At 39.6% G+C, this 72,089-nt stretch overlaps 2 long non-coding RNA genes across 2 annotated transcripts in view; both read left to right on the forward strand.

Annotated features, from left to right (window-relative positions):
* LOC121074493 overlaps positions 1-2,221 on the forward strand; it is a 15,172-nt gene extending 12,951 nt beyond the window's left edge. The window contains exon 3 of the long non-coding RNA XR_005822382.1: positions 1,828-2,221. This is a non-coding gene — a long non-coding RNA (uncharacterized LOC121074493). The remainder of the gene's footprint in view (positions 1-1,827) is intronic.
* A 31,792-nt stretch (positions 2,222-34,013) lies between these two features.
* LOC121074495 lies at positions 34,014-56,944 on the forward strand. The gene is made up of 5 exons (XR_005822384.1): positions 34,014-34,526; positions 48,666-48,842; positions 50,040-50,225; positions 55,208-55,268; positions 55,374-56,944. It is a non-coding gene; the product is annotated as an uncharacterized LOC121074495 (long non-coding RNA).
* The last annotated feature ends 15,145 nt before the right edge of the window (positions 56,945-72,089 follow it).

The raw sequence follows: 72,089 nt of genomic DNA on the forward strand, positions 1-72,089 counted from the left end.
CACCATGTTTGACAATTCTTGTACATATAACTGTTACCAAAATGATTTTATAAGCCAAGGCTGTCAAACACATCCTGTTGTAATCTTTTGGGAGACAGAATGCTACACTGTATTTTTAAAGCCATTTTTACAGCCTTAAAATATTCTCTCAGGTCATATTAAATCATTTGCAGTGAATTATTTTGTTAGGCAGAAGAGCTTGTCAATGCTGAAACTGAGAATTGCTCTGTCAAGTTAGAGGTACAAAAAAAAAATCTGATTTGTAATTGAATCCATGTATTCTTTGCAATGAAGTAGCTGATCTAAAAGAAAGCAAACTGAAATGTTTAAAAGTACAAGAGACAAGTGAAATTCCGCCTGTCTAGCTTCTAACTTCAAAAGCCATAACAGCATGGATCAGACTTGTACATGAAACTGTGCAATTTTACATTTCTTTTTGTACGGTTTTTATTGCTGCACAGCCTGTGCTTGGGCACCACCGGAGCCAAGTTAGCATTTGCTTAACTCAGTCTTGATAGTCTGAGCTTAATCCTCTGCTTAAAATTGGGTGTATGCCAGAGAGCAGAGTTTAGCTGAGGATTTCACATGCATACTTTACACCAGAACACATTGCAAATATTGAAAATAGTGATCTGGGGGATTGTGCCATATTCCCAATACTTTTGTGAAGGCACAGCATAATTTCCAGATTAAATGCAAATTGACCAAAGCCTGTTACATTCACTCAAAATGAGAGTCACAAGGAAAAAGAACTATCCTTGCTATGCAGATATAAATTTAGGATGATATTTAAGAAAATGTACAATGTAAATCCAACACAATCCATTTTCCCTAGACTTTCTTCTCCAAAAAATGATGTTAATTAACTCGTGGGAAATGAAGCCCAGCATGTGCAGGCTGCCATTAATGAAAAGGGAGCTGGCTGCATTAGGCCTGGCCCAGGTACTTCATGGAGAAGGGGGCAGCAGGGGGAGATGGGCCACCAGCACGCAGCGCTGCCAGCTCTCACCTCTTGACTTTAGTTGTACACAATCTTTGTATTGAATGGGAACTCTGTACTTTAAGCACAGAATAACATTGTATAACTAACTTGAAAAATGGGTGTAACTTCAGTTTAAGCCTGTTGGTAATCCCACATTTCCCTGTGTTAATTTCTTTTTCTTCTGATGACATATATCACCTGTCAGCACTGCGGAAGGACACTCTGAATCAGCCTCTGTTCCCCAGTGGTTCAGCGCTTTGAGGCTGCTCGTTAGAAAGCTTCTTCTGACAGTAATTTATAGTCCAGCATTCCAGCGAGCTAATTGCAGGTAACATGCCTGGAAAGGCAACTAGACAGTTCCCACTCACCCTGTGAGGAAACGTAATTATGTTAATTACCACAGCTCTCTGATGCGCTCCTCTCGGCCCTGCCCAGCCGTGGGGACAATTTCCAACCTGGCTCCTGCAGGCAGCAGCACCGCTTTTGGCTCCAGGGGAGGTCTGCTTTGCCAGGGCCTTCGCGCACGTCACCATCTCTTGTTAAATCAGTTGTGAGGTTACTGTCCTCACAGTATCTTTTCAGAACATTATTCAGAAAAAGAAATGCCTTCATCTCCCTTCCTTTTCACTGAGTTTTCCTGTGAAATAGGGTATCCTGCTAAGGTTCACCTATTTTATGCCAGTCAAATCCTGTATTTTGAATGACATTTTTGCTTGACATTGGTGTGCTTCCCAGAGCTACACTCAGTTGAGGTGAGCTCATTATCGATACTTTTTGTGTTCCTCAAATTCCTCTCAGTACTGATGCTAACTTTTTGAAAGAGTACTGTGATCCTTTCCGTTTAGGTCTTGCAGAGGACGTGGTGATCAGTCATCCGTCTCGTGCTGAAATCTCCTGTTACACGGACCTTCTGGCAATTCCATTTTCTCTTCATTTTTTCATAAAACATCTGAGATGAGCCCAGTACCTACTGCACTGACACACTGCAACCATGGCACTTCAGCCCTGGGCTGACAGACAATTCTGTCTGCAGTAGCTCAAAAGCAGATGTATTCAAGTGTGTGTCTTTTTCTAAGCTGCTTTGATGATGACATCTATGAATTTGTTTTCTCCCTGTTATTATGCACTATAAAATCTCACTTTATCTTTACTTCCTGTTTTAAAATGATTAGAAGTCTAATGTATTTTGATAACATGAAATGTGCCAGCTGGGCTGAAATGAAATTTGCTTTGATTCAAGCATTTCTCTCTATTAATCTTCATACTGTGTTTTAGAGATGTCTGTTTGGTTTGTTTAGTTATATTTACCTAAGTTGTGCATAATATGTGCTGTGTTTGATTCTCCATTCACACCCACATGTATAAATTCAGAATAACTGCTGCAAAGCCAAGGAAATTATACCTTAGATCCAGTTGTAAGAAAGGGAACTGCAGCTTTGAGCTTGAGTCTTTAATCACATTTGCATCCAGTGGATTTGGCTTTTTATATCAACTAGTGCATTTCACTGGCAGATATTTATAATCTAACACAGTGATGTAAGCACGTGCACAGAACAGATTACAAATAGTAGTCGTAGAATTAAAAATAAATCCTCCTGTAGCAAGAATATTTCTTTACTTCACATTCAGTCTCCCATATGATTTTGCTCAGATTTCTGCTAACAAAACTCTGAGTTTATACGTAAATATTAGAACATGTTCAAGACTATTTTCAAGTCTAAAAAAAATACCATTGCTATAATGTAACAGGGTTGAGGATGCTTGTAACTCTGCAACTATCATATCTGGAGTATTGTGTTTGAAGAAATGTGAGTTTCAGATCCTCAGTAGTGTCTTTTCCTCTGGCGTATGAGTGATCTTTTTTTTTTTTTACATTTTGGTATGTACAAGTGGCCTCATTTCTGATGGAAGTGTCCACAGTTAGCATTTGGACCCACTGCTTGTTTGCTGTTTGATAAATGGGTCCTCTGTCAAAATGTCTTGCCCAAATTAGTGGAATGCTTAGACTCCACATCTTTATACAAGGTTGAGGAGTGGGGAATCATTACTGGGACTGCTTAAAAGAGGAAATAGCAATGTGGAAATCTATGTCCTGAGGGCATACAGTGCTCTGAGAGTCTATTGAAAATAAATAAGTTTAAATAAAAATAACACAACTCACAGGAACTGCGCAGAGTAGATACAAATGCAGCTTATCCAGCAGACGGCATCTGGTGACAGTGGCAGAGGCAACAAGCCATGACTTTTAGTTTATCTATCATTGAACACAGACCCAAACAGTGTTGAACTTTACTCAGAGATCATCCATTCAACTCCAAACCATTAATGACTTTTCCTAGTGGGAGACAGAGTGTGTTGGTGTGCACCAATACAGAAAACTTAGAAATATTGCTCTGAAAGAGACATTGTGTCTGACGGGCAAAGGTTGTTTTCCAGCAAACAGTATTTTACTGCCTGGAGTTGAGGGTAGCACGTTGATCATGTACACGTGCAGTGTGCTCTGTCAGATCTCCTCCAGAGTTGTCTTTTCTTCAGGAGCTGTTTCTTCCTTTCAGAGCAGATGTGAGGGAGATCACTTGCCATCTCCCATATGCTTTGTCACAAACATGATACCCCTAAATTGTGCCTCAAGACATGGAGTCCTGTCACACCGGTTAACTAAAGCTGGAAGGTCACTTTACTTCTCTTTACCTGAAACAGAATTAACCCCCTTGGAAATGCTAAAAATTTCTTTTTGGCATCCTCAGAGTGAAAGAGAGAGAAGATCTGAGGGGGGAAGTATATACTGGAATATTTATTACCTTGTCCTTGCCAGAAGAGCTAAAACATAATCTTTCTGGTCACTATTAGTAGCTGGGGTGAACTGAATTTATGGCTGTAAGTCACTTGCTTATTTTGGAAGGATATCTAAACTTATATATATTGGAATGGAGTTCAGGATGCTAGTGGTGGCATTTAAATGGCACAGTGAATCACAAGTTGAGAATATTATTCAATACCTTATATTGTATTATCATATTTGTGACTCATGGTTGATGACACCAGGTCTGGCAGTGTTCTGAATGATGCCTTCAGAAAGAACAATTTGGGTCATTTTCCTTAGGGTTATGCAGTCAAGGTGGTATGCACTCAGCTCACAGTGCTGTGTTATTACGGGACAACCAGCGTATTGCAATGGATGTGCTGTGTTTCACAAGCACTTGCAAAGAGACCTTCTTCCCAGTTTTCACCAGCTGTCCCAAACCGTAGCAAGAATTTCAAAATGAGATTCCTTGAAAGTATTGCATGCATTATATTATATACTTATTGCTTAAAAAAGCAGTTTTAATCCATGTCTCTCTTCTACTTCTCTGTGTAAATAGGGACAGAGAGGAGGCAGAAAGGAATCCAGTGGGTTGCATTGCTCTCACACCCTTCTGCAGCAGCCTCTCAGCCTATAACCCTGCCTGCTTCAGTGCTGTGTGGCTGCCAGGAACTGCGAGATTGGGCAAATAATAATGCTTCAGGTCCATACTGTGCAGGCAGCAATGACCATACCAGCAGCAAGGCGCTGGGGATTCAGGTTTCTCAAAATAAATACATTTTTAGCAGGAAGATGAAATAAAAAGAAGAAAAAATGGCACTTCTAATCAAGGAGATTAAAGAATGGTCCGTTGTATGTACTCAGAATACGCCTTGGAGGAACCACAGTCCAACAGGAAGAAAGTAACCGAGCTAACTATACCTAATATAGCCTAATTAAAGAAGTCTTTGAGTTACCTTCACAGTGCTCTTGCCAATTCATGCTATACCCACTGGTATTAAAAGCAGTGCTGAGATCCAAACAAAAGCAAATGCCCGCTCCCTAGTACTGGCTGTATATTTAGTTAGCTTTACAACACTGGCCACAGCAAAGATTCACATGTCTCTCTAAGGACAACTCCACACAGAAACTATAAACAGTGCTGGAAGTTGGGTATTGTAGAAAAATATCTGTGAAAGGTATGAACAGAAAGAAATCATATACAGCTTATTTCTTGGGAAATTTGTCTGTGGATGTGGATAGACACGGAGCCAGACAAGTGGCTCTGCTGCAAGAAAGCCGCTGACAGTCTGAGAATTGATCTTAAGGTCCCCATTTGGGTAACATGAAGCAGAAGACAACGCACTTCTAAACCACCTTATATGATTCATATCGTGAATAACGCCACCCACATCTAATCTGTGTTTGCCTGAACTGCCAAAACATTGCAATCTGTGAAGAAAGCAGCCTACTGAATTTAAAGTGGGTGCCTTGCTTTGAAAGAGCACCTTCTTAGGACAAACACTCCATGCTAGGGAAAACCTAGGATGACTCAAAGTCTGGAGTGTCTGGTTGAGGTGGAAGTGAAATCGTTTCCTCATTGCTGACTCCTCCCTAAAGGGTCAAATAATTAAAGGGCACATCTCCAAGTGCACAAAACTAGAATCTGTATCAGTAGAAACACACAAGTTGGGAGGTTTCCCACTTCACAATCTATTGTTTCAACAGCAAATCCATTCTTCCACAATGCAACAGACCTGGGTCCTGATCCATCAAAGCACTAAAGCACCTGATGGATGTATGCTTTCTGATTACTTAGCTGTTAGGTTTTCTCACAGGTGTCCTTGCCCTTTCCTTCCATGCAGTCATTGGGGCTCAGTGAAACTACACAGCTGTAACAATGTCTTCCTTCTCATCTTTCCTCAATGCTTTGCTTTCCCTACTGGAGATTTGGTGGCAGTTAGGCTTGCTAATGCACTAGGATCATTGCCATTTGTGCTGATCATATATTGGCTCAAGGCTTCCATGTGATGCCAGAGCTGTATGAACCCATGTGTCGTCTCTGAGACTGTAAATACAGTGTGACAAGAACTTCCTTTCTGTTCAGAACCAGGAAAATCAAATCATTATCCAGGAAATGGCTCCCAGACGCAGCCGTAATAAACCTACTAATGCTCACATGCTCACATAGGGTCATTAAGACCATACTGAGAAGGCCTGGAAGACCTGGGAGGATACTGATCAGCATCCTTCAAGATAAATATTTATTGTAGAAACATGAGCAAATTTTATCCATGCTTCAAGCTGGTAGGAAAATATGAGGTTGGATACAATAGATAATTAAGAAACACCACTAGATTCTTGCTCAGGTAACACAGTTTGTGTGTTTGGGCATGTGACAGTTTTGGCATAAAAGAAGGAACTTCAGTCTCATCATCTCACAAAACATTTTCCCTAGTCCAGGCTGGATAAAACCAGGATAAACACAGACAAGTGGTGCTATATGTTCTGTGCTTTCTCTGCTGCAAAGCAGTGTTCATTTTTCAGAGGCAGATACCACAGCTGGGGTTGGTGACAGGTTGACTGGAATATACATGGTGAAACCTGGGCATTTGTCAGGAGAGGCATTTTGTGGTTTTGTAAAGACACTCATTTTGGATTTACACATATCTAACCCTTTGATTTGGGCTCTTGTCTAGGAATAAGTACTTCAGTAACAGTAACCAATTTTATAGGTTACTGTGGGCCTGAGATTTTTCTACAAAAAAAACAAACAAACAAAAAAACTCTTGCTTTTTACACCAAGGGTAGTGACAAAAACATGGAAGTAGCAACTTTTGTTAGAAATCAAATGACTTGCTCACTGGGACATTTTACATCCCAGCTCAGGTACATGTGTTTTTTCAGCATTCATTCTCCCAGCCCTAAAATGAGCTTCCAGTCAATTTCACTTCTTTCCTCAGATCCTCCTACAGCACACCTTTTTATGTTTTATGTTGTCTTCAGCACAACAGTAATTAAAATAAACACAAAAAACAATCTACAAAAAAAAAGGCAAAAAACAAAAACCCTTAGTTTTTGTTCAGTTGGTTCCAAGAAACAAAATGCTCAGCATTGTTTTCCTTTGAGGAGAGGTAAAAGAAAAAGAGTATTTAAAACCCACAGTGTCACTAGACCACTAAAGGGGAGCAAGAATATTTTCTCTTCTCCACTTGAAGACCAACCTGAGACCAAGTCTGTGACAGCAAGGTGATCCCAACATATTTGACAAGTGACCAGCAGTGGTGTTTCTCTGCTGGTTTTTCCATCACTTTGAGTTGCCACTATCAATTTGCAAACCCATCTTTTCAAAATCCTCTCATTCTGAAGAGCTTAAAAGTGTCTGTAGCATTTTAATCATGCTCACACCAGTACTGCGGATGTGCCTTTCCTCTTGTTAAGATGTATGATAAGAAAATGAAATGCAAAAGAGAAGCACAAGAACAACGTGAGTGTTATTCCCACAGACTTTGCAGTTTTTCTAGCTATTGTTCCAACCTGCCTCCAGGGAGTACCCAAAGAACATGATGCATCTATTGCTGTTGCTCTCTTGACCTCCAACACTGATCTGTTGCCCAATAAAATCTCTCTCAAAGGACAGCCTGGTGTCACAGCTGGTTTAGAACCTGAGAGGATCAGTTCTTTCCATAAACATCTTCCATTTGTCCTTTTAAGAAACGTATCCAATGATTTCTTTACTGTATTATCTGCTAGCCAGTGCCCTCCACTTAGTGCAAAGCACAATGCAGAGAGTTAACACAAGGGAAGGATGTCACATAAAGTAATATCCTCTGCTTGGCCACCTATTATTATATACTTTTGTACTTGACTGAGTAGATTAAGTAAAGTACAATAATTTATAAAGAAAGACTCGTACAAAGAAACTTTTCTTTTGCAGCTTCTCTGTTCATCTCTGTCATGAATCCTCTCCCACCTACTACAGTGGAAAAGATACATTAAAATTAATATTCTAAGCTGAGATTTTCAAAGCAGACTATGCCAATGAAGTGTCCAAATGCCACTGACATTCAGTAGGAGCTAAGTCCTTAACCCCTTTGAAAATTCTTAGCCCAAACCCATTAATGCATACTTCAAAGAGAGAGAGATTCACAGTTCTAGGAGTCATTTTCCTAACAGGCTTTCATTCTCATTTCTAACAGACCCTCCTTCCCTAGATCCTAACCCCCTGTTGGGGTACAAAACTGAATTGCTTCCACATCCTTTGTAATTCAGAACTCAGTTTTTGCTTTGACTTTTTTTTTTAAGCTTTTCCCTTTATATTTAATGACACACAAAGATCTGCGTCTAAAAGAGACAAAATGGAACTCATTAATATTACTTTTCCATCTTTTTCTTGTCTTACCAATCATTACGCCTCCTCTAATTGGACACATGCACCAGTTCATCTAGATATATTGACTCCTTACTGTGAGGAGTTAATTTATTTGCATGTTGTATTCTTTGCTTATGGTCACTTCTCATACTTTACCAAAAATTAATTCACTCCCACCAGTCTAACATCCCATTTGGTCAGCCATTCCTTCTAAAACACAGTGCTACAGTATTTGTAGTCTGTAGATTGTGTCCCGAAGAGGACTCTGATGAAATAAATCAGGTACAAAAGTTGCGACCTGACCTGATTTTTTTGCAATTAGCTATTCAAGTAACCCACCAGAAGGCAGGGTTTAATTGTGTTAACAGTCAAATGATGCTGTATTACCAAATCCTTACTACAAATCTGCTACGCTACATTGACACCTCGTGGCTGCTCTATCACAATGCAAAGTGTTCATCCAAACTAGTGTAAATAGTAGGAATTATAAAACCTGTAAGGAAAATATTTGCCTTTTAAGAACTGACAGCAGATGGATGCCTGCAAAGGACTGTCTAGATCAAATTCAATTTAACCTTTCATCTGATCCCAGTCCAAATTCAAGTATATATGTCGTCCAGTGCTGAACATACAGTCAAGACCTATACATTTCCATCTTAACTACAATTCAGATCCCTGTGGGATCCAGCTTTGAAGTTTGTTCCCTGGGCTTACCTCAGCCTCCAGCAGCTCTGGCTGATGTGTCGCACTTCAGCCTCCACACTAAACGTAGGGAGACAAAGAAGGGACAGCTTTTGTTGTAACGGCACCTGCTGCCAAAACGGAATCAGATTCAAATGATATTTGCAGAAGGAAATACAAACTTTGAAGTATACTGAGTGGAATAACACTCTGGAAAGGTCAGATGGAATGAGGATGCTATGTGCAAGCAGTCATTTCTACTGCCTACCTGATGAAGGGAAATGGCACGATGCAAGAAGCCTATTTAAAACAGGCAGGTGTGGCTGTGACATAAAGCCGAGACAGCTCATCTGCTCAATATGTAATCATTGTGTTTGAAACCATTTTCATACAATCATCCTGAGTAACACAACTACCGTGGATTTACAAAGGAATGGAACTGCTGAAATGTTAATAGAGGGAAGGATTTCAAAGGGATTCTGATAAATTGGTTACTAACAGTGTTGTGGCCAACAGTCAGTGAATCACTGAGCAGCATGTAATAATTTCCCAGGAAGCCTGCCTTCACCACACAACCCTTGAAGACAAATAACACTGCTAAGGCTCACAAATAAGCTATGGTTCCCCAAAGACCACTGAATCTACTTTGGCTCATTCCCTTGCAAGGCTGGAGACTCCCTGTATCATCACAGGAAACTCTGAAGTTAGTGATTTCAGTGAAGAACAGTACTTGAGAATCATGACATTGGCCTCACGTGGGCAAAGATCATCCCACAAATTAATGTCTAGTAATCCAGCTTTTGGGATAGAGGGAATGGGACATCAGAGAGTTTTTCTTTCTCCTGCTCCTTTTCTGTTTGGAATAACAGCAAGGGGCTGCCTGGGGGCCCTGCTGCTGCCCTGGCAGTTGAATTAATGTGAGCCAATGCTGGATATCTCCTTCCCACCAGGAGCTGGGGTGGTGTCCAGGGGGACCTTGGACAGATCTCAGATGCCTTTGGGCAAGAATGGCTGGGCTGAATTAATGATTGCACTACTGGCAGGGGTTAACTGGGTTGTTGGTGTATCTGAAGGAGCTGGGCAGGAGGGGAGCAGAGCAGGTGCAGGGATTTTTTGAGAACGAGGCCTGCACGCAGTGGGGCCTCTCACATCCAGAAGAGGGGACCTGGTAGTGTCTTCACAATCCTCCACAAGTATAACGCTCCTCCAAAGCCCAGCTTCAAGAGAAAGCAAAATGGAGGATGTGAAATGGAGGAGGAGGAAGACAGAAAGAATGCCTGGATTGACTGGGTGTGCACCCATTTCTATTACCACCCAGAACTTTGCTTTCACCCAGAGGCTGCGGGGTAAACTCTGCCCTTCACATTGGGCCTCAGAAAAGAAACATCAGCTTACTGACAGTCCTTAACATTAAAAAACCTGCACCAGTTTGTTAGTTCAAAGTTTAATAGAGTTAAATGATGATTCTTTGAAAAGAATTAGAGCAATCTATTTATTATCATGGACCAAGTATACCACTAAAGAAATTCCTCTAAAAATAACTTTGTTATATGTTTTTTGTTTAAACTACTGTTTTAAGGATTGATTCTCTAAGTGAACAGTAATTTACTGACTACAAAACAGTAGCCCAATGCAATAGTTAGTATCCTTAGTATTGCAATAGGATGAAGTAGGTACTTCACATAAGCTTTTGTATGTCTCTCTTCACACTCAGAATATAAATCTGAATTAGCTGTACACACTGACAAATTGATACTCCCAATCTTGCGCTCAATATAATAATGCACGGCTTTGAATTGCATACCACACTGTTATATTATTTATAAAATATCAACTTCAGCTGATCTATACTCCACATTCAGCAGTCTGGTTAATGATGATTTTTTGTATAGACAGCGTGAGCAGAAAGAGTGACTATAGGTTTACTAGAAAATGTGCAGATATATCCAAACTAGGTATCAACTACTACTGTGTTTTAGAGAGATGCTTCAGGTCTTGTCAAGCTTCATACTGAAACATGGGACAGTGTCAGGTTCATTATATTTGTTGCTGATTCAGGGATCCAAAAGACCTCTGAATAACCTTGGGCCCCTTGCTACAAGAAGGGCGTCGAGGTGCTCGAGAGAGTCCAGAGAAGGGCAACGAGGCTGGTGAGGGGTCTGGAGAACAAGTCTTACGAGGAGCGGCTGAGGGAGCTGGGATTGTTCAGCCTGGAGAAGAGGAGGCTCAGGGGTGACCTTATCGCTCTCTACAGGTACCTTAAAGGAGGCTGTAGAGAGGTAGGGGTTGGTCTATTCTCCCACGTGCCTGGTGACAGGACAAGGGGGAATGGGCTCAAGTTGCGCCAGGGGAGGTTTAGGTTGGATATTAGGAGGAACTTCTTTACTGAAAGGGTTGTTAGGCATTGGAATGGGCTGCCCAGGGAAGTGGTTGAGTCACCATCCCTGGAGGTCTTTAAGAGACATTTGGATGTTGAGCTTAGTGATGTGGTTTAGTGGAGGACTTGTTAGTGTTAGGTCAGAAGTTGGACTGGGTGATCTTGGAGGTCTCTTCCAACCTAGACAATTCTGTGATTCTGTGAACCTCTATCTGTGTATCATTCTGCAATAAGAACTCCCAGTTTCTGAACCTGTACAACTTGCAAGTACTATATGACATTCTTCATTAAACACTTTTTCATTGTAAAGTACTGGTTGCATCAAACCCCAAAATTTTCGTGAGAAGGCCTCAGTTATGACAAACATCTGATAGGTACTGGCTGATGTCCTGAAGGACCTGGTAACAGAGCAAATCAGGATCAATTGCTTTTTATTTTTCTCTTTAATTATTGAAGCCAAATAAAGTAGGTACGTCTGGATAGGTGGGCAAGACCATCTATCCCGTCTCCTGAAGGTTAAGGGGACTGAGCTGAGATTTGGGACCAAGAAACATGCTCCAGCCCAGGACAGGAAGTCTATGGTATAGCAGGGAATCAAAACAGGTGTTAGGGTAATGCTCTAAACACAAACCTGCTTTCCTTTTTCTTATTCTTCCTTTCCTCTTTCAGTCAAATAAGAACCTATGAAATCTCTTCCCTCTCATTAAAACCCCTGCCTTCCCACCCTTTTGGATCCTGCCCAAACCCTTTCCTGCCCAGCATGTATCCTCATATCCCCTCTGCTCTGCTTTCAGAAGACTACAGGAGTGAGCACAGCGGCTGCCTGGATGACAGCCATCACCCCAGCCCTCTCTGCTCTGTGGTTTACACAGCACTTGCAATGAATACATATTGGCTTATGAAAATGATAACAGATGTGAAAAAATTACAGCTTCACCACCTGTTGCTAATGTAATGGATTTAATTACTGGCAGACAGTTTGAATTATTTTGAGGTCTGCTACAATAGGAAGATTTTTTTTTTCCCCTGTGGGAGACCCTTGGTTCCATAAAGGCACGTATCTACAGGGGAGACCCTGTACAGTGAGGCCATCTGGTTCCTTAGAGATTCTTCCCTGCCAGGAATTTCCCCTTGCACTATTCTCTGATGTGTTAATTATTTCTTTGCCTAATTTACCTGCTGAATTTATCTCAGTTACATACTTTCAAACTGTCCACAAACAGACCCTGGTTTCAGCAGCTGCTTTGCCCACCACACTCCTATTCGTTCCTACATTGACCAGTGCTTTTGCTACCATCACAAACCCAAAGAGAAAGGGCAGTAAAACTCAAGCCTTACTTACTCCAGATACTTGCTGCAAGTGGGAAGATATCTATGAACATATCCTTTGTGGGCACTTTTTCCTTCCAGCTATGGACTTGTTTATTGAAATTGTTTCTACACAACCTCTGAAAAACTCTGTATTGATTTTAATAGATGTGAGACAATTAATTTGATTAAACACTAGTATGTTTGAGCTAGATTGTATCTTCAGTATCTGCTTTGAACTGAGAGGGATGGAATTAATATTCTAACTTACAGCATGATGTCTGCTAAGTGGCCACTGAGTTCAAGAGGTTTAACTGAGCTTCTTGATTAGTTATTGGCCTGGTAGTATCCAGACAGAGAAGGCAATCGATGGGCAGGAATAGGCAGAATCTTGTGCAATCACTGATGGGAGAACTTGATCTAAGATGTGGATGTTTTTATTGAAAATTTTGACTGAGATCTTAGCAATCTGTATCAACTGAAGAGATGAAGGTGGGTACTACCTATGGCAAGCAGAGTGAAGACCCTTTCCTTGCTCATGTGCCTCTGGTTAGAGGAAAAAAAAAAAAAGGAAAAAAAAGAGTAACCTTGTAAACCACAAGAAACCTCTATTTTCTTCATTGCACAACAAAAAGGTTCAAGGAGGAATCCAGAGAAAGTGAAGGGCAGCCAAGGTGAGACAGACAACAGGAGGTACTTTTCTCAAAACGCGGAATACAACTGCGTAACTAAGAGTCTCAAGACACCAATGTAGATACACTGTTCATTTAAGTAGACTTGCTCAGTTAAGTGAGAACTGTTAGAAGCAGCAGTCAATGGAGGAAAGCTCTGTCCCTAGAGAAAATGAGTAAGCAAAACAGGGAATCAGGAGAAAGGCAGCACGAGCAGCCTTATCTCAGCAAGCAACTAAAGCAGGTGCCAGAAGAGTCCCTTTGAATTCAACGAGATAACCAACATTTTGAACCACTACATATATGCTGTTGAACTGATGCCAATCAAGAGCTGGAAGAAAGAGAGAAAATAAATCCAAATGGAAGAATAGGAATACGAAGGCATAACGTCAAGACAATATAGTCTTCCTTCTTTTCTCTCACTTTTTCTCTCCAGCCTGAATTTTCTGTATAAAGTGTTGTATTTCATTTTCATTACTATTATTTTTAGCTACGTTGGAAGGTCATTCACACCATAATTATCAGCATTGCCTTACTGACTGCAGCTTGCAACTTGGCCTTTGCTGAGCTTTTTCCTACTGAGCTCTTCCCAGTTTTTGTCATTACAGGGCCATCATTAGCTGTGTCCTGTAGTTAACAGAGAAGAAGAAAAGGCTTCTTTAAATTCAGCTGTCTGCTCTTCAGGAAGCTGATGAGTTGTACTGAAAAAAGATGTCAGGGGTTGCTTAGGAATAGAAAGATGACATCCTGCCTGTCATGTGAGGCTTTTTAGATTATTTCCTAGATAAGTACAATAATTGCAGGGAAGCATCTTTGGCGGCTGACTGCCCCCTTGCAATGTATAGGTTAGGCACAAGGAAAAAATGTCAGGCTTTAATTATTGTTCTGCAGTTGATGGCATCTTTTTATGGGGAATTAAAAAGCAATAATATGTAATATTGCTTTACCTACCATCACCTGCAGCTAATGTTATTTTTAAAGCATTTAGTATTGTAAATACATATTTAGAAATTACTGCTGTCTAACCATAAAGGTTCCATTAACAATCAGAAAAATAAAGGTTTCATTAACAATAAAGAAGCAAAGGTACTACTCCTTAAGAAAGAGATTTAGGTTATTAAAAGTCTCATTTTCCCTAAGCCAGAGCATAACACAATACCAAAAGATTAAAGCAGTAAGACCAGCACATACACTTGAGCACGTGGGTGTTTAGAATTTTTTTATAATGAAGATATTTTCATTTAAATTGTGCCTGTGCATCACTTTGTTAGGACTATCTGTCACTACCACAGCCTGCTTCACTATATTTCTTTATCACAGGGCACGAGCACAAAGGACACTGTTACTCCTCAGTCCTGCACTTCTTCACGTGGCCATGCTGTGGCACAGGAGACCAGAAATCACTGTGGTATTGCACTGCTCACTTGGACATTGTGCGAGGCAGGACTTTGCTCAGGGCTGAGGGTGAATGACCATGTACTTTAATGCTAGGACTGTTGCATATCATGACAATGCCCTGAGACGCCTCAGGAAAGTCCTCGCCACCAGCCAATGGACCCAGAGGCTCTGACCCACCACAGCAGCCTGGTTCCAGCCAGGCCACCAGCCAGGTGCCCAGTCCTCTCCAGGAGATGGACAAAGGGGAGCGAGGCCACTGAAGCTGCTGCCCTTCACCTCTCTCTCACTTCCTCCTCATCTATATGCAGCTGAGAGGCAGCATATGTATGGTATGACTTCTCTGTGGCTCCTGTATAAATAATCTGCACCCAGCTGCTGGCACTGAGCCCGTGGCAACACAGCAACTTCTTCTGCAGGCATGCCTGTCTGCCTTGCAGGAGCGAGTGCTTCTGCTAACATGTTTCTTGCTGGTTTAGTGGTACACCCTGACAGTTCTGGCAGGCCTAAAAGGCCTAATGCCCACTCTGGGAAATGGCTGTAATTTCTTTCTTTGACTGGGAATGGATCAAAGTGTACCATGCAGTAGATTTACAAGCTTTTCTTGTACTTGCTCTACTAACCAGGCTCCTGAACTCCACATACCTATTTCAGACCAACACCTCTCTGGCGGTCATTGGTGCTCAATGATACCAGCCTCAGGGCTGATCTTCCTCAGGTATCAGGGGAATGGGAAAAGCTGTTTTATTCAGGTGGGGAAGGACAGTGTGACAGGACTGTGTCCCTTATAGACACTCTGGAGACCACGGAAATACCATGGCTCAACCTCCTGGGGCACTCACAGGGCATCACTGCTGAGGTCCATGTAAATACATAGTTATGAGCCCATCAGGTGTAGCCCATGTTGTTGTACTCCAAGGAATATTTCACCTCACACTCAGATCAGTTCCTCTGCCAGGAACCATTTCCTCCCTCAGGCATTCCCTGGCAGCAGGGAGAAGGGAAAGAGCTGTCAATCTGAGCAAGATACATAATGGCTTTGGCTGAATATTATTTCAGGCTTGCATATTTCCTCAGGGTGAATGAAATGGGTCCAATTTTAGAATTAATTTTTTGTTTTGAAATTGAACTTCCCCTCCCATCTTCCTAACTTTAAGTCCTAGGACAGTCCTAAAGTCTCAAACCAAATTTAAAGGAAAAAAGCTAAAAATGCATTGAACTCTCTTTCATTGCCAACACCACTGCTCCTATCTCCTCCTCCTTTGCTGTTGTTTACCCTGCAAGTTGTTGTTTATTCTGTTCCAAAGACATAAAAAGCACAGCCACACAATTACCTAGTTCAAATTACACTAATGATCACCGTAACACCAGGCACTTATTCATGCTTCTATGATTAAACCCCTCTCTTTGGGTACAACACACACACCCTACACTGTGGAACTTGGGACGATGCCTGCAGAAGGCAAGCACAGAATACACTTACCCTCCAGATGGCGATACATCCATATTTTTCCACATTTTCCCTCTGAATTTGAAACAAAATCTGATGTTTTAGGTTCTGGACAGCAAGAGCTTGTAATTTAAAATTTATATGTAAACATTGCATCTCCTTGCAGTATTTATTTATAGTGACAACTATTCAGTGTATATATATCTATGTATATACATATACTTAAAAACATATGTCTTTATATATATACATAGATACGCACACCTACGTCTCACTGTAGTCATGCAAGCTACGCGTCTGCATTCTGCTCTGCTCTGCCCAGGCAGGACTCCTTTAAAAAAATAGAAAGAAGATGCCCTGTGTTGGGAAGGAAAGGACAGTGATGGCAGCAGTTTAATTTCAAATTAATTGATCTGTCACGATTAATTCCTGACATTGAAACCATTGTGTTTATTCTCAATTGAGTGTCTAATCCAAAGACCACCACAGTCTGTGTCTCAGGGGAGGACTGATTTGGATTTGGTGGAGATGGGTCTCAGGATTTTCGCAATGGAGACTCCCTGGGTGCCCAGGGTGGCTGCAAGTGGCTGGATGCAGGGTGTGATGGTGTGCTCTCTCCTGCTTTCAGTCTGGCCTTTGCCTTGTTCAAACACTGGTCTTTGCACCCAAGGCCTTGCTCAGGCAGATAGTGTCTACAGTACTGGTTACACACAAGCCTTGCTACAGGAGCCATGAGTACTGGTTACACACAAGCCTTGCTACACGAGCCATGAGTACTGGTTACACATGAGCCTTGCTCATGCTGGTAGTGACCGCAATATTGGCTCAAACTGGGTGCCGGAGAGCCTGACAGATGGCCATCTCACTCAGCAGCTGAGGGCCAGTCGAACATGTGCCAAAAGAACAATATGACTATTAGTCCATCATCCCACCCCATAAATAGTGAGCAGGCCAAGAGCCCTTTGAGCTTTTCTGCATGGTAGCTGGCTGCACGACAGGATCTCCCCTTGAGTTGGGATGCCTCTCAAAGTCGCCAATGCTGTAGAGATGTCTTACTCCTTGTGAGAGATTCCTTGCCTCAAAGACGCTTGGTGAGTGATTAACAGCTTGCTAAACTTTGGAAACTTAAGCTTTGTAAGATTATATCTTAGATTGAATGTGCACATATAATCCTCAGACACAAACCATTGACCAAGTCTGGGACTAGGAGTGGATTCAGCTGCACCTAGGCTCCTTACCAAGAGGTGCAAGTTTAGGAAGCAAGGGGGTCCAATCTGAACCTCATGACTCAACTGGAGGATCTCCCCAACATGTTTTACTTTCCCTGTCCTCTATGCAGTAAATAATCAAGTGTACCTTGCCATCTTGGATTGTTTTAAGTGTCTGTGTTATTTACAGTCAAGCTTTGTTAGGTCAGTACTTTATATCAATAAATATATTGCTGCTTCTCTCCTATGAGTGAAGCATATAATTTCATCCTTGACACAGGGCCACATCAACCAATGGGAGGACGAGGTCCTTCTTTTGAGCAGAGATGAGACAAAGAGGTTTCAGAAAGAGGTGAGTCATGGGAAAGACCTACAGAGAAAACAAAGGACCCTGAGCAGAACAGAAGTCTCAAGATGTTTGAGGAAGCACAAAATCTCTTTATCCTGCACACTTATGAAATGGATTAAGATTAAAAAACCAGTTAAACCCAGGCTAATAGCATTCATTTCTTTCCTGAATGCAAACTCTAAGGTTCCTCTAACAGCTCTGTCTGACTTGTAAGGAAAATCATATGCAGAGCAGAATTACATCCACTTCTATCCAGGTTATATGAGTATTTAATTAAGAGCCAAGCACGGGAATGAAGGGTTATATGTCTATTGCCAGTTATAAAAGCAGTCTGACTAAGCCTTCTAGATCTGAACTTAACCCAAATGTATTAGTTTCCAAAACCTCAGAATTGTGCATATTTCTTACGCTAAGCAAGGCCCACCCCCCGTCAGCTGCAGCACTTCATACAAGGCATCGACTTCCACATCTCTACTGAATCTGCTTCAGTCTGCCGTGCATCAGCCCTGCTAGCCCCAAACCCAAAACTTTGTCTTTGCTTTAAGGTAAAGAAAAAATACATATCCATCTAACTTAAATTTGGATCTGAATCTAAGAATATCTTATTGCTGTTCCTAAATTTCCATGGACCTGCTGTTTTGTTGCCAACTTTAAGATCAAAACAAATTGCTGTTTTTATCCTCAGAACTAAACCTCAGTCAGACAATGCCTGTGCTAAGTATTGCCAAAGAGCTGCTTCTGCACCCAACATTAGCCATAATTCACAACTGCTTTCCAGCTCTAACCATGATGATGTTCTTTAGAAATGCCTATTTCAGCTTTGTTTTAATTAAAAATAAGCTTCTGAATCTTTCTCCAGGAATGAAGACAGCATTGGTATACAGACTCATGGACAGGGAGAGCTGAGCTCTATCTATAAGAGCAGGCAGAGCTGGTGAAACAGGGTAAAAGATTTGAGACAAACATCATCTTGGTCAAACAGCTTCAAAAAGTCAGGTTTGTCTTATGTTACATTTTGATTGAGCCATTCTTGGTGCTAGTATCTAGCCAGCTCCAGAGCAGCAGGGCATGGAAGCAGGCTGAAGGGAAATTGAGTTGTGACAACAAATTAAAGGAATGCTCCTCCTTGCCACTTGCTACCTGTAAAACATGAAAGGTGAACTGAAAGCAGGTGCATCACTGCCAGGCTCAAGGAAATGTAAGTTGTTTCTCGATAGTGAGCAGTTTGTCTTGGCTGTACCCACACTGAAGTAGATCAGGAATTTATCTAATGCATTCCAGATTGTTTAACAATGCAAAATACATTGACTGCACTTTAGTTGAGGAAAAATTAATTACTGACAAAGCATTGTTATTATTAGCTTACTACTTGGAATAAACTGAAGTGGCATAGTTAACAGGCTGCATATTTGCCTTAGGATGCCATTTGGAATTTGACGTGCCCTCTGGAAGATTGTCACCATACCACACTGGGGTTTACATTTATTTTTCTGCATCTTAAATGTCTGCAACCCCCTTGGAAATGTTCTGATTCACCGTCCCTCTGGCACTTGCTAGGCGGTGAGCAGCCAATACAACACGAGACACTTTGGGTAGAATATGATGTTTACTTTGATGAATTCATGAATTATACAGCTGACCTAATATCTTTGAATATTAAAAGTGGAATTTCAGCTTGCACACGAACTGTAAATCAATGGTTGAAAAAATAATCCAAAATAGCACCACAGAAACAAGATGAAATGAGTTAATGTATAATTCAAACAGTAGAGCTAGGAGCAACATTTCTATTTTAATACTATGAATGTTTCTAAATCAAAACCAGGTTCTGATGCCTGATTTTTTTTTTATTTGAGCCTATATCTGTGTTGTTGGAGCTATGAACAGTAATTAAAAGCAACAGTGAATTATGAGGCTGTTAAGAGCTGAGATTAAAAATTTAAAAACGGAGGTACTGTGATTTACGTTACTGAGATCCTAAGGCACATTTAAAGTAAACTCATGAGAAACTCATGCTATTTCCATGTCAGCCATTTTATTCAATACAAATTCTATTTGTTGAACTTAGCTTTCAATTTCCAGTTAATATTCAGTTAAAAATGTAGTTTGTAGTTCAGGTCAATATATTAACTTTTAAAAGTCACATTGTTAGTGGTCTTAGTTGAAAAACTAGGTTAGAGTTTGGCTGTCGGCCAGGATTTGATCCCGCTGCAATAAAGGTGATGTGTTTTGTATGGGCTCTCAGAAGTCAGAAGTTATATTTATGAGAAGTAGCATACTCCATCTCCGCAGACCCTTCTGGGAGCCTGGTAGTGCTGACTGATAGTTTTCTGACTGTCATGAAATAAAAATGTATGCAAGAACCGATAAAATGCACTGCCCCATGGAGCTGGCCTTGCTCTTAGGGCTGCAGAGCACTCCCCGCTCCTCCTCCCCAGCCTTTTCTTAGGAGACCATTACTGTAGTATATATATCACATGTATGTATACAATGCAGGGAGTCATTGCTATACTTAATGAACTCTGCTGCTAAGCAAGTTGCTTGATCTGGCTTGGGTTGAGGTCCAGGAGAGAGCATTTACTTTTCGGCACCTAAATGCTCATTTTCCTTCGGTTAATACTTGGGTTAGGATCATAGAATCATAGGATAAGGTTGTGGTTGTAAGGTTTTAACATCTCATGGATAGCATGACAATAGCTTTGAAATGCCCTAAGATTTTGATTCAAGTCCTGCACACAGAGTAAGGGTACTACGCTGTATTAAGCATCTAGCCAGTTATCTCCTACTTATGTTTAATTTTGTAAGCTGCCTTTTTTATTTTTTTAATAATATGGAGAGAACTATAATTATTCTGCTGTTAAATACAGCTGAGATCCTTGAGCTTCCTCTCAAAAAGTAATGAGATTCTGGTGAACAAATTAGAAAGGGTGGTTAATGGATCTCTTTGCATTTATTTATTTTTAATATGTTGTTTTCTTTTAATATCATCATGTGTATCAGTTATGAAGAATGCTCCCCTTTTAAGGTGCATTTAATGACAGGACCTAAAGATAAGCATAATTAAATACCTAATTACTATTGCATAACTGCTTTGAAACCTTACTGTGTTTCAGCTTTCCCATGTAAACCACCTGGAAAAAGCCCTAGATGTAGAGTGAATTTCTTCAGGATCTAAAAGAAGAAGAACTTTAGAGATGAAGTTCCCACTGTATTTCATTATTTTAATTGATGTAATTACTGTAAGAAATACTATCATTAGCCCACTGTCTGTTATTTATTTATAAAAAAATTCAGGTGTAGCACCATGATTTCTTTCTCAGGCCTTTACACCACCCATCATTAAGGAAAGATGATCTGAAGCATGACCGGCAGCATGGAGACATGGGCAATTTCTAAATATCATCCCACTTCATTAGAAAATCACATTTTCTGTTCATTGGTGCAATAGAAAGAAAGTATATATATGTATACATATATATATATTTTATATATATATATATATTTTTTTTTTTCCTGAGAATCTAGAAAATGAACATAAAAACAAATGCATGTCCTCTCCTGGCTAATGTTCAAACCCTGAGGGACAAATCTATAAACTCTTGGAGAGCATTCAGCATCAGAATGATTTAATTCATAGAGACTCCGTTTCTCACTTTTAATGAATTACAAAAAAGATGTTAACAACAGATCTTTGCCCTGTCACTGCTCTCTAGCTGTAGATGGACTCAAGGCATGAAGAAGGGGCCAATGTTCAAATTGCACCAAAATGAACCAAAAATCCATAGCAGCAGAACCCACTGCTCCGCTACCTACTACATTCTCCCTTATCTACAACAACCATAACAACTCCAAGGACCTGGATAAGCAAGCATGGATTGCAAATTGTCACCAGCATAGTCACTTTATTCCCTTTCCTTCTTTCTACTTTAAAACCAAAATCAGGTCAGTCTGCAGCCAGCTGAATAAAAACAAGAGATAACAAGATATAGATAAGGAGATGGCTTCCCAGAGAACAGGATGCATACCATAGCTGATGTTCTGGTATTGGAACTGATTATAGCTTATCAGGAGGATGTATTTACAATCTCATTTTTCATGGAGGGGGCGTTTTATCTCAGACTGCTGTGCAGCTAATGTTTTGAAGTTTTTACATAAACATCTAGTCAAAGGAGAAGCTAACAGGTCAAACCCTTCCTTAGCGCTGAATAGAAAACTGAAGCACAACACCAAGACTGAGGATTAAAATCAATCTAGGTAAGAAATGGGTAAGAAAAAAAAAAAAAGATTAAGACCATGGCTTATACCATATATCTGGCTGCTCGCATGTCATTCAGCTTCTGTCGCCAGGCTCCTTGTGAGGAGGAAATGGGCCCTGCTGGCACAGAGAAACGGCTGGATTTTGTAATACAAAGATATAATTGTTGCAAAGCACTGTTTCTCTTCTTTTAATAAAGCCCTTTAACAAAACTGTGAGTGTTGCTTGTGACATGAAGGACAACCTCCCTATCACTTAGCACTCTGCTTGCCTGTTTACTGTATGGGCAACTACCACTAGGAGTTTCACCGGTAGGTCGTTTGAAGAAAGCAGGACATCTTTGCTACCTGATTGCAAAGATCCCAGTGTTGTGAGGCCAGGATGCACAAAATAAATGCTAATGCAATAACAGAATAAAGTAACAAAACATAGCAGTGCAGTCACAAAATGTTAAGGACAAATACGACAGCCTGAACCACTTCTGATTTCCTGCTCCTGACGGCGCTTAGCTCAGTGAGATGGCCTGGGTGGGACTGACAGCTGTATGTCAGCCAGTAACTAGCAGCTATTCATGAAGTTCATCTTACATCGATTCAAAGTAGTGCAACAACTTATAACCTTTGGTTTTATTTTCCATAACTAAGCCAGAGTCCTGGAGGTTGATCCCCTCAAGTTAGTGGATTAAAATCCTGCTATAGGATTTGCCTAGATCTGTCCTTATGTACAACACCTTATCAACTTTGCTGTGATTCTAGTTGCATACGTGGAGCTGACTGAATGAATTTCTACTGAAAAAATTGAGTTGTGGCTGATAACTTGGAATCAAGGGAAGTGTTTTTTTTTTTTATTAAAAAAAAAAAAAGGAAAGGAGGTTACATGTAGGCAGAGACGTGCCTCTTTTAGTGCATTCAGTGCTTGGAGTTTTTATCCAGAAAATCAGGATTGCAGGATTTGGAGTGCTCAAGCCTTCTTGCCACTGCCTACAAGAAGCTGAATCTCTCAGAAGGTGACAAAACCATAGCTAGAGAGGAAAAAGCAATACTCTGCATAACTTTGCTCAGCTGAGGGGAGCATGAGTACTGTGAGAGTAATCTTCAAAGGACTAAAGCCTGCACCAACTCTGAGGCTGATTATTATTATTTTTATTATAATTTCTAATAACATTACTAGAAAAGTAAATAAACAAAAATGATAATGAGAAATTATAGAAGAGGTTGCAGGGTCCAGAAGGTCCGGGACAGCATGACTGCTGTCATATACGATCTATGCTGCACAGTTTAAAACCACCAGAACTTTTCCAAAAGCATTGATTTGATTACAGTTTCATGTTGCTCACAATACCATACTTTTTTTTTTTTTTTACTTTTTTTTTGAATACTTTGTTTCCTCTAGTTAATTCTCCTCCTTTTCCTGTCCTTAGGTCTTGTTTATTGACAGCATTTGCACTAATCTAATTTGACTCTAAGCTGTTCAGTGTCCAGTCATATTCTCAATTACCTTGCATGACCTGCCCTTGGTCATGCAAAGCATCTTTATAGACCAGTACAACCCCACTGCTGTGCTTTCTTTGCCCATTTCTAATGTGATTTTTTTTCCTGTTTAGAGCACCAGTTCTCCTCCTGAGCAAACCTTAATGGATTTGGTTACAGGCTGCTCCTCACCAGGTGGCTGAGAGCTTTGGAAGTACAGCTTGATAACATTTCCTTGTACTTTCCTGTAGTGTCTCAGAAGAACACAATTACAGAGATGGAGGATTATGTATTTGCTCAAAAATTATTCTTGATAAAGTAAAAATAAGGGCAGATCTTCCAGTTTATTATACTTCAGTTATAAATGAAAGTGCTGTTATCGTGACTTTGTGAACTTTGATCTCCTGCACAAGTGACTTTACTGTTAGTTCCTTTCAGCCATCTGCTTTTAAAGGCACTCTGAGATTATTGGAAAGAGGTTGCTGGATACATGGAAATCCTATTGAAATGTTGACCACACTGCAAACCTCTCTAAATCATGCACATATTAAGTCTGGCACAACCTGTATGCAACGTATTGCCAATCTGCATATCTGGCTGCATCAGCAGCTCCTGCACAGGTGGTTTTGCAGCCTGCTTTCTTTAAGCTAAATGTTAATTGTTATGGAATGGGGATATTTGTCATTGTAACAACTCTTTTAATGATCTGAAGAAGCAACACTGCTATAAATTATTTGATGTAAGGGCAGCTTCCATGGGTAAGTATCCAGATCCTACACTATGCATTCAAGTGAATCTTACAGAATGTGAATCCTCACCAGTTTGAAAAGAAAATCCAGCTGAGGAAGCATGGAAAACGTAGGTCAAGCAGCTTTAGTCTGCAGTCCACTTCATGGTCATTAGCATCGCAGGGATTTTACTTAAAAAGTAGAATTATAGTCATATACGTCATCTGGTTGAGAGTTCAACAGCTAACACCACTCATTTCTATATTTTAGCTACAGATACAGCTGTCTAATATCTAAAGGTAGCTCAAAAATCACTGGAAGTATTTATGTGAAATAGGTAAATCACTTTTAAAAGTAAGGGTTGCAGAATCTAGTCATAAATAGTAAAGACTAACCCAAATGCTATTAGTGGTGTTTTTGTTGTGTTGGAAATGACCACTAAAACAGCATTCATGTCATCAATAGCTAGGTCAGAAAAATCAACACAAGCATAACTATAGATAATTCTCAGTACACTAGATAAATATGTACCTATGCCACTGCTTATCTTTTTTGTTCATGGTCTTCACAAGCCATAGACCCAACATTACAGATGTCCACAAACTCTGTCTTAAGAAGGGTCTATTCCTGACCTGGCAGGTAGTACCTTGAACTGACTGGATCATGTTGAAAGTTACAACTTTGATGTATTATTTTCTCAGTTGCAGCACAGACTATGGAATACAGCTCTACTGAAGTAATAATCATAAAGAACAGTTGCTGCCCTTAATAGATTTGCCACAGTATATGGTAGTGTAACTCACATAAAGATGGAGCTATCAATTAAGACAATGTGTATGTATGCTGGGAATATGCCTTTGGTTTCACTTGTGTTACTTAAGAGAGATGAGGATGGTAAAATAGGGCCCATCTGTCAATGCCTGCTAACTAGAATCCCCTTTTAAGCCAGCTGTCATAAGTGACAAAGCTGAAGGGCAGTGATACCAGGGAAAAAGACTGCAACAGCCATAATTTTTGCTAATATTGCATGTTCAATGAAATGTGGTATGAAATATATTACGCTATGAGCCTAGAAAAAATGTGTGCCCGTTTTCAGAAGTAGAAATACTCAGATCTGTCATTCTTTTATGAAGCTAGCAACTGTTTTTCCCATACCACTTAGATTGATAGTACACAGGGACAGGCTCGGAGCAGTTGGGCGCGTCATGAATTACACCAGCACAATTGTGCACTTCAAAGGAGTGGCTCTTCCTCCTGTGTGACCATGAGAATAATGTGATCTAAACAAGTTAAATTTCATTCTTTTGTGATCACAGCAGTAGATTCCTCCCAAGAATAGTACCCTGTACCTCCATAAAAATCGCCATGGTTACAGTTAATGTTAAAGAATTTTAGCATTAGCAACTGAAATAGGATGAGGGTTGCCTAATATTATTTTCTCCAGAGACAACGGTCATGGTTTCTAGTTGTCTAAATTCATTTGCCACTTCTGACCAGCAGTTTGCTTTACAACTTGTTTAATTAAATGATCCTTGACTAAAGTAATCTTGCTGTATAATAACAAATTAAGACAACAATAATTCTCTCAAGTGAAGTTCAAGACACCTCCACTCGTCAGCAGTGAACGTTTGCCTAAATATGAACAGACTGGTTCTTAGAAATGAAGATGAAACCAGACTATAACTACCATGAAGCAGAAATTAGAAACTAGGTTTCATGTCCAAATATCCTAAAACATGGGGAGAAATTTAATGGTGTTTTTTATTTCCAAGCAGTGAAGGAAACAGGGTAGGAAAGGAAAAAAAAAAAAAAAAGGTGGTTAGAACTGAAGATTTAAGGTGTTACCAAAAGCAGGAAAATTATTGAGGAAAATTCACTCAAGAATATCTGAAAGTGCGGGACTTCTGAAGAAAAGAAGGATGCATAAAATGTTAGCAAAATCAACAAAGAATAACTCTGTCTCTATAAAATACTACTGCAAACTAGAATTTCAGCAAGCCAGAAGCTTTCAGAGCTGGATGCAAGCTCAGTATATCCCACCACTGAGGTCAGGCTTGCCATTCTCTCTCACAGGAGGAAAGAGATATGAACAAAAAGGTGTTTCTCCAGCCAGGAGAAGACACAAGTTCCCCGACATCAACTGGAGCTGTTTGAGACCAGACCACTGCCTTTTCCACACCCTACAACCCCACCGGGCAGCAAGGGAGAAAAAAGAAAATGAATTTTCAGAAGTTTTGATGGGGCTAACACTCTGCTCACCTCCTGAGATTTTCAGCCTCTCAAAGAGCTGGGTAACACCCCAGGGGTTCTGCGTTCCCCTTAATGGAAATGGTCTGGTGAGATTTTGTGTTCCTTTTGGGAAATCTGATACACAGGCATGTTTGAGAATACTATATCTGAAAATACAGAAAACTGTACCTAGCCACTAGGAGTTTTATAGAGATTAATAATCCCTTTAATACAAGGGCCTGTGGCAATTCCCAAAAGCAGGACATTGCACTTCTCTGCTTGCACTCCCAGGCGTGAGCTGGTTAGCTGCATTCGGCACAAATTCTGACAGAAATATCTTTCTCGTCACTTGGTATTTTCAGGCATGGTATGTTCATAGACTCTGCTTGGAGTTTATGGACATAGGTGATAGGATTAGCACCAAGTTGTCATGCTGAGACAAAGAAAAAGAAACCTCAAATTAGTTTAAGGAAAAAAGAAAAAAAATACTGAAGCAGACGTTCCCCTAGCCCACCATCAACCTCCAGTGGTTATAGCAAGCATGCCTGTCCCTACCTTAGCCTCTTTTTTGACAGACTACACAAGCTAAAGCTTATAACAATCTTCATTTCCTGATTGTCTCAGAAACACTTTTCTTCACCCATTTCAGTTTATACCCATCGCTCTAACACAGGTGGTCAGGAGTACATGGCAAGCATCAGTATTTCAAAAGGGCCTTGACAGCAGCACAAATAATTCCCTGTTGCTGGGTGTCCTTCCCCATGTCACGTTCAGAAACACTTAAAGATAAAGCTCAGCCATTTGGGGGAATCTGAAGGTAAACTGCTGATCTCGGCATACATCAACCTGAAGCTATGGAGCATCTGGAGAAAAGGCTGTCAGAGAAAATTGCCTTCAGAAACAGTTTCCAAAGTCACCCCCATAGCTCCGTCTCTGCACTGCTGCAGGTTTCAATTAGGATTTATGTTGCCATGAGGTTTACAGGGTCAAAGTGCTGGGGGTATTAAACTACAAATAGAGACCTAGTACCAACATGTGTCAAAAGCCTTCTCTGCTTAGTTGCAGGGCTTGGATCAATTCTTTCCTCTCACCGCTAGCTGCTACATGCCATGCCAGCCAGGTGTGGGCACGGGGAAGAGGGAGCATGGTATTTGGTCCTCATATGATTGATGACAAATATAATTATCAAAATAATTAAAAAAAAAATCTTTTTCTGAGTAGCTGTCCTATTCTTTCTTTTGCATAGCACCTACTGAGCTGCGATGAGAGCTGTGCTACAGAAACAACATTCTTCAATTGATTTTGCCAGTGTGTTGGTAACAGACTGACTGCAGAGCCTCACCTCCTATAAATCAGTATCTCTGTGGTGACTTCAGGGATTTAAAAAGGACTTAAGCCTGCTGCAAACCTAGATCTAACAGCTTAAATTGAAAAATATAAAATTTAGTTTCATTATATATTTAAATGCTGTTTTAAAATTCACATCTCATCACGCAACAGCACATAACAAGAACTCGGAAGGAAAAACATACTTTCTTTAAAAAAGAAAAAAATGAAAACTAGAATTACTGTTACTGAAAATTATTGATCTGTGGCAGTAGGCACAGCTTCTTTCCCTAGAAAATGTTCTAAAATGTCCTGTGTTATGGTTATGGCATTTCCCCTTCCCCTTTAGTTAGCTGCTCAGTGTCTGGAACATCATGAAATATATGCATTTACAAAATGGCTGTTGCTATGGAGACTTCATATATTTAATTGGAGAAGAAACAGCTGAATAAGCCTTCATTTAAAAGCCCACTAAAGATGCTTTGACAGCTTTAACTCAAGGAATGCTTCCTTCTATTTTTTCTATGCCTTATACTACCTATTTTAGTTTTGTTATATATTCACAAAACAAACTTCCCCACATATTTTTCTATCCTGTTCTATCTGCATTTGAACAGAAAAGGTTTTTAGGAAATCCGACATGAAGACTTTCAGTTGAGATAAGAATGGTGGTCTTTATATAATTCTCATTACAATAGCATTAATAACTGAATGGGATGCATTTTGTGCTTTACCCAGAGAGAGAAATTGGTATCCTGAGCACATACAGCAGGCTTACAACTGCAGGCGAGTCTGTACTCCTCAGCTGTGATCAATTATTCTCCTCTAAAATGTCTTGGACTGATCTGATGAGTTTGGGATGAGGGAAGATGCTGTTTTTTAAAGGTAGCCCAGCAATTACTTCTCATTTACACACAAATAAGGATAGAATAGCTGAGTTGAAGTTAAATGGGGGTTCTTTAAAACACTTAGCCCCAACCTACTTGTGTATGGGGAAGAGAAGACTGTGCACATTTAACTTGTGCAAATCAACCAGAACCATCAGCTATGTTCATGCTCTTAGGAGTTTCTAATTTTTTAAACCCCAAGATAGTTCAACACCCCCCCCCCATCATTTGCATTTACTCCTTTCAGAAGAACATCAAATATATTCCCTAAGTAATCTCAAGAAAATAAAACTATGTTTCTTGCATAGGCTTCACAATAAAGTTCTGTTTCCTGACAACCTCTAGACCTTAGGCTATGTATAGCTCTGCTTCTTCCAGCTGCTTTCCCTACCAGAACAGCTGATAATTGCAACACAGCTGGGCCAGGAGATAAACTTCAGCTCAATAATTGCAGAACTTCATGAAGAGATCTGGTGTGGATTGCAAACCCTCCAACAATTAGCATGGCAAGTTACTCAACCCCTAACTTAGCTTCTGGGTAGATGGCTAATATGGTAAAATTAGTGCTCAGCCATATGGTGAAGCTTGATGGTCATATGTTACACCATATGCTTTAATACTGCTTCTGGACTTCCTTAACAAATTATTACAAAAAGGGATATCTTGCAGTATCTAAACATACAATTAATCAGTGGCCCTGTTGATTGGCCTCACTTCTATTTTCATTTCCTGGATGTTTTTTAATTTCTAATTTTTAAACCACCAACAATTGTAAGGAATAAAATGGTCTTAATTGTTCAAAACATATAGGGACTGAGATTACTGTATCTTGGTGTGCTTACAAATACTCAAAATCAAGCAAACAAACAAACAAAAACCTGAAAGGAATTCACAGGTTTCAGTGAAGCAGAGTATTCACTTGATGGTTCCTGAATGCCTGGGGTACTTCTGAAGTTTGTTCAGTTCCTCTGTGATATTTGAATTTGAACTATTTAGTTGCTCAATGTTTAATGAAGGAAAAATACGTCTTTCTCTGAAGTTTAACTAATGTGTATTCCATATTTTGATTGTATCAGAAGAAGGACCATAGTTCTTAGATGTAATTTTATGTCCTGGAAAAAAAACAACTTTCTTGATGGAGTAAACTACAATTCTAGAATTGATGCCACAAGGTAGATCAAGACACAGCAAGTAATGAAATGAAAAGAGAGCCTTAGAAGACATAGCAAGAATGTAGAAGAAATGATGAAAGCCTTGACACAGCTTTACTCATAAAGGACTTTGCAATGAAGTAAATTTGGTGTTTGCCGTGTTGTATCAGTGACAATGAAACCTGAAATCCTCAGAAAACAAATAGCTATGTAGCTGCAGCAATGGCTGCATCCTACAAGGGCCACTAACAATGATTAAGAAAATCACCACCTGTGAGGTCAGCTCCTCTCATGAGATGTAGGCATATTGATAGATTTGGGAATAGAAGGAAGGGTCCTAATGAAGGATATTGCCCAAGGAAAACCAGACTTGAGGGAGATGTAAGGCATGCTGAGACTTCCAAGTCACAGAAAACGTCTGGAATGGAACAACGTGCTTCTGTGTTTCAAGGATTTTGAGAGCTGCATATATTCGTTGGGAATGTGAGGGCATTGTTGCGCTGAAGACTGCATTAGCGTCTACTGTATTCTCTCTCCACAATGTTAAGAGGGACTTACGCCTTGTATCATCAAGGGAAGTGTCGATGTGCATATGCAGGCACTGGGGTATAGCATGACTAACGTAAATAAACTGTGATTTGAATAAAAAGTATGACTCAGCTATTCTACACAGATTTCTGGAGCGGCTTCATCCAGCTTTCATGAAAGGTCCCCAGCATGCAATTGCGTTTGTTCCTCTCTAAAGGGCTTAAACCGCACTGCGAAAAGACTGGAGATTCACACCATAGTTCTCCACTAATTTCCCTAAGCAGGTGTGCTCCAAACAGGGCTATGGAAAAATGAGAACTTAAAAATGCCTGAATTCTGAGCAGTGTTTCAGGCAGATTTATGGGCAACTAAATACATACATAAAATTCTTGATGGAGCCTTTTTTTTTTAATGGAAAACAAGAAAAATAAATAGCCTATTCTAATATTATGCTAATTCCACAAATATTCAATTTTTCAACTAGTTATACTTTTTGATTTGATAACTCGTCCATCCAAGGGGTGCTGAGGGACAAGAGTCAGTAACATTTGGATCATTTACCCTCTGAAAGTAATCTGCAATTTTGTAGAAAAAAAAGATGAGACCATATGTTCCCCAGCTAGAATTCCTCTCCATGGCCAGTGGCTCTTCATTTTACCCTTTCCCTTGCCCTCTGTGCAGCTGGCACTGGCAGGCAGGTGCTGACCTGGCATTTCCAATTTAATCCCTATACCTAAATATTTGATGTTGATTTGCATTTTAGAATATGCATAACAAAACCTGTACCAATTACGAGAAGGAAAAAGAAAAAAGAAAGATAAAAAGAAAGATAAAAAGAAAGAAAAAGAAAAAAAAGAGGCAAGTAGAAATTCTCAGTTTCAAATAACAATTTCCTTTGTTATATTTCAAATAACAATTTTCCTTTCCAATTAATGAAAATTTTAATGGCATAGAAGACGGCTTTAAAGGACTGCAGTTACAGATCTATTTCCAGATTCCTATTTAAAGCCCCAATTTCAGATGTTAAGTACTTTGCTTTATTTTAACAATTTAGACAGTCCTGCTAGCTCCAAATGAGACTACTTTTGAATTTGTATCCCTGGATGAATCAGGCCCTTAATCTGCATATATTAAACAAATTACATTCTGCATTAGGGAACTCTGAGGACTTGTACAATTATCTCTTGTGGCAATATTTGAGTTAAGTTAATGTCAATGAAACCCATAGCTTAATACATGTGTAAAAGACAGAGCTTCATGATTCATGCAGCACAGCACAAAGATGTGTTTCTGTAGCAACAGAAATTAATTTAAGCTGCAGATGTGATAATATCCTGGAATAAGCATTTCTCAAAGATTATTAATCAATGTAAGTGTGATGTCCATTTCATCTGGTTTTCCTGCAAATTTGCTATTAGTAATTAGCTTTAATAGTTTCACAGTTTTTCACATCACTGAACAAAATGAATTTTAATGAACTGTATTTTAATTGTATTGGTAATTTAAAATGCTTTCAAAAGGCCTTTTGTAATACGTGAATAGAAAAGGTGCATTTTTTTGGCAGGGTGCAAAAAAAATAATAAATCATACAAGTTCTAGAATAATTTTTATCTGATCTGAATGTGGAAAAGTTTTGTTTTCAGAAGAATTGCTCCAGTTTACAGCAGAGCCCTGACCCAAGAAAACATGAAACCACAAGCCATGCCTTAGCTTACTTAGCTTTACATAGTCTCACTTATTTCAGTCCTTTAATAAGAAACTCAGAATCTGAGGAACAATTTTTACAGGGAAGATAACTGAAGAGACTCAGTTCCCATTAATCCTTAAAAGCTTAAAAAATATTCTAAATCAAAGGAATTTCCTTGGGCTTGTCAAAACTCTCCCTACTGTTAATTATACAGGCATGCAGAGTTCACCAAAGTCCTGTTTGAAACACTGTCACAGTCTTCCTATCACCACTGAGTTTTGGATCCTAAAATAAGTTAATGATACTTATTCACAGAATCGTCTAGGTTGGAAGAGACCTCCAAGATCATCTAGTCCAACCTCTGTCCTAACACTAACAAAACCTCCACTAAACCACATCACTAAGCTCAACATCCAAATGTCTTTTAAAGACCTCCAGGGATGGTGACTCAACCACTTCCCTGGGCAGCCCATTCCAATGCCTAACAACCCTTTCAGTAAAGAAGTTCTTCCTAATATCCAACCTAAACCTCCCCTGGTGCAACTTGAGCCCATTCCCCCTCGTCCTGTCACCAGGCACGTGGGAGAATAGACCAACCCCCACCTCGCTACAGCCTCCTTTAAGGTACCTATAGAGAGCGATGAGGTCTCCCCTGAGCCTCCTCTTCTCCAGGCTAAACAACCCCAGCTCCCTCAGCCGCTCCTCGTAAGACTTGTTCTCCAGACCCCTCACCAGCTTTGTCGCCCTTCTCTGGACTCTCTCGAGCACCTCCATGCCCTTCTTGTAGCGAGGGGCCCAAAACTGAACACAGTACTCGAGGTGCGGCCTCACCAGAGCCGAGTACAGGGGGACAATCACCTCCCTAGACCTGCTGGCCACACTGCTTCTTATACAAGCCAGGATGCTGTTGGCCTTCTTGGCCACCTGAGCACACTGCTGGCTCATATTCAGCTGCCTATCAACCAGTATTCCCAGGTCCTTCTCGGCCAGGCAGCTTTCCAACCACTCATCTCCCAGCCTGTAGCGCTGCTTGGGGTTGTTGCGCCCCAGGTGCAGGACCTGGCACTTGGCCTTGTTGAACTTCATACAGTTGACCTCAGCCCATCGGTCCAGCCTATCCAGATCCTCCTGCAGAGCCTTCCTTCCCTCGGGCAGATCGACACACGCACCTAACTTGGTGTCATCTGCAAACTTACTGAGGGTGCACTCGATCCCCTCGTCCAGGTCATCGATAAAGATATTAAAGAGGACCGGCCCCAGCACTGAGCCCTGGGGGACTCCACTAGTAACCGGCCTCCAACTGGATTTGACTCCATTCACCACAACTCTTTGGGCCCGGCCATCCAGCCAGTTTTTAACCCAATGAAGTGTACGCCAGTCCAAGCCACGAGCAGCCAGTTTCTTGAGGAGAATGTTGTGGGAAACGGTGTCAAAAGCCTTACTGAAGTCAAGGTAGATCACATCCACAGCCTTCCCCTCATCCACCAGGCGCGTCACTTGGTCATAGAAGGAGATCAGGTTCGTCAAGCAGGACCTACCTTTCATAAACCCATGCTGACTGGGCCTGATCACCTGGTTGCCCTTCAAGTGCCTTGTGACGACATTCAAGATAATCTGCTCCATGAGCTTCCCTGGCACTGAGGTCAAACTAACAGGCCTATAGTTCCCTGGGTCTACCCTCCGGCCCTTCTTGTAGATGGGCGTCACATTTGCTAGCTGCCAGTCGACTGGGACCTCTCCTGATAGCCAGGACTGCCAATAAATGATGGAAAGCGGCTTGGCCAGCTCCTCCGCCAGTTCTCTCAGTACCCTCGCGTGGATCCCATCCGACCCCATCGACTTGCGTACATCCAAGTGCTGTAGCAGGTTGCCAACCATTTCCTCGTGGATAGTGAGGGCCACATCCTGCTCCCCATCCCCTTCCACCAGCTAAGGGTACCAGGTATCCAGAGAACAACTGATCTTGCCGCTAAAGACTGAGGCAAAGAAGGCATTGAACACCTCAGCCTTTTCCTCATCTTTTGTAACTAAGTTTCCCCCCGCATCCAGTAAAGGATGGAGATTCTCCTTAGTCCTCCTTTTTGTGTTGATGTATTTGTAAAAACTTTTTTTGTTATCTTTAACCGCAGTAGCCAGATTGAACTCCAGATGAGCTTTGGCCTTCCTAATTTTATCCCTACACTTATTAATAAGCTAGTAAGTGTTGGACGTGGATGACCTCCCATTGAAAGGTCTTAACAAGCCAATTTCCTAGCACAGCAATACTTGCTCAAGATGGTTAGGTCTACATTTCTGTCCTGAATTGATGGACAGACTGTCAAGACTCTGGTATAATTGTGTCCTAGAGGTAAGCACAGCTGGGATCTAGAGATGGAGAGAATCATCAGAAAAGGCACGGCTGCAAGGAAAGTGCTTGTATTTCTTATTACTGGGTGTAATAACTCACTAGAGTTTTGTGTGATATTAATTATCTGAAAGGCTCATGCTGCCAAGTATATGTGTGGTATTTTATGAAGATGGTAGAATTTGACCTGACAGTTGAGATATTTCCAGATAATTATTTTTCAGAAATTATATTTGATAAGTTTTTCAGGAAATATCCACTAACCATGAAAGAGAGACGGAAGAGACCAGTAGAGCCCCTGGAGTGTGACACATCTGGAGTCCCCAAATGACAGCTAACATGTTCAGGTCAGTAACTCCTAGTCATTCAATGGGAATTCTGGTATTTGGTAATGATATTTTTGAGTCTTTTCATTTATTCAAGAGAATAAAGGAATAGTAATTTTCTGAGGAAATAACTTGTTTCTCTTTGCAGCACTATTATTCCTCATTTTACAGTGAATACATGCATGGCAGTTACTATTAAATACTGAATGGTTTATAGGTCATTTTAATGCACAGTTTAACATTTATCAAGGCAAATAAATTTTATAAAGAAAAAATGCACCATTTCTCAAAATATTATTACAAGGAATCTAAACCAAACTGTTTTTTAATAGGGCGCAGAACTTACTCAGCATCAAAGTTATCTTTCCTTAAAGACTATTACTTAGAAGTTGGGAAGAGAGAAAACTGCCTTACTGCTTAGCAAATCCAATGTACCTAAGCATGTCTGCTCTAGAAAACAGAAACCTTGAGGAACCCACAGCTGAACAGAAAACTCTGCCTTTAAAGACTTCAACGAACTTTTAGGATGCCAGAACTCTGACGTGCTGCCTGCCTTCTGCAGCAGGTCCAAATATCCACATCTTCACATATAGAATTTAAGCCTCCTTGTTTTTCTCACAGGATTAACAATCCACACTAGCATTCATGAGAAACCACTGGGATTACTTATGTCCCTATCTAATACGTGTTTTCTCCAGAAACCCTACTCCTCACCACTGGACCACATGTGCTCCTTGCCCAGCCACACCTGCCATTACTCCTATTTCCAAGCAAACCTCCTGGAAAGCAGCCATTGCTGTGACAACTCCAGAGCATCTCACTACACAGTGAAATTAATTCCAACATTCATGACTTCAAAAGAAGCAGCGCTTAGTTTGCAACTTTAAGACAGATGAAGAAGTAAAGGCAAAACAGATAGAAGTGACATCCAACAGAAATGTTCAAGTTTTTGCTAGTATTACTCCTAAGGGATAATTTTAGACCCCAAGTTTATGTATTTTTGACGAGGCTGCCTTAAATCTCTTTTATTCTGTATATGTTAGGAGCAAAATTTATTTGTATGTATTAAGGAGTGTTTTTCTCTGTTTATGTAGGCATGAAATTTAGTACTACTGTGTCTGAGTAAAGACCTTTACCGTTGACCTCTAGATGAGGGTGCCACCAGTATAAAGCAATTAACAAAGTATTAAGACTTCTCATTTTTTTATACTCCACTATTGTTTGGATATACCTTTCTTATTCACAGCGGGAAGACAGCCACAAGCAAGTAAAATCTGATTTTTTTTTTTTTTAAAAAAAAGGCTTTTACTGAAATGGTTTATTCCTGCTCCACTTCATGTTTTTCATTCTGTTTTGCTTTTGTTAGTTTGTTTTCTTTTTTCTTTCTATATAGAAATATTCGCTTATACATTGCAAAATATATAGCTCAAAAATTCTATGAGCCATTGCTTAAGAACTCAAACTTTGGAAAGTTTCTGTTTCCTGCATTACAGAGCCCAGCAGGCAGAGTTCCACTATAGCAGTAAGTGACGGTTCAGATAGCAGTAGTTTCTAGCTCAGGTCCATGTAAGGTCATGTTTGCAAAAAGGACATTCCATTTCAAAGTTACTTTTTAAATAATTAAAGCAACAAAACTCAACTAATGATACTGAGAACCCAAGGAAAATAGATACTCATAACTGAGGAGCCCAATTGCTGCAAATGAGAAGGTGGTCTTGGAAATTCAATACCACAACAAATCAGGTATTTCTTTAGTTCCACTAAAAGGTCAGACTACCCATGACTGCAGTTGCTGAAGTTTGCCAAACTCCCAGGCAAGCAGAATCTTTTGAAGTATATGGCCCTTCCCTCGTCTCAATACAATCAAGATTATCTTTCTAAATGAAACTCTTTCCAGTCAAAATCCTTATCTGATGTCTCTGTTTTGTTTCTACCTATGCAAACACTTTACTGGAGGCCTCTAGGCTGCTACAATGGAAAAAGTTCCTAAAGAGTGGAAGCCAAAATGAAAGCAATTGGTCCTAAACAACAAGAAACAACAGAGAACAGAGAGGCTGATTGTCACTTAAACACAGCTTCTGACCTCATTTAAGTTGATCGTAGTGTGAAGTATTTTCTTCTTCTTTCTTGGAAGAGTAAGGGGAAAATCAATGGTGTTTATTTTGGGTATATATATATATAATCTTGATTTTCTTTTGTAGTCTCTGTGAGTTGGGTAGAGATAAGTATTTCTTTTCATGGAATATTTCCTTCACAGTCTAAAGATATATCCTGTCTCTATGTATGTCTAATAAGAGCCCTTGTTACAGCATCTAGGTTTTCATTAAAGATATTTTTACACTGCATGCAAGATGGTATTAATATACTCCCCGAGCATAAGCCCTGAAATGAAACATACTGCATATTTTGGTAAAGTCACTGTTTTCCCAGGTGCTGTCTCTATCAGATATTGCAGTGGAAACTATTCACCCCTAAATTAATCTGACATTGCTCAGGTAGTGTACCAACTAAGATAATAAGGCTCAGGAGCAGACAGTAACATACAGTGTGCAGTATCAATCTTTGGACTATTTAGTGCTGGAGGAATTGAAGCAAGATGAGTTCAGCACATTGCTTTACACAGTCCTGGTAAAGGGACCATGTCTATATGGGGTCCAATAGGGGACCATGTCTATAATGTCAAAAGAAATTATTTGTATTCAGTGCCTGAAGATTACACCAACATGACTAGATATTTCTTCTATATATAGCTCAATATGGTTTTTACTCTATACTTACCTACTGACACTTTGCAGTAGAGAATATTCTCAATATATTGGCAAATATTCAGAAGCCTGTATCTTAAAACCTGTAGCCAAACCCTCAATTTTTCCTTGGAGCTTCAGGAGCTATATGGCTTACTCGTATCTGCAGTTGGAATATTAATGTTTCTATGTGAATTAATACAGAAAAAGACCAGTGATGATTCAGTACTGTATGGAAAACAAAAAACAAAAACAAACAAACAAAAAACCACACACACAAACAAAAAAAAAAACCACACCTGTGTAAGTGAACTATGGTTTGTCATAATCAAAACTGTGCAACAGAGCTGGTTGATGAGCTGTAAATCCATGAGGAGTGATAGCTGGAAATGTGCTTCAGTTTCCATTATTGTTATCTATGGTGTGGTTGTTTTAAGCTCATTTCTATTCCATTTGTTTATTTGAGAGAGGGTTAGAATAGTAGAAAAAAGCAAATGAATGCTTAAACTAGTGTTAGAAGATTATTATGAAGAAAAATCTATGTATTAAGACTCAAGATGGGCAAAGCTTGCAGGCATACTGTCTTTTATTGAGTTTCATTTTCTTAAATAATAATAAAAAAAATTACTACAGAATAAGGCCTGCAAACTACTACAGATCTTTGGGCTACATTAAATATATGCATATGGTATAGAGAGGTACAAAGTATTAAGTATATAATTCAGCTATTAAATACGATCAACATCTTTTGACTAAATTTAAGTAAATAATAGCTAACAAAATATGGTATATCATCAGCAAAGGTCTAAGCTAACAAATCTTTCCCTTTTTGCAATCTTTGTCATTAGCAATGTTTTTTAACATATTTTTCTGAAGGCTGGTATCTGTTTAAGGGTCTGAGGATATCACTTTTGCTAACCCAGTGCTTCAAAAAGTGGGAGGTAGACTTTCTTGCTGTGCCTGGCCTTGGAATGGCATAATTTCGTTCTCCACTCCTGTCTTCTTTGCACAGTTAACTAAAGCTGGATACTCAGGTTATTTCTCTCCAGTCAGGTTAACTTCAGTAAAAGGCCATGTAGTAAAGTGACATAAAGGTCAATGCTTTTATGGTAACTACTTATAACTCTTGCGAAAATTCAAGTGCTACATCTCTTTTTACACTGCAGCAAAATTGCTATTCTATATCTTTTCCCCTTTAATTGTGAGGGGAAACAAAACGTCTGTTGCTTTATGGGAATGGTAGATGGGGAACTGTAGAACATCGAGGAGAATTAAAGACACTCAACTGGTGTCTCTTTGGCTAGCCATGGAAATAGCTGACAGTTGGTGCTGATAAAATGTCCACCCTTCACTGTAGCAGACAATTTAAATGAAAAATGTTACTTTATTTCTCACATGAATCGTTTTTGGGTGTAGAAGGAAGAAAGACTTCATGTTAGGAGGGTCTGAAACATTATTCAAGGCAATATAGCAGTAAAGAGAAATCCATGCTATCAAAGAAAATGACCGCTGTTTCATATCTCCATAGGTATTTCTGATACCTGCAGTAGTCTTTTTGTTGTTTTTGCAGTAGATGTACCAAGAACAACATTTTTATTTTTTTGGTTGTTTTGTTTGTTTTTTGATTTTACATGGACAATGTTCTGGTTGAGATAAATTAGTTTTTTTCTCAGAAGTCAGAGAAAATGGACCTATAGCAGCACATCAAATCTTGGTATCTTAAAAGTGGTGAAAAAGACAAAAACACATCCCATCCGTCTCCATTCCCTATAATTCTGTAAGCTACAACATAAGCAACACTGATTTTGCTAAGATCAATATTGAATCTTAATGAGTAAAGTCTGAGTGAGATACAGTGGGTTCAACATTCACTTTTGGTTAAATAAATCCCATCCATGGTTTGGCAGCCATGTCTGTAATGAAGAATACTTTTGAAATAAAAAGCACTGCACTTTTTTCTCTAGATACAATAAGATTTGACTGAAGCTTTAACAGCTTTGAGGAAAAGGGGAACATTTATGGTCAAAGAATAGTTAAGCATGTACGGATCTACTGCAAATCTGACCTTATTTAGAGCCAGTCAGCTCCGTGAGAGGTTTTTGTAGAACAGTTTGTTAGCATCCACATGCCAACAGTATATATTAAAGAGGAAAATGGTGGTGCCAGCAGGTCCTTTCGGTCCTTTACTGGTCTCCTATTCTAGTTAATGTATATGGTAACAAGGTGCTTTTCCTTGACCCGAGCTCTCCAGAGCTCGCATTAGCTTTTGTAAATTTATTATGACAATTATCAGCACAGCCTCTGGCTGAAAGTTTAAAAGTATGGACATTATTTGAAAAGTTGTGTATCCTTCTCAAGTTCCTATCTAAAATATAGCCTGTTTTTAGTGTGCCCTTGTTCTCCTCAGCACTCAAGCCTCTTGAATAGTCATAAAATAACTGCCATAGAAAGAAACCTTCTGATTTAAAACAAAACAAAACAAACAAAAAACCAACGACACCATGAAATATATGCTAGCAGAAGGTCAAGGAATATGCTTTAACCCTCCATTCACTTACATATTTCAAGGTTGCTTTGTATACTTTACAGCAGTTTGTTTTGCAGAGGTCTTGTTAGCACTTAAGGACTGGCCCCATCAAGACAGCTTAGCAATAACATGTATTGTGAATTTGGTCCTTTCTTCTCTTTACAGATCGCTTGACAGTCTCCAGAAATGTACTTGCTCACAACTGCCACTGATTTTTTGAAGAGTTTTCAGGTTCTTAATCGTGTATACCTTGCCACTCTTCAGTTCGATGGCTCATTGGCCTGTATTGTTATTTTTATGGGCTTGTGTGGGTGTACAGCTATTTTTTCCCAAGGATGGTGACTGGACAGGTCGTGTGCTTAAAGGCAGACAACTAGTTACACTTCTCTCCCTTACACTTCTCTCCCTTGTGTTTCCTGAGGCTAAGGGAAACGCTGACAGGAAAAAAATACACTTTGGATTTAGGATGAGGGCTATTTTTACTTGCAAACTATTGTATTTTTAACACATTTTAAACACGGAAACACTGATCCACTTTTGACTTGACAAACAAGATGACTTGGAATTAAGTCTAAACTGTCATCGTTATTCTTTGTTTCTTTCATACATATGTCTTAGGTTTGAATTGAAGTGGCAATTCTGTTAGAGCTGAGAGGATTACTGTGCATCCATTAAAAGTGTTAAACAAACCATCTGTAGATTTCTGTGTGTCCTCCTCATAGCAGAAAATGAGTTTTAAAATAAAAGCAACATAGCACAAGGAGGAGACAGTTAGCCCTTCTATAATTCTCTAAAATAAAACTAATCTCTTTTACCTCTCTATATAATGTGAAACACTGTGAATGTTTTCATATTACATTTTATCTTACAAAACATTTGAATTGTATAGTTTATTTTAAATTTGTTTTGGGCTTTATCTTTTTTTTTTTCAGAAACGCAGACTTTGCAAATTAAAATTATATATATATATATATATATATATGTATAAATTTTAGCACATATTAATTCTCCCTGCTGTCAGCTGGAATTAAACTGACTGCCACAGGAATGCATCTAGAGGCAAGTATGTTCTATGCAGACTTCTAAATTTGGAAAATCTGCATCCTTCCTTCAGTACAGATGCTCTGTGTCTTAACACTACTGCTAAGAGTACATATTACAATTCAGAGAAGGTGTCACGACAACTCTGCATGCTCTCCTGAAACAGGCTGTTCTCATCTTTTTCACACAGAAAAGAGAGATTCTACTCTCTCACACAGAAAAGAGTAATTCTACTGCTTACCCTAGATGCCCTGTTGCTCATCCCTCATTTCATCTTCTCTGGACTCTGGAGAACAAATTAGTCGTTTAATAAATGGTGATGTGTGGGGCTTACACAAAATGGTTGCTCTAGTGGATTAGTAACAGTATTCGTTCTTTGGGTGGAATCAACAGTGCAAGATCCTTCTCTGCTACAGACACTTACAAACTACCACAAGTTGTATTCTCACATTTTCCCCTTCTGCTGTGCAGAAGAGTGATTATCCCCTGTAATCTAAAACTTGGATATGAAATAATTCAGAAGTACTGCACTGAGTGGAGGTTACCACTGCCAGGGGCTCTGCCCTGGGTATTGACACCACTGACACATGGGTAGTGCCAGTGCTTGATCTGTAATCTTTTCTTATGCAAATCTCTACAGCAATACCCCAACCAATGCACTCACAACACCATCAACATCAGAACCTCAGCAGGAAGGACATACAAGCAGGCAACAGGTTTGTTATTATATGGCAGACTGCTTTCCTGCCCAGAGCTCATTCAGGGTTCTCATCTTGGTGGGCTGACCTGGCCAGAAGCTTGTTACTAACTTCTAACAAGTACCTACACAGCTGTTGGTTAACTCCCAGCCTCCCTCATTGGGATGGGAAAGTGAGGAAGAAAAGGGAAAGTGAGAAAAGTCATGGGCTGAGGCAAGTGGAAGAGGGTGTGTGTGTGGGTGGAAAGTGATGCAAAGGCAACCACTCACTGCCTCCCACAAGCAGACTAATGCCCAGCCAGTCTCCAAGCACTGGCCATCTGAGAAGACAAAACCCTCACTCACTTCTTCCTCTACCTCAGCACGATGCTACATAGTATGGAATATCACTTTGAACTATTCAGGTCAGTTTTCCCAGCTTCGTCCACTCTCAGCTTCTTGCTCACCCCCAGACTACACACTGCAGAGGTAGGGTGGGAAACAGAAAAAAACTTGACCCTGTGCAAGCACTGCTGAGAAATACACAAAACACTGTTGCATTATCAATGTTAGCTACAAATCCAAACCACAGCACCATGTGAGATGCAACAGAGAAAGTTCCTCCATTTTTCCTCCTTTTTGTAGCTTTAAAAAGCTCATTTAGTCTCTAGGTGCTCTTCTGAATAGGGAAAACCACCGTATCAGTGCTCAGCACTAACCAGGGTTACTGGTCTCTTTCTTGTGTCAATAATAGTCTGAAACCTCTAGCTCAATGCAGACTTGCTAATGGTCTGTTCCAGATATAAATCAGCAGTGTGGAAATAGCAGGAACCAGCATCTTTTCCTTCCTCTGAAAGGCACAGACCTGTACTTGTCTGTATGGCTGTGCGTTGCTTACTCTTTCAAATTTTTAGCAGTGGGAACACAATGTGTTAGCCATGGTCTGTGCTGACCATTCAGTTGCAAATGTTCTGTCATAACATTTATTTCTTCGATATGCTGAAATTTCTGCAGTAGATTCAAGGAATACTAAAAAGAGCTTTCCTCCTCCTTAGATCAGCATGGGAATAAATACGAAAATGATTGATAGAAATAACACAAGGTTTATTTAAATTTCATCTTCAGTATAGCAGGATATTTCTGATTTTAAAAAGTATTTTATATGCCTATTTTTAAGAAGCCCCAAGTAAAAAGTAGTTACTGAGGGAGAGAGAAACAGCACATAAACATACACAAGGTTATCGAGTTATAATTATGCTTATGTAATTATGGAGTTTCAGATGATTTCTGAAATTTCCTCACATGATGTTGTTCCCTGCAAATAACTGTAACTTTTGAAGCCATCTCTCTGTTTAAATAGACTGGAGGTAAATAAGTACAAGAGCTTCTTCATATCAGTTATTAACAGTATTCATCAAATACTTTTATGAACCTATTTCTGCCAGTACATCACACTAACAATTTATAAGTGGGACACCGACATTTTTTCTTTGGAGAACTAATCTATATAGCCAAGGGCAATTACAGTCCACTTTAAAAAATGGTTTGTCCTCCCCACATTGATGAAAAAAGCCATATAGTGGATACAAATTAGATTTCTCATTTCGCTGCTCTCTCATTTCTCTCTCTGAAGAATCTGAAATCAGTTTGTTTCACTGGGCCAAATTCTGCTGGTTTGAATTAAGGATTTGTGTTTATCTCAACAGGAATGCTATGTGGTAAAGACTGTAAAATTTAGCTGTAGTTATTACCTATTTTTTGTCTGTCTCATCCCCAGCACTGTCAACCTTAAACTTTTTGTTAGTGTTTACTTGTTGTAGGATTCATAGAATCATAGAATATCCCGAGTTGGAAGGGACCCATAAGGATCATCAAGTCCAACTCCTGGCACCACACAGGTCTGCCCAAAGTTTAGACCATGTGACTAAGTGCACAGTCCAATCTCTTCTTAAATTCAGACAGGCTTGGTGCAGTGACTGCTTCACTGGGGAGCCTGTTCCAGTGTGCGACCACCCTCTCGGTGAAGAACCTCTTCCTGATGTCCAGCCTAAACTTCCCCTGCCTCAGCTTCACACCGTTCCCTCGGGTCCTGTCACTGGTGATAACAGAGAATAGGTCATCTGCCTCTCCACTCCCTCTCGCGAGGAAGTTGTAGACTGTGATGAGGTCCCCCCTCAGCCTCCTCTTCTCCAGGCTGAACAAGCCCAGTGACCTCAGCCGCTTCTCATACGTCTTCCCCTCTAGGCCCTTCACCATCTTCATCGCCCTCCTCTGGACACTCTCCAACAGTTTAATGTCCTTTTTGTACTGTGGTGCCCAGAACTGCACACAGTACTCGAGGTGAGGCCGCACCAGCGCAGAGTAGAGCGGGACAATCACTTCCCTCGACCGACTAGCAATGCCGTGCTTGATGCACCCCAGGATACGGTTGGCCCTCCTGGCTGCCAGGGCACACTGCTGGCTCATATTCAACTTGCTGTCAACCACAACCCCCAGATCCCTCTCTGCGGGGCTGCTCTCCAGCGTCTCATCACCCAGTCTGTACGTATAGCCAGGGTTGCCCCGTGCCAGGTGCAGGACCCGGCACTTGCTTTTGTTAAACTTCATGTGGTTGGTGATCGCCCAGCTCTCCAATCTGTCCAGAGCTCTCTGCGAGGCCCTTCCACCCTCATCCAAGTCCACAACTCCTCCAAGTTTGGTGTCGTCGGCAAATTTGCTCAGAACACCTTCTAGTCCTACATCCAAATCATTTATAAAAACATTGAAGAGGACTGGCCCTAAAATGGAGCCTTGAGGGACCCCACTAGTGACCATCCGCCAGCCAGATGTGGCCCCATTTACCACAACCCTTTGAGCCCTGCCCGTCAGCCAATTGCTCACCCATCGTATGATGTTTTTGTTTAGCTGTATGCTGGACATTTTGTCCAGTAGGATCCTATGGGAAACCATGTCAAAAGCTTTGCTGAAGTCCAAAAAGATCACATCAGCTGGTTTCCCTTGATCGACTAGATGGGTGATCTTATCATAAAAGGAAATCAAATTTGTTAGGCAGGACCTACCCCTCATGAACCCATGTTGGGTTGCTACACAAGTTTGTAGTAGATAAATCTGTAAAGATGCAGGAAATCTGAAGTACTGATTTCATACCATCCAAGTGAAATGGGAGTTTGTCATTAAAGACAGAAAGTGCAAAAGCAAGCCAAAAATCTCCTCTGAGAAACACTTCTGACAGGCATCCAGAGACACGCATTCTCCCTGCAGATGTCTGAATGAATAACAATCACTGGAGATGCTTCACTGAGTTGGGAGCATTGGACCATTTTCCCGCCTTTACCAAAATTATATCACTTAAGAGCAAGAACTTTTTTCTAATTCACATTTTTTTTCTCAATCTCAAGCAAGAGAACTTTGTGGAGGGATGTTTACAATAGTGTTGCAAAATCACTGTATGCAATGCCACCATGCTGACTCTCGAAACACAAGCAGAAGAGACGAGTTGGCCACGAAGGTGACAGGAGAACTTTCCCCTCCTTGCCTTGTCAACACCGGCACATTGAAAGGCAAGACTGGGTCTGGAAGGTGCACCAGCCTCCTGAGGAAAGGTGCTAGCTTTATAAATATACAAATTTGAGGTGGAATATCATATCGGCCTGTCATTTTGTTACTATTTTTATTTTTTACTCTGCTGAATTTATACTGAAAGGAGAATGCCTCCTTAATTTAGACTTCACATTACCGGTAAATATTTCTGCAGTGTGATGGAGCACAGTAGAAAGCTGTTTGAAATATATCATAGGAGGCTACAGTCTAAACAAGAAGATGGCACGGGCAGAGAAACATGACAGCAAGGAATCCAGCAAAGCAGTCAGATAGCATTTGGAAATGACAAAGCACCTTGTGAATGCCTTGATACGAGCAAAGTATCCCTTTTTTACTGGAAATACAGAATATAATATTCAATTAGTATTTTGTGTTGGTGCTAATATGTCATATTTTTATTTGATCTAAACATTTAGTAGTACCAGAATTCATCACATGAATTTCTGTTATTTGCTTTTGTAAAGTAAACAGAATCAAGATATAGAAATAAATACACTTCTCATTTTGCACAGTACAGTAGGGAATTAAAATTTATTGGTTATAACAAAGACTAAGTTTGATGCAAAAAAAAAAAAAGGAAATTTTAAATTGCGCTAGCTCACCTTCTTCTTGCCTGATATATATATATATATTAACAAATACTTTTGTTGCCTTGAAATTTCTGCTTTCAGTGCAAGATCTCATTCCAACTTAGAACTGCCATGCTGTGTCCTTATTAACTCTCAGTTTTGATGAACATGAAAAAAAAGTAACAAATGATAGCAATTTTGATAGGGATATTAAATTATATGCCTCAGCCTTAAGCCAATCTCTAATGATTAAAGACAAATAACTTTTGACAGAGGGGAAAAGATTATATCTTTTAGCAGTAGAAAACAAATTTTCTTCTGAAAGACACTATGAATTCCTTTTATTCTGGGAACAGCAAGTAGGACTGAAGGCCTCTGCTTTCATTGATTATAGCTGTGTGTTCCTATGATGAACAACTGGTAAATGGTAGAGATTTATTAGAGAGACACAGAGATAGAGTGGCCAAAAGAAAGGCAGGCAACGAAAGACAAAAGAAAGGATGATGCCAATTCCTTTTGGAAAAAAAAAAACAAACTGCTGTCACTGGTAAGAATTCAAACACTCTGCAGTACAGTCACAGCCTCAGCAGCAAATTCAGTGGTTCACCTGTAAACCACAGATGCTTGCACCAGCATTAACACTGTCATGTCTTACATCTGTCAAAATTCAGAGCTCTAAACTTCTTCCACAACCACAGCTTGGCTTTCATTATATCCAATTATTTCATACTTATTGCAAAATATCTCTCAGTTTTAAATTAATCATGTCAAGTTGGTGTTGGAAAAATGATTATCTCACATTTTTGATCAGGCCAGAAACAAGCATTCTTCACTGAATTGCCCCATATCTTCTACTCTTCCATACTGCAAATGAGCTGAGTGAAGAAGCGTTTGAAAATAATTTACAAAAGATGATTGGGGTAGACAAAAGGTTTAACAGCATTGTGAGAACAAATGCAGTGAGCCTTCTGGCTGACTTTTACTCAGCAACATCCTATTCTCTGGTGATACCAGTAAAATTCTCTAAGATTACCAACAAGGTCAGCATAATTAAAACCTGCTACAAATCAAAAAAACAACTTTCTCTTTATGGCATACCTATGACATGTTTTGCCTGTACTATAAATAAGGCAGGTACTAATTCAGCAGTATAAAAATATCTTGCTAAAACTAAATGATTCCAACATTAAAATAGCAAAACACTGCTTTGCTAAATTTTCCTCGTTATCCTTCTTTCTGTAATGATACCACAAGGAAGGCTTCCTGGACGTGAAAGGGGAGCTTTGGAAGATTTAAAGATTCTTAGTAGACAAGTAAAATTGCACGGAATGATCACTCAGTACTATAATTATTCAAAAAATACCATTAAAAGACAGCACTGAGCACTTTCACTGTGCCCAGGGAGACTCAATTACTTGCTTTTGGAACTGCTGGGTTGAAAGAGTATTGTTATCCTCAGCAATTACTGGAGGCAATAATTTAATTCCCTAAGTAAAAATTTTAATGTTCTAAAATGCCCTGCCAATGGAGTTATCTTGTGTCAAAGTGACTGAAGTCAAACTTTCCACTGTTATTTACCACAGTAAACTAAAAGTTAAGAAGCAGGAAAAAAAGTCTTCGCATAAGAAGCTAGCTTCAAGGAAATGAAAGAATTGACCAAAATTATTAAGCATATTAAGGTCTAAAACAAGCTTGGAAATTCAGACAAATCACAATCGGGAAATCCCTACTGCCAACACAAAGGCATGAAGTACTTTCCTTTAAATAACAAAAATTAATAATGAATTTAAACATTTTGGAAGCCATTAGACTTTACTGAAGTCTACATGCATTCACTTTAAGCTCTTTGAAGAAGGTTCTCTTAATGTTCATAGGAGTAAAGGATTATAGGCCTGTGCTTTGTCAAAACAAAACAATAAAACGAGACTGAAATTCAATAACATCATTACATGTACCTGCAGAGATTTTCTTTCTCTTTTAGTTTCTTAAATATGGTTCATGTTCATTGCAGACTCTCAAATAGAGTTTGGGATTTTGATTTCTTGGAAATAGTGGTGTTGATTTGTGATAGTTTGCATTACATTTTGCAGTGGCAGTTTACATTACCAATATTTCAGTATAATCTACAAAATCTCACTGAAGATCAGAATCATTTTGTCAGGAAAATCAAACCAATAGCTAACTCACGAATATTCAACGAGGGATTTAAGTGAATGAGTTTCAGTGAACTTTTAATGAAACATTCCTTTCCTTGATTTACTGCTCACTGAGCATAGTAGTGAGCATGAACAGGTAGATTTTTAGATGAGCAACAATCTATTCAAAAAAAAATTGTATTTATACAGTTCGTCATTTGGAAGATCTGTATCAAGCCCTACGTGGAGAAACTTATTTATGACATTTCACTAACAGTCTGGCCCACAGGGTGATGGGAAGACCTTCGCAAGCAAAAAGGGAAGGAGCCAGACCAAGGTAAGCTGCAAGGTTCATCCCTGCCAGGTTGGCTGTGGTTTCAGGCTGCTCCCTGAACACAGCAAACACCAAACGTCTCATCTCAGTGAGTGCCTGGGGAAAGGCACGAGGTTGTACTTGGGGTGCTAAGTTGGGGTGAGAATAAGAGAGACACTTTGTTCTGTCCACTTATTTCAAGCCTCAAGTAGTTGGGACTGAGTTTGTATACCACAAGCAATGTTCTCTTCTCGAGCATGAAATTTAAGATTATTTATATGACATGCCTGCCACTTCATCCTCCAGTCTTCCACATGCATAGGCATTTTTTAAATAGCATCAGCTGAATATGTCTTGCAACCATAAAGCATATTAAACAGATACATCAAAACCAGTTTGCTTCTATGAACAGCATCGCCGAGCAGGACCAGTTGTTATGTTTTGAGTCTTACAGAAATCCTTAATCAGTTCCAGTTCAGATGCATATCCATCCCACACTAAAGTCAGCCAGTGATCACTCCATTTGTTTTTTCAAACACAACTATTTTTATGCAGGAGGAATTGATATCATGAGGGACTTGAGTGAGACTGTACTGACTCATCCATCTTCAGAACATGGATTATATTCCAAACATCTACTCTGATTGAACTGCTAAGCATGAGGAAAATGTTCTCCACTCTCTGAAAAAAGAACAGAACTATGCTGTCGCGGAGCTGATCAATGGTTTACAGGTATTAGATAATCAGAAGAATAGACAGATAGCTAAAGGCATCACACAAAATATTTAAAATCGTAACTGTAAGAGAAGTCCTTACAAGGAAAGCAGCAGAGACAGAAGCTCTGGGGATTTTACCTTCCCACTGGTGGTTACACCTGTCCTATTGTTATCAATTTGCCTTCAAAGAAAGCTGGCGAAATGTCTGGAATATATTAGTTCAATGCATTTGCCTTGACACCAATGCCAATTAACATTTCTTTGTTACTACCTGTTTCTTATAATCTTGTTTTACTGTCATTCCACATAATGGACATCATAACTGAAGAAATTCTCAGATTTTTAGGTCATGGATGAAATAAAATACCAAATGTTATCAAAGATAAATCACACAGAATTAAGTGGACAGAGACAGGGTGGGGGGACTTCTAAAAACTTGCAAAGTTTTATAGCTGATATGGCTTTTGCTTTTCCTTCAATAGCGATATGTAGAAAATAAATAACTTGATGTGACATTTAAACACAAGAAAAATTGCCTAGTGCTGAGGTTCTACTGCCCCAGTAAGGAAGATTAGACCAAGATAACTAAAAGCACAATTTGCCACAACTACTGGGAGGAATGGCAGTACATTGAAACTCCTATTCACAATGGCTGCTGATGTTGCAAGAGTATTTCTCAGTAGGTTAAAAAAAAAAAATACTGCTTCCTCTATTTTACATACCTATTTGTTTGTCTAATGTAAAAAGAAACCAGAACAAAAATCCTAGTGACTAAATGCTCTCTAGCATTTCTGTTGAAAATATTCTGAAAACAACATGAGCCTGGTAGATATTGTAAAAATAATTTAAAAAGTAATAATTAAAAAAAAAAAAAGTAATAATTTAAAAAGTAATTTAAAAATAAAAATAAAATAATAAATAAAATAATAAAAAGTAGTAAAAAGCAGAAAGTAATTTTCTTCATGGCTTGACAGTTAAAGCTGCTGAGAAAAGACTTATTTCCTACAGAAACAGAAGAAGTTTCAAACCATTTAGAATTAGAGCAGAAGACTTGCAAAGCAGAGGCTTAATTTTAGCAGTTCTCATGATAAAAAGATGCAATGTCCTGTAAAAAAAAAATATATATATATATATATTTTGTAGGAACATTCTTCCCTTAGCTACCAAAAAAATAAACTCTCTCTTCCTTCCTCCACATTATCTGTCTTTCCAGAGTCACAACTAAACCCTCTGCCAATCTGCTCCTACGAGGACATCAGGTTCAGCATCTATTCTTATTAAGTCTCTTGGACCAAGAGTCTCCTGGGGAAAAACTTCATCACCTTAAGAGAAGAACTGCACACTGATGCACATTTATAGACTTTTCATCCCCACAAGCTTTGTCACAAGTGACATTGGGGTGAGTGGAGCTGCTTGTCAGCCTATCCTAAGTAAACCAGTTTGTTACATTTTAAAGACTAATATCATACAGCCTATGCTTAATGAAATAAATGAGACGATAGTGCTGAAGAACCACTACTGGAAAATCTACACTGTTCCAGCAGTATTAGAAAAGTGCTCATGCAAAAAGATATTTATAACCCGGGACTCAACTTCTGCTGTGGAGCTAGGCCCAGGGCTGTGCCGAGACCAGAGCTCCTATGGCTCTGCAGCCCTGGATCGAAGCAGCCCCAGAGCCACCACAGAGCTGCCTGCACCATCCGTGTAGGGGTCAAAGGCACTCCCAGCCTATTTCCTCTGAGAACAACCCAAGTGGTTCCCAGCCATCCGCCTCTTCAGCTCTAATACATGAGGAGCCACTTAGCTAGAGGTGTACCTAATAATATGACCAGCAGGGAAATAGTAGCTGCAACATTAAAGGTCACTGACATCCCTACCAATTGCCACAAACGAGACAAACCCTGCCAATGTGATGAAGAGGCCCTCGCTGTCATGCTGAACTGCTGATGAGCTGCTGCGGGGAGTGAAAAGGCTCCTGGCCTGAAGCTCCACGTGATTGCTGCCTGTCCTCTACTTGCTCCAAAGCTCAAAATGCAGTAGAAACCATTGAACCAAATATACTTGAGACTTTATGTATATATCAAAAAGTTCTGTCTTTTTCCATATATATATATGGAAAAAGACAGAACTTTTTGATTCTGACGCGAGAAGAGTAGGCCTCTGGCAGCATGGGAGCTCCCTGTCTGGGGAGAGCAATTGTGATTCTGCTCCCAGGTCTTGGGACCAAAGATGTGGGTTGTCTTGCACTATTCTTAGTGAACAGTAGGCACAAGAAGAACCCCCCAAACCAAGAAACAAGAAAGCAAAATAACTAGCTAAGGAGGGAGGCAGGCTGATGTGAAATGGCTTGGTGATTATGCAGATAAGCTGCATTTATTTTCCTTTTGTACTTTACAGTTCAGATATGAACGAGAGGATGTTACTGAGCATGGCTCTTGTCAAAACACTCTCTCTAGCTCTTTATTTCCATCTTCTGTATCTATTTTCAGTATGCATTTAAATAACTTGGGTTCATTCGCAGTAACTGCTCTGATCTCTAACTAGTGCTATTTTCACATCTGAAAATAATTCAAGTTTATTTACAGCACTGTTTTGTCTACCAAACTGCTGATGTCAACCAACATCAGAAAAAGAGAATCAATGACCAGGCTTAGATTATTTTCAACCACAGACAAGAAACTTTGACAAGACTGATGATAAAGCAGGATGACTCTGCAAGAAAGCCTCTGGACTGTACTGGCATTTCGGTTTTATTAAGAAATAATAAACAGCCTTGAGCAATAATATGTTTCCGCATGACAGCTGTGCTAGAGAAAGGTTGTGTATTCTGATGATAAGAGTTACTTCCACACCAACTTGCTTCAGACGTAGACCTTGCACTTCTATAGCTGAAATGGCATGGATCTAGAAAGCTCTGTTGCCATCCCAGACTGGGGGGATGACATCCCAAGGCTACGCTTGTTCTATGTCTTTATCCTTTGTGTAGCCATTACAAACTGTGAGAAATCAATTATTTTTTTTAGGATACAAAATTTTATCGAGAATTCAGTGGCCGCATTTAGAAATCATTTCTGGAAACAAATAATGGTATCTTTTTTTTTTTTTTTTGTGGAAAGTACTTTTCAGTCTGCTCTTTAAATCTTTATTATCTTCATTTTCAATAGCTTGGTTTTAATGTGGAACTTTTGTCTTTCTGTTTCATGGCTAGAACCAGAGAGCATTTTACCAATTAAATCAGTCAACAGCTGTTGATTCATCACTGACTCATTTTGCAAAAGTTCTTAAATATATCAAGAAATCCAGAAGACATCAAGCAATTTTTTTCCCATTTAGGTAGAAATCCCTTTATTACTGGCAGATCACAATTTAGGCTGAAAATAAAACACAACAAAATTCAGCAGCTCAGCTCATTTTGAAAGTCTGAGTAAAGCCAAATGTTGGAGTTATCCAAGTGTGTAAGAATAAAGGCAAGGTGTTTATCATGGAGGCCCCATAACAGGAACTTCCACTTGTACAGTACCTTTATGATCCATTACACTTGTCTGAAGCTTCTAAATCATCTCTAACACGGGAAAAAAAATAAATCAGAAAGCCTCAACAGTTACCTTTGAAAAAGTTTTTTTCTAAAGATTCAGTTTTGAGCTAGTTTGAAGATACTGCCATTTTCTTTTTTTTTTTTTAAATGAAAAATGCTGAAGTCATGATCTAAATCACAGTCACAATATCTCCAGACAGCACAGCAAACCAAGTCCCCCATCGTATGAATATAGTTATAGCCATAGCATAGCTGTTCAGTTCCCCTGTGTCATTCTCTTGAAGCAGTCTGACAAGAAAAGCAAGGAAGGTGCTCATAGTTGCTATTTACGGTTGTATTTAAGACCATACCACAAAAAGTTTATGCAAGAGTTTAGGTTAGGTGTACAAAGTAGAGTCTGGTTCTACTATCAGACCAGGCTGACGTCTGCATGAGGACCCACAAAACGATATTGAATACTGTTGAATTCATGGTATATTTTTTTCTTCCTATTAACAGCTCCACATTTCTTCACACCTGTATATCAATAGCTGATCCTTTGCTACTAAAACAGCCTTGAATAAGTGCATATCATTAAGCAAAGGAAGGGTAAATGCATTTTGAAGGTGCAGCGACATAACAGTTCACCACCTTAACATACAAGAAATGCTCATATGAATGAGAAATCCTCTAATAACACTGAACAAGATTATCATTAAGCAGGCATGAAAGGGTATGGTAATGCTTATCTACAACTTGAAATGAATTTGCTAACTCTAACCCAATGCTCTCAAACAGTGCGGTATAACAGAAAGGGAATCCACAGATTTGTTATTCATCAAGTCTTTATAAACCTGAATCATTTACGACTAAAATCTGCTATTAAGTCATTTTTCAATTCACTAATTCTGAAGGAGCAGAGCAATTTACATGAAAATACTTATTTTTAATGTGCTTTTTATGAAATGCTTGTCAAGGTCAAGCACTATAATTTGAAGAGTGAAATATGTTATTTCATTATAATACATTTGATTTTATGCAGGTTAGGAGCATTATTTAAAAAACAACAACTCCTACAGACAAGTATTAGTTGCACTGAATTTTCATTTACTTGGTTTTGTTTTTTTTCCTGGTAAGACATAAGTAACTTCTGGAAATTCCCTCTGGCCACTTCTATCCAACACTTAGAAGATTTCTTCATTCCTTGCTATTTGCTGCTCAGAGAAGCCAAAGCCCTTCAACCAGCATCAGTTGCTTCTCTGGTAACAGGCATCTTGGGCTTTACAGGTGACTTTTCAAGCACAGAGCAAGTTGCAGAAAAGGACAGCTGCCAGGCAGAGCATCGAGCTACTGTGCAGCACCAGCGTGCCCCTCACTGCTCCCTTCTGCTCTGCAGGCAAAGGCAATCTTAAAAGCAATATGAACAAGTGGAAGCATAAACAAGAGCACTTTTCATGTGGAATTTCCTTACAGCTCCTTAAGATGTCATTTTGTACCACACGCATGCCGGAAGCTCATAGCTTGGTAGCTCCTCATTTAGTTAAGACATGCTCCTGGGGAGGTAGGCAGAAACCACCTTCACCTCTCAGCCTCCAACCAAAACCAACATGCAGGGCCCCCAACCGTCTCCTCTTCCTGGGTTACAGGAAGCTTGGCCCAACTCTTAGGGCATATTTGACCTGAAGCAGAAGCTGTCTAGAGAGAACAGCAACAAGAATTACTGCCAGATAGTTTTTCCTCATGCTTGAAGCACTTTTATCTTTTTCCCTAGCCCTAGTCCCACCTGAAGCGGTACCTCTGTCAGGAGGCACAGCTATCCAAACACACTGACAGGGATGTGGCTCCTAGTAAAAGCAGCCCCACGTCCCCCTTTCATCACAGAGAAAGTCTAAAACCTTGCCATCACTTTTTGCTCTATCTGCCTTCCACTGCAAGCAAGAAACATGCACAGAGGAAGCTGCCTGTGTGCAGTGCTAGCAGGCTTCTGCAGAGCAGTCTGGAGTCCCTCGTGTGCCTTGCATGCCTGTAAGCGATGCGTCCGGCAGGGAAGGCTTTTATCCTACATCAGGCTGAAAACAGGGCCACAGAACGAAGAGTCGAAAGAAGAGGGGTCGTAGGTGAAAAACAATGGAAACAGCAGTCTCTGTGTATTTGAAAGTTAAACCCTGAGACCAGGTTAGTTCAGGCAGCCACTGAATGACATTTCATTGCGTTTATACCTAGCTTAGACACACACACACAGAAGGATGATGTATGTATACTTAGAATGCTTGTATTAACACAGCTTTTATGATCAGTCAAACGGGGCCAGAACATGGGGCTATTCACAACAGAAATTTTTGTCCAGTTGTAGCCATGAGCAGACGCCTAGCCCAGAGTACAAGAACAGCATGTGTACCACATTTCCCTTAATACTCTCTCAGGCTTCAAGTATTCTCAGCTGAGGGATGCTCTGCACTCGCTGCAGTCACTATGTATCTGGCAGCCACAGTGCTTACCTTTTCTGTGAAGTTACTTTTTAGGGGAGTAGTTCACAGCTTTTCTAAGCTGTGCATGAAGACTCAGCCCTTCCTGGTTGTTCAGAGTCTGGTGGCTACCAATAACCAATGTCACGCTCCCAAATTTTTCTGAGAAGACAGAGATATAACCCTTTGCACCATCTCCAGACCATTCCTGATTTTACAGACATCTACCATATCCCCTTTGTTGTTGTTTTTTGTTTGGTTGGTTTGGTTGCTTGCTCACTTGCTTTATTATTTTTTTTTTTCTCCACAATGAAAAGTCTTGACTTACGTAGTTGTTCCTCATATAGAAGCCATTTCATAAATTTGGTTAATCATCTTCTGTTTTGCTCTGGACTTTTTCAGTTTTGTCCTTTTGAGATGAGCAAGCAATGTTCAAGATGCAGACAAACTTGGGACTCATATGGTAAGGCAAAAGAGGCTCTCTGGTCCTGTCTCAGGAGCCCCTACATTTTGTTTCATTTTGAGCACTGCCAAGCAATGAGATGATGTTTTTATTAAATTATTGCAGCCTGAAGATCTCATTCCTGAAGTTTCTGCCAAGGGAAACTTCTGGTTTGTTACCCAACAAAAGCAGTGGATTCATTTAGCTTCTCTGCAGTGACTTTATCATCTCTGAGTGCTGCCCGGACTTGCTGCCCAGCCTACCTGGCCGTACACTGCACCTTGCTTCCCAGCCCTCTCCCACGTTGGATGCAGCATCCCTCTTTTCTTTAAAATATATAGCAGTTAATGTTCTCATTTGATGTATGCTTTACAAAAAGTAGTTATATTTTTCATGTATAATGCAAGCACTTAATTGCCTACTATATGAAAAGCACAGTCCTGCAAATGCATAGGAGAGATCTTGTCAGAGTAACGAATAATTGTCCTCCAGCTCAACAAATGATTGATGGATCCTTGCTTTCATTTAATTCCTGGCCTTTTCCTTAGTGGACTTTGTGCAATAAAAATCAGATTTTGTTTTTTTTAAATAGTCCCTAAATGCTGCATGCACAAATGTTCTCTAGCTTCTCACTTCAACCCCCTGCTGCTGCTTGGAAAGCTGTGCAGTGCCTGTGGCACAGCCATCGCATGCAATACGTTAATCATCAGGGAAGATGGTGCCAAGAACTAGGTAATAGCTTTACTAATATTTGTGCCATTAAAGACCAGGAAACAGCAACTGAACTTTAACAATCTTATTAAAATATAGTTGTCCTAAGAGAGCTCGGTACTCCGGTGTATGACAGCACATCAATTCAAAACACACAGATGGGCACAAAGTGCACAAAGCGGAGGCTGCTGGTAACTCAGCTCTGCCACCAGGTCAGTTCAGAGGGGTATTCAGGAGAAGCTCCAGCCACCAGCAGGGGAAGAACGGCACAGTTACGGACCAAGACCAGGCTCTGCTGCTGACCAAGGCTGCATTTTCACTGTGGAGGACAGAGCTACCTCCACCTGGAAAGCTTCAGCCCAGCAGAGGCTGCTGCATCCTGCTGCCTGTAGGAAATGCAAGTCTTGTGCCTGCTGCTACTGTCTTGGTTTTCGGATGGACTTTTTGAGCTCCACAGTTTCTCGCTGCTGCCTTATGCTCTGTCATGTCTTTCTTTCCTCACAGACATGATTACTCATTTTTACATTTAATTTGTGATGTATTTGGAAAATGTGGAAATCTGTACTGTATTCATCCACACTGTCATATTTAATGTCCTTGACTAAATAAATAGTTTCCATTTCATAATCTAACATCCTCATTGTAGAAAACTAATGGAATCGCTAGATCATTTGTCAATGGATAAATAGATTTAATGGCAAATTGGTACAGACATAAGTAATATAACAATTTTTACATGAATGCATGTAAATACAACAATCTAGAATTAATAAAGACTGGCTACACTTGAACAGAAAAGTGTGGGTGGATGAGAGGGAGAATCATAAGGAAATTATCATTTCTTTTGGCAAAAATCCACAATTTGTTTTTCATATTTGTTCCCTTAAATTCATGGCACAGCACAATTTCAGATTTTATAATTCCCTTTACACTGCCTTTTCACATGCTATGACTTCAGATGGTCACCTCTCCCATCTCCCAACTACAAATAAAAGGAAAATATATTTGGAGCCATAAAAAAATTATCTTCTAGCTGAATTCACACAAAGGAGAATAAAGAGTCAATGACACTCCATCACTAGAAGACCTTTGACGAGAGAATTGCCCCTTTCAGACAAGAGCTACTTCAAATCTCTATGTTTGATGTCCTGATCTTGTGTCGAGCAGTTACAGCTCAGACACAGAGTTAAGAGATAATCCCCAAAGTGCTAGGTTATAAATATTGTGTCCACGACAGTTAGCCCTGAGTTGTTGCTTTCAATCTGGCCGTAGAACTGCCTGAAATTCCAGATGCTGTGTAACTACAAACGTTTGGCTGCGTGTGCTACAGCCCTTGTGTGGGTATTGCTCTGCCAATGCCTTGCTTGCCTTCCAGAGAACTGCAGCCCCAGCCTCTACCCTCAACCTGAACTGTTCCTGTCACACACCGTGACAAGGAGATCTACTGATTGATCCTTGCTTTTCATAATTAAAGGATTCTGGTGATTTCCAGATATTAAGCCCTAAAAAAGATGCACTGACTTTCTTTCCAAGACTTTCTGCATGCTTTGTGCCAGAGAGCCTTGTACCACGAAGCGTGTCCCCTTGCTGCCTCCCTCCCTGCTCTCCGACAGTCCCACAGGATGCAGCAGTCCGCAGACACCCCCAGATCACAAAACCCCTGCTCCTCCTCTGCAGCTCCCACCCTTTTACACCCTGTTCGTAACGTTCATCGCTGAAGATGACAGCCACTAAGGATTCCCCGTGCCCTCTTTCCCAAGGTGTCCTGCTGTTGCTATTTCTCCTCACATGATTAATTCCATCTGGCAAGCCATTTCAAACACGTTCTTTATCCCAGTTAGTCATTAGTTGTGTGTTTCTCATTATGGGACAGAGCGCCTTGACTTGAAACACTTTTTTAAAAAATTATTATTTTCTGATTACAGAAGCCTGAATACTCTTTTCTGAGAGTGGTATCACTGGGACCTTCAGCTTGTACCTACAGATACTTATGTTTACAAGCACAAGGAACAATTAAGCCCTAGAAATCACCGTTTCGCAGTGGGCACACAGTGCCTTTACTCACTCTTTGTGAGTTGTGCCTTTGTAAAAGGCAGATTATGACACACTTCTTCATCCAGTCCTTGATACAGTGTGTTCAGGAAAGCAGTCTACCTGGGAAGGGAGCAGTGCTGCAGAAAGGCCATTAATTACTGGCAATTTTTCCTTCCCAGCAGGGTTGGAGTCATGACTAGTAAATGGGCCACAAATTGAACAGTGAGGAGATAAAGTACTAATAGCTTTGCTGATTTTGCAACTCAGTGAAGCAGGAGGCCTATGAAAGCATTGTACAATCATGCTCGGTTATAATAATGAACGATATCATATGTTACACACACAGGAGCACCAGTTTATTTTCACACAGCCTGACCTTGGAGAACTTGAGGAAGCTTACGGCCATGCAAACATGATATGAACCGTGTTGCAGTGAACATGGGACCTTTTGGGGGAACAGCGACAGTGGAGAGTGAATCTGATTATTTCTGGAAATCCTGGAGATCTCTGGGCAGAAAAACCATCCCACAGCTTCTCTGCAACCCTGTAACTCTCTTTCCTACAGAGGAAGAGAAACACTAGAAACTGAATTGCATTGGGCTTTTTTTTTTTTTCCCTAAAGACTTACTTTCTCCTGTGTAGATTTCTACAGAAGCATACAAAGTGGCCAAGACAGTACTTTGCAAAGCCATCTATACCATTTTCCAATACAGATGTCAACCCACGTGGGCCTTCACTGCTTTTCCACACATTGACACAGAGCCCATAGTGCATGGATACTGACACAGTTGTTTGGGTGCTTACAGCAAAAGGAATAAAGAATAAATAAAGCATCTGAGCTTTCAAAAATCTTTCATCCTGGCTGATGTAAGACTCCCCTCACCTTCTGAGTATTTCTGTCCTTGGTATGCTTGTTAGAGCTTTGAAGCTTCTTTTAACTCAATCAGCCAGGATTTAGTGACCTAAATGAACTGAGATCTTTTTCTCTGATCTTATCCTGTGATAAAATATAGAGCCTGTTCTAAGATATTTTGAAAAAAAAAAAAAAAAACATGCAGAAACTTGTGTAAGCTTATTATTAAAAAAAAAAAAAAAAAAAGCTTTATTTCCTCGGTTTTTCGAAGAAAAGTCTACTATCTTTTTTGGAAATGATTTAGCTTCTCCCACAAAACGTATGTAATTTCAAAACTGTTTTTGTATCATTAAAATAGAAGTTATTTTCCTTGTGCTACTTTCCTTGCCAAATTTTATTTCTCTTTTCTTGGTACTGATCATCAGCAGAAGTTTATGAGCATGCACAGCACTGCTGTTGATGATATTCGTTATTACATCAACTTCTGTCCATAACAAATGGTGCTCAGAATAGTTTCTGTTCATTTTCTTACAAAACAAACTGTTCTCTCCTTTCTGTTTTTCTCCTGATGATTCTTAGAATGTCAGATATCGTTTCCACCTGGCTGCAATGTAGTTTTTAGAGATAGAAATAAGACATATGAAGTGAAGTCCTCCCCCCAGCACACACAAACACACACAAAGCAGCCTGGGAGAGAAACGCTGTGCTGTTCTCTGTGCAGAGAGATGAAGGACTCGGCAGGTCCCCTTGGCTCTGGGGTGAGGCTCAGTGGGAGTCTGCAGCAGCAGGGATTTTGTGAGACACTGTAGCTTGAGTTCCTCACCTGAAATCCCAAATTTCCTGTCCAGCTTTGTGCCCTTCAAGGCTATGGGGATGGGCTGAGATTCTGTCCTGCAGAGATCATTTGATCATATTTTAATGATTTATTCTATCTTCCTCACAGTCCTTTGCACAGACACTGATAAAAGTCTAAGATAGCTGCAACAGTTCTCCTTCTGAAATTTGTGTCAACAGCCTGCATCAACAGGGTTTCCCAAAGTCACCATGCTGTTTACCATTCAAACGCAGCAATAAACTCTGGAACTGAAGTTTGCTTACTTGATTATTTGAATAAGAGAAATTAATTTAGGCTATTTTGTCTGGCCTGGTAGAATTTACAATATAAGCCACTTCTCTAGGGTAATTACAACAGCACTGTATGAAGACATCTGAAAAATGCAGATCTTCTGACACCATCTCTCAAAGCTACAGAAATGCCTGATGAAGCCATTGCTGAAGCCTCGCCTCTCACAACTCTTAAGTTGAGAAACTGAAGCGATTCAAAGTCGTGAAAGAACATCCCAGCTGACAAAGTGCTCAGCAACATCTCATGCTCCAGCAACTCCTGCCCATTGAGCTAACCACTTAGCACTGCCCATGACAAGATCACATCAAATAGTCCTTTATCACTACTCTGCTTCTCTGTTATCAATTAATTTTATTTTCAAAGGGTATGCTCTTCATCCAAAATGATAATTAATCTTATTGTTTTGCAAATACAACAAACTGTATTTATACTGTTTTCTTTGTAGGGTCTTTTCTCTAAGTACTTAGAAATAACACAAAATAGTAACACTATTAATAATAACACTAATAGTAACACTAAGTAAAGTCTGCAATATTGTAGACACTTGCCCCAGTCTCTGAAAAAGGAACTACCACAGAACTGTCCACGCCAATGTATCACAGAGCTCTTCCTTCTGTTCATATAACACTTTTATGGACATTTTGAAACATATGGATTTACTGGATACATTGGATATCCTGGAACAAAAAAAGCCTATGCCAAGGAAGATACCTGGAGTGTAAAATCTCCACTCTGACCCTACTACAAACATTTCACCCTAAATGGTAGCTTTCTTCTTAAAATAAACTCTTCTAGGCCTCCCGTAAAGCCACGGTTCTCCTTATGCAAGTAGGTGTAGGTGCAACAATCAACACAAGGAAAACTAACCTCTTAAAATAGACTAGTCCATTATCTCACTTATCCAAGTGTATTACTCAGATTGCTCTTTGCAGACACCTACTCCTCTCTGAAAAAAGATCAGAGATAAATATCCTATTTGCTGTTCCTCCCACTCATGTTGAGCCCATCCCTCCATGGCTGCTCTCTGAGCAACTTCCAGGCTAGGGCAGGCATCAGCTATTTCTCCGGTGTGCTCAGAGGCTGGGGGAGCAGGGAGCTCCTTCTGACTGGCCCTCAGACATTACAATAACAACTCTGATTAATAATTTTCTGATCCGTGATTCATCCTTTTCCCTGTTGTCTAAAGCAGTAGCGTGGCATGAGATGCTGACATTGCTGCCTGCCACTTCTCTGTCCTGCTCACCAGAGAGAGGCCACCAGGTTCTGTGAGATGAGCAGCTGTGCGCTCTCACGGAAGTGGCCAGCAGCAATTAGTATAATAGTATAAATTACTATAATTTGCAAACAATGCAAACAATGTAATCAGCCCACTTGAGTTAACACACACACAGTTTTGTTTAAAATGGATTACTATACAGTGCTGTGCCATGGGAGCCAGTGTCTCCAGCAGTGGGGTGTCACAGACAGATGAACATCTTCACCCAGCCAGCCTCTAGCTGAACCAATTTCTCTGCGCAGCCTCATGCCTCTTCTGCACTTGTTCTGTTTCCTGCTTTCTTGTTTTCCTCCTGTTTCAGTCACCCAACGTCCTGATACTGAGCCTGAGACTGAATGCTCTTACCAGCAGTTCTGCACACAACTGTCTTGTCTCCTGTGCACTGCCCATGCCCATGGTAACAACCCTCGCTTTCCCTTTCTGTGAGGAATGAATTTGGTTTGATTCCAGTAAATATATTCCATTGCTGTCAGACCAATTAACATTTTCTTAAAAATGGAGTTTCAAATGCAATAAAGCAGTTTTATTAACTTCCTCATTCATGGGAAAGGGCTCAACTTAAATGACTGTCAAGTGCTGAAAGAAAAATGAATTTTTGTTCAGATCTGCACAACTCTTGAACAGCATCAAAATGCAGTCATCAAAACAGATCTGACTCAAAAAGTCCAAATATCAGTGCTGGAACAGTCACATCCCAAAAAAATTGGAAGCTCCTCACATTATCTGAGCAAGCTTTAAGAAAGTGTACATGTATTAAAATAATAAGTCAACTGTCAGACACGACTGAAAGAGTAAGAAGTTTTCCTGAACGTTGTATGAACAGGGTGACTGATTTAGTATTCCCTTTTGAAACTGCTTTCAGTATAATTTAGTAACACATTTTTCTATCTCAATGGCTAGATTCAAACCAGATAGCAATTATACTTCTTTCTCTAACAGAAACTCAGTTTCTAAGAACGGTGTTTAAATGGATAATTCTCAATTATAAAGGGGAAACCTCTTAAAAGGATGATGGAAGAAGAAATTAAAGGAACAGAAATCAAGACAGAAAAAATCACATTCAAGCTCTCTCCCCCTTGAGATATAAGCACCTTGCTTATTTGTGCTGTAGCAGCATCCTGAAATGGTCCCATGGGCCAATACCTGAGCATGCCTGTGTGTCCAGGGCCAGACATAGCAATGGAATGAGATCTAGCCTGGGAAGCCACCTTCCAGGAAAAGGAGGACATATAACCAGACAAACCTCAGGAAGGTCAGCCTCCCCTTCCTCAGACTTTGTGCCCTGAAAATATCTGGGTTCCCGCCTCTAATGCAGGTTCAACACTGTCAGCTTAGCACAGCCCCAGTAACAATGAGCAGCAGAACAAAGGCAAAGCTGAGCAGCTAATTGAACCAAGAGTTATAGCTTGAAGTAGTCACCATATGCGCCTGTCCAGGCACACCTTACAACACACAAATATTCTCATGAGCATCCTCTAGGCATCCACTGAGAACTGGAGCCTGCTTGTGCTCTGCCTCCATTTTGGTGCATGACTGGCCCATCTGGATGCTTTCATAAAATCCTGGTGAAGTTATTTAATATTATTGTTGGCTGGCTAACTTGCAAAATACTTCACTTTGAAGGCTAATGTTCTCTCCCACCTTTAGCAAGTCTCAGTATAATGATCTTTCTGCTTCATTTCCTTACATACAGTTGTGTTTTGCAAAAACTTCAGGATTCGCGTTTGCCTTTGATGCATGAGCTACCTTGCTAGAAATAAAACTCCCGATTTTCTGCCTTTTTTTTTTTTATGGTAGTGATCCTACAAGATCTATAAACTATTTAGCTGTTGTCCAACAGTTTTATGTAGGCAGAATAGTTTTTCCACTGTTTGCATTGATTTTTTTGCTAGCATATTTGACTATACTAAGTAAAGTCTTAATAACATAAGTTTGAAAAGATATATCAAAAGGTACTGTTACAGTTACTTAGTTCTGTAGATATAGTGACATAAACATATGCATTCTCTGAGTTCAGAAATGTAATTCAGAGGAGAAGAATAAAAAGAAACCAAAATTCTTTGTTTTAGCAAGTCATTGAGCCTGCCAAAGGAGAAAGGTTCCTACTATTAAAATTAAAATAGAGGAAAATGGATCATAGAAACGATTTTGGAATTCTGATTGTCTTTGGCCCAAAAGGATCTTTTGAATTGAAAGAAAATGGTTATTGTTCTATTACTCGGTTACAAACAATTAGGCTTTTGCACACTGCACTTAATATCAATATCATAAACCAGTGGCAATCCCAGCTACTCACTGTGGTATTCCAGATGAGTTAATAATGGATAAATAGAGCACAATCTGGGAGTGACTCATCCCAAAGATTCTCAATGAAACACACATTCACTAAGGCCTATTGGAAAATGCAGCATTTTGTCATACTAATGGGTCCCTTCTTTCTGTAGGAAATGAGAGACTGTCATCGGCTGACAGCTAAACACTTCTTGCAGTATTATATATCCTCTAAGCTCCTCCATTCTAATGGACACAGCACACCCAAAACTAAAAGTAATTTAATCAGAATGCAGAATGGTATGTTTTCTATAGGTGCATGAAGGCTGATAAATATCACAAGGAAGGAACCTGTCAGTACAGTAGTACAGCATTAAAATGTATTGATACAAAGCTGAAACTATGTGAATGGGTTATCTGAATTTATGCCTTGCTGTCTAGGTTAAAAAAACCAAACAAACAAGCAAAACACACTAGGTATATCACCAGATGTCTAAAAAGCCCCATTTGTTCTTATTGCAACAGAGTTAAGTGCAATTTTGTTAGCCTTTTTGCTGCCCACTTTCATATAACCTAACACAACTGACAGTATAAATGCATTATTAGATTCACTGATTTCTACATATTCAAGGCCTATGAATAATATAATACAGAAAAGAATAGTTAAATCTTGTGATCAAAATCATTTCCTTTGGTCAAAAAAACAAACGAAAAGTGTTTGTATAGTGAATCTGCGAATGACTAAGAAATGATTATTTCTACTCCTCCACCCTTTGGCTTTTCCTCAGCCGAGACTGCCAACTTATGCTGGACTCTTCAGTTACTCTTTTAGCCAGCGACCTTCCTTCCACCTTGTCCAATTTGCCTCTTGTGCACTGTGACCAGTAAAGCCTCCTCTAGTGTGTGGGGATGGGAGGGAGAGAGAGATGCCTGCATGTTTTAATGAAGTCTATTGCATTTATCCAGAGGAAGTGCTTTCAGGGTACAGTCACAGATCCACTACTGAGAGCTGCCAGAAGAAGCCCTCGTATAGGAATTCAAGAGAGAGAGAACCCACCACCATACCTAGTATTCCAGGTTGGCCACTGATGATTCACTGGCACCTGAAGTGCTGGCAGGCACTGGCAAAGCAAACAAACAAACAAACAGGAAATAATACCCGAATGAAGTGGCTGAGGGATGCTCACAGGTGGAAGCTTCTAAAAGTGTCAGGGAAGTAGCAGAAAGTACGTGATTTCGACCTCTTGTGTTACCAGCCAACCTAGAGAGAGCCTGGGATTGCTTTTTGCAATTTTGGAACTCCTTCCCAAAATAAATGATAATTGTTCAAAATTCTCTGGAGAAAAGTTTTAATTCAGTTATTTACTGAAGAAAGCTCCCATCATGGAAGAGGCGAACACATTACAATCTCTGACCTTGGAAAACAGGGAGTTTGTTGCATGTGAGACATTTTGTTAATATTTTTGGTTCTGAGGAAAAGCTTAATGTGCCAAAAAGCTCACCTGGTTTTCTAGCTGTGTATATATAACACAGACACTGTTTCTCCACAAAAGCTTGTTTTGCTTGTACCTTATATGACTCCACAATGCCAACACTATTCCTGAGGAAAGTGACAGCTTTCCTGAATAACTTTAGAGACATAAAGCTTCTGCACTCTGAGAAGGATGCTGCTGAACATGGTAACTTACACAACTTCTTAAATTCTTGCAATTAATTCTTAAAGAATAAATCTGTATGTTCAACATTCATGCACTATAAAACACTGAAATTCAGAACCATAGTAATATAAAACTACACATAAAGAAGCAGTTGCGAGCAGCAAACTCCAAAGATAACTCCATAAAGATACATAAAACAGTTTTTCATCTCACTCATTTTAATCATTTTTAGCAGTTGGCTATAAATGTATATATTTTATATGGTATTACATATACATAGAGAAAACCTATGCAGCAGGCTAAGAGAGCCCACATAGCAGGTTTTAACAGAAGAAAATAAAATAACCAGAATAAATCAGATCGGTCCTAGATCTGCCTTTGTTATTGTGTGCCTGCTTTACATCCCCTGGCTATATAACTCTGACTAGACTTTGCATTTAAAATTCTGAGTGAACATCCCCAAATTCCAATAAATGATTAATAGCAAAAAATTTGTGTATAGAAGAGATTGATTATTCTTTTTGTGGGGAATTTAAAAGCCAGACAAACATCCAGGAACTAAGAAGCAGAAACATCAAGTAAGTGCATGTGTGTGACTAGTTACTCTTTACTTCATCTCAAGAGCTGTTTTCTGTTTACTTCATCTCCTGCTCCTGCTAAAACAGAGTAGTGTGGATGCACAGTGCATTGTCTGTTTGCTACAGCTGACCCTCAGGTAAAACAGCCAAAAGGACAACAAACAGGGCAAGTCTCTGTGTGAGTAACAGCTTTAAGGATGAACTAAAATCACATCCCAACCTCCTACAGCAAGAAGATTCCTGACCAGAAATCACTTAAGCTGATATCCAAAATCTTTAATAAATCACAGAAAGGCTTAAAACTATGTGAGTTAAAAGCATTAAGCTTCTCATCCTATACTGAATGTGCAAGTCTGCTGCTGGCCTGTGGACAACTACAAGAGAAACAACAGGGGGACAAGTCACATTGAAAATTTTAGTCCGAGGTAGTCTGGAAAGATTTGCCTCTGCTGCTCCAAGGCATTGTCCCTCCATCGACAGAAAGCTGTCCTGGTAAAAATCCACAACTTTATCATTCCACCTCGCAGCTCCCCCCAGCCCCAACCCACCTTGCTCCAGAATTCCCCATTTCCACTTAAATGGTCACCTCAGCACAGCAAAGAACACGCACACCCGAGAGCATCTGTGTGCTGGGCACTGGGGTAGCAATGAGGAGTGCATGACTGATGGTAGCTGCTGCCCTAGCACCAGCGGTGCCCCCATGTGCCGTTTCCTCCTGCTGCTTACGGCTGGGGTGCAGCCTTGATGACATCCTTGTTTTGATTGTACAGGCAGTCATACCACTGTCTCATATTGCCTTTTTTTGAGGAGTGAAGGAAAAGGCTCTCCCCACACTTTCAGTTTTTCAGGGTAACTAGTCAGAATGAAGTAAACTTTCTTCTAAAGGAATACTTTTTAATGACTTTGAGACAGATTAACAAATAAAATATCATTGTTTCCACCATCAGGAAACTATGTCACATTACCTGAGCCATTGCTTCTCCAGCACATTACAACCTTTTAAAAGAACCTGGATCAGTAGTTTACAGAAAAGGATTAAGAAGTGACTTGAGTTCAGTTTTAATCTTCTCTGCAGACATCACAGTACTTCACAGAATCATTAAGGTTGGCAGAGACCTCCAAGATCATCTGGTCCAACTGTTCCCCTACCACCAATATTACCAACTAAACCATGTCCCTAACATTGCATATCCTGATAAAATTTTGGAGAAATGTTGGTTGAAAAATGGTTTAGCTGCCACTGATTTAACATTAGAGTCACAGAAAAATGAATGACAGTAAAGAAGAGAATACAAATAAAGCCATTCTCACCTCCTATGGTGCTCATTATGTTCTCAGAGGAGAACATTTGTGCCCGCAATGCGAGACTGTTAAAAAGCACCATATGCATTGAGGGGACAGATCACACAGTACCTCTCTCTACCGAGAACTGAATGCAAACTGGAAAGGAGGTTGCTCCATTAGGTAGGTGACAAAAGTGTCACAGCCTGTGTAGTCAGCTAAGATTGTAAGCTATAAATATGACCGTTCAATAACAGGTGCAAATCCCCTCTGACTCAGAAGCAGCAGGAAAACAAGTCAAGGGAGAGTGACAAAAATAACTTTTCTCTCAACAAACCTCACAGGAGACACAAATTCCAGTCTTCTAACATTCTACTTCTCATCTTATTTCTCTCATTTTCATTACTCTAGGTAACATGAAGTAATGCTTATATATTAGAGGATCTACTTTTAGGGTACTTTTGAATTTCGGATACTTAATACTTAAGTAAACCTCAACTCCTGTACAAGGGATAACTCTAACCTTGGGGAAAAAATAGAGAAGAAGTTAAACAATTTGGACTACACTATTTTCCTCATATCAAATGGAAGAAAATGCATTGAAGACTTAGTCTTTCTTATACCTATGTATTATATCCTCATTTTTCCATTACAACAGAATATTTGATACTCAAATCCTAAGAAAATAACATTGAATCAACCTCAAATAAAAAAAAATAAACAACAAAAAAAAACCCACCAACTACTACTGCAGCAAAGAAGAAGGAACTGATGGTAAACAGACAATTTACTCCAGGAAAACACCATGTAATAACACTAGTGAAGATTAGAGTTCTGCTATTTCTCAATTTATATCGATACAGTGAAGTAAGGATATGAGGACATTAAGTATGTCTATATACCTTGTGAGGATATTAAGTATGTCTATATACCTTGATATGAATCTACTCTGAATCGTTCCATATATACCACCTTTAAAATAAATAAATAAATAAAAAGCTTCTGGTTCTGTATTTTAAGAGAGCTGCTACTCTGAAAAAATGCATACAGGACTTCCATGGAGATTACACTTCCTTAGTCACTGACGTTGTTGTATGCTAAAGTAAAACAAAGACTTTCAAACTGAAATTATCTCCATTTATAGAAGAAAAAGATTGCCAAGGAGCAAACCAGCCACCTACACAGAATTGCCACATGGAGACACAGCTACAGCATGTGTTTTGTCATAGGATTATTTCATTAGCAAAGTAAGAAAAGTAAAACAGTCAGATGTTCTGCACTGGTCTCCTGCAAATGCAATGCTCCTATCATCTGTAAAGCTTTCTGAATTGTCTGCAGTAGGATCTGGTCAGCTGTTTCGTGGCTTTTGGCAAATCTCTCCAACCCTGGCACCAGCCCAGTGGAGTGCTTGTTTCAGCACCAGGATGGATGAGCACCAATGGATCATAATGGACGCCCAGTCATTTGCCTTTTGCAGGCCCTCCTTGATTTAACATTCCTGCAATATCCTTGATCATACATAGTCTGGAAGATTACTTATTAAGCATCATTTTGCTAGCTTGCTTCTGCACAAAGAAAATGACAAAGGAAGCTTCTCATAGTGCAGTAGGCCTTTCCATGAGAATTTTTTCAAACATGGATGCAATCTGGAGACATGCAATAGTTTCTTTTGACCCAAGGACTCTACCATTCAAAACCAATGAAGTATCACAGCAATTGTGAAAACTATTTAATTGAATGAATAGAGAGCTGGATTTCACATCTGAGATATATTCCCATTTAAAAACTACTGACTCACAATCAAGGTAGGTGCTTAGCAGGAACGTCACAGAAGTCAGGCGAATGCCCTGAAACATTAAACAGTGCAGTGTGTTTTGAAAGTCAAGGACTTTCTTCAAACAGATCACATACTGCAAAAAAACAGCACCCAGGAAAACTTCACACACTGATATTACAAATGCACAAAAAAAAAGTTTGATTTTTTTGTTCCAACAGCTTTCTAAGTCAGCATTGAATAAATCCATGAGATTCTGAAATATACACCCACAAGCTGAATGCTAGCAGGCAGGGTTCACACCCAGAGCTTTACAGTCAACATAAAATATTAGAAAAACATCTTATGATTTGTTTCTCTCATTCCTTAGGTAATTTGAAACCACTAAGATACACATTTCAGCCCACAGGCAAGCCACAAATGATGACGGGAAATTTTGAAGTTGTTAGGCCTGTATTATTTCACTGGTTAAACATGCACAAAAAGTCAGTCACACTACATATGATAAATAATAATAAATATGTGTTTATAACTATCAGCATTAAAACAACAACAAAACTGGACTGTCCTCCCTTTAAAAAAATCATGATTCGGCATCATTTCTATAAAAAGTTGTTGCAATTTAGAAAGCACGGGAGAGTTCCTCTAATAGACACTGCAATAGATTAAACAAAAGCATTTGTAAGCACAAGATTCACTGAAGTCATTTCCATTTGCTCTAAGCACTGAATAAATGACATGCCTAATCTGGGCAAATAGCAAGTTGGAGGGCAAGCAAGAGTCTAGGCACAGCTGGTTCAGATTTGAACTACTATAAGCAGAATACTTTCACTGCACAGTTGTTTCTCTGCCCTACATTGGGTTACAGAAGTAGTTTGATTGCTGACCTTTTATAAATCAGACCATAAAAAAATAAAAACATGTATCACATAGCACCCGTGTTCTTATGGACTTCTCAAGGCTGGACTGAGCTCTTTATTAACATGTGGTGATTTTTTTAATATCTGTTAATTTTTACCAGAGTATGTCAAACTAACTTGTTATAGAAAACTAAATCAAGCTTAATTTAATCAGTTGCATTGTAAAATGGGGTATTAGGAACACTGGATTACCTGGAATCAGAGAAGCATAGCATAATAAAAGATGGAAGTCTCCTGGCCCAGCACACTGCTCAAAGTGGGACTAATTTAGAGCAGGTTACAGCAATTTACAGCATATTTGAGCTAATTCTTTTAATTCAGTTAATAGAAATAATTAAAAAAAAAAAAAGGAGAGGGGAAAAAAAAGTAAGTCTGAAAGTAAAGAGAGCTCTTTGAAGCACTCATCAGATTACTCACAATGGCTACCTACATTATAGGAAATAATTATAATTGGCAACAGAAGAGATTTTTCAGTGCAGTTGGACTTGATCTTTGTAGGTGCATTCCAACTGAACTATTTTAATGTACTCTATCATTCTTAGATACTATTATACAGAGTTGACAAATAAAAGATTTAGGCAAAGTTCTAAGCAAAACAATAAACGCCATTATTAGTTCTCAAATGTAACTGGTGATATTGTGATATTAACCACTTTCATTTCAACCAGTTGTACTTCACTATGAAATACATATATTCAGACAGATGCTCATGGAACAAACCCAGAAAAGACTAAACTATTTCTGAGCACAGCATATTTGTACCACTCACAGAGGGTCCTCATTCAGAAATCTGAAGAAAGAATTCAACCATCAACCTTTTAAAACAGTTTTCATTAACTTATTTATATTCATTCTCAGAATCTGGGAGAAGTTTCCTCTCATTCATAATCTACATTTTATAAAAACCCTAGGGGAAGTTATCTTCTGTAAATGATTTTTAATTAAAGGGGTAGCACAACGCTGCATGAACGAAATGCAAGAAAATAAGAAATTTTCAAAATTTCAAGAAGGAATCGTTTTTCTCTGCTATTACCCCCTTTTTTGGGGGTGGGGGGGGCTTTATTCTTAGATATATATCCTTGGCACATGGCTTTCAAGAAGGCCACAAAGCTCCTTGCAAACTTGGTTTTGGTTACTGAATGCCTGCCAGAGGCAGTGTAGATGAATAATAGAGAAACATACTTTTTAAGGCCATAAAAAGATACAGAGATTAATAAAAACGGTAATTGCCTGAAAAAATATCAGAAAGCTCAGAGATTCAGTTTCAATAAGAACACAGCATGGAAGTAATGATGCAAAAAATACCCAGCTACCACAACTATTATGTTTTGGAAGCTTTTTTTCATTATTCTTCATTTAAATGTCTAATGCAATAATCAAGACCTCATTCCTATAATATGCAGAAATAACAAATTACTTTAAAAAGAGATGTTGCTAATTGTCTGCACAGTAATCTTCAAGCCAAATAAATCATTATTATGTAAGATGTTGTTAAAACAACACTACTAGAAAATACTTGCTTTGCATGGACCTTAAGGCATTATGAAAAACTGCATTCTCTGAAAGCAACATTTTTACTATTGTTTTTTTAAAGTAAATGCATAAATCTAGTTTCTACGCTTGCGTATAGCTAGTATCCAAAAAGAAATCCTTCCGTGTAAAGAATTTGCCACACTCATGGTGATTAGTCCAAGTAAGATTACTGAGGGCAGAACTTATCACTGACCATTAAGAGGGTTTTGGCAAACTCAACTACAGTACGAATAAGTCTGAAAAGAATTTGGCATAAAGCCAGCTCACCAATTTTACATGCCTTTTCTTCTAGAAGTTAAAATTAGTCTAATTTTCAGGAACAAATTCTAAACTCTACATTAGCTGAAGTACAGAAAACCACAGGAAAGAGATGGTAGACAACCGAGTTATGCAGGATGCTTCTTCTTTCTCAGGCTTTCCTGCCATCAGCTGTTGCACAAATAATCAAAGTTCATGCCAGTGGGTCTGTTCTTATTGTAACAGGAACTCTGTGGCTCATAGAATACCCTAACAGCCATCCCCTATTTAGCCTGGGTAAACTGAAGCCTGTCGGTGACCTAAATATCATTATTTACTTACAGCAAACATCTAAAGCTTTGGTCTATTCAATCTTTAAAATCCATAAGAAAAAAAACAACAGCAACAACAACAAACAAACAAACAAACAAAACCCAAATAAAGTTCTGATAAAGTCAGGAAATAACCTGCTTCAAAAAATATTTATTTATACGTATATATGTACACACAAACACTGTGCCTCTGATTTCTACTCAGAAATTAAAGCAGTCCCCCTCAAGAGATTCCTACGTTATTAGAGATTACATCAA

Source organism: Cygnus olor, chromosome 9 (assembly GCF_009769625.2).
Source record: "Cygnus olor isolate bCygOlo1 chromosome 9, bCygOlo1.pri.v2, whole genome shotgun sequence".
Lineage (NCBI taxonomy): Eukaryota > Metazoa > Chordata > Aves > Anseriformes > Anatidae > Cygnus > Cygnus olor.